This window comes from Eubalaena glacialis, chromosome 1 (assembly GCF_028564815.1).
Source record: "Eubalaena glacialis isolate mEubGla1 chromosome 1, mEubGla1.1.hap2.+ XY, whole genome shotgun sequence".
Lineage (NCBI taxonomy): Eukaryota > Metazoa > Chordata > Mammalia > Artiodactyla > Balaenidae > Eubalaena > Eubalaena glacialis.
Window position 1 is genome coordinate 221155569 of NC_083716.1, and position 54209 is coordinate 221209777.

The 54209-nt window shown below is 42.6% G+C and overlaps 1 protein-coding gene and 1 non-coding gene across 2 annotated transcripts; both read left to right on the plus strand.

Annotated features, from left to right (window-relative positions):
* Positions 1 to 19748: 19748 nt before the first annotated feature.
* On the plus strand, positions 19749 to 49386 carry ARPC2 (actin related protein 2/3 complex subunit 2). The gene is made up of 11 exons (XM_061187296.1): positions 19749 to 19855; positions 20075 to 20156; positions 28367 to 28401; positions 30065 to 30177; positions 33837 to 33882; positions 37133 to 37319; positions 37967 to 38060; positions 43974 to 44100; positions 45638 to 45738; positions 46069 to 46169; positions 48926 to 49386. Exons 2-11 carry the CDS (start codon positions 20083 to 20085, stop codon positions 48948 to 48950), a joined length of 903 nt encoding a protein of 300 aa, XP_061043279.1. The 5' UTR covers positions 19749 to 19855; positions 20075 to 20082; the 3' UTR covers positions 48951 to 49386.
* Positions 22972 to 23108, plus strand: LOC133079277 (small nucleolar RNA SNORA42/SNORA80 family). Its single transcript, XR_009698147.1, has one exon. It is a non-coding gene; the product is annotated as a small nucleolar RNA SNORA42/SNORA80 family (small nucleolar RNA).
* Positions 49387 to 54209: the final 4823 nt, after the last annotated feature.

The window sequence follows — 54209 nt, forward strand, 5'->3', positions numbered from 1 at the left end:
CCATGTCCCAGTTTAAGGAGAATGATCTCCTTCCCTGATAGCACTCTCTTACATATTCATGAGACAAGGTTCTAGCAAGTTCTAACAAACTTCTGTCTTTAATGCAGACTTGCTCATGTTCTCTTACATGCCGCCAGCTGCACTAAGCTCTACTCTGTGTGGCTCAATCAGCATAATCAACATTTTGTCTGACAGACGGGGCAGCCAAAGTAGCATCCTTGGTTGCAATACAAATAAACAGCACAAATGTTTACCTGGGGGTGGAGGGGTTGGAGATGGGAACAGGGCAGATGGGAGGCAGGTGGAAGAAGACTTTTCATCAATAGCTTTTAATTTTTTTTTATTTTTGAAACATGTGGCATGGTTCCCGTTCTAAGTGTGAAATATAATCTTAACATGTTAAAAGCCAAGTAACTTAACCATGGGGGTGGGAAGTATGTCGTGCTCCTGGGAGCTATCCTTGAAGCTCTGGCATCCGCACTTGTATGTCTTCTGGCTGCTGTCTCACCTTCCACCCAGCGAGCCGAAGAGGCCTCAGCCAACTCCAGGAAGCATCTTCCTGGGCCCGGGCCTAGAGGCCTGTCACTTCTCTTAGTTCCCATCACTCCAGACCCTTAACTCCAAGTCAGCTCACCCTGGACTCTCTTGGTCCTTGTCCCTCTCCTGTCACTGGTCTATCTAGCTGCTTACACTCTCCCCTCCGTTGCAATCCAGGGCGTCCTGGACTCTCTTGTCTCCCACTAGGCCCTCTCTCTGTATTGTTGCTAGATGCAATTCCAAATAGCTCTGCTGCTGTCCTTCCCCACTCTCCTAGGCACCAAAGAAACCTCAGGCCCTGGGGCTTTTTTTTTTGACTTTTTTTTTTATTGAAGTGTAGTTGATTTACAATGTTCTGTTAATTTCTGCTGTACAGCAACTGACTCAGTTATACATATATATACATTCTTTTTTTTAATATTCTTTTCCACTATGGTTTATCATAGGATACTGAATATGGTTCTCTGTGCTATACAGTAGGACCTTCTTGTTTCAGGCTCTGGGTTTTAAACTCGCCTTGGCAGTGAATTCTCACGGACTCTCCTGGACTATCGAAACCCACCTACTTTCCCTGGCAACATTCTCACTTTCTTTCCCTTAAAATAAGGCCCTTAAATCAACTATACTTCAGTTTAAAAAAAAATTTTTTTTAATATATTTGAAGGAAATTTTTCAGAAAATTAAATGAGTATGTTGATATACAAATTCCATAATAACATATTTCTATATTTAAACTTTAAGTATTATAATAGATAACTAATTATCTTAGTGAAATAATAGTCACACAAACTTATACTTCCTTGATTTATTCAAAATATATTCTTTAACCTCAAAGAAAAAACAAAATAAGGCCCTTGATTTATACTTGAACATACATAGTATAACCAGCTTCCTGCTGAAATAACCTCTCCTAGTCCCCATGCCACAGACCCGATCAGCCTGCAGATGAGTTTCCTTGGCTACACAGGTTTGGTTTCTTTGTTTGTTCATTTAAATTAGAATTGATCCCCCCAAAATGGGCAAAAGATTGGAACAGATACTTCACAAAAGACAATATACAAATGACTAATATATACATGAAAAGTGTTCAACATCATTGGTCATCAGGGAAATGCAGATTATAACCACAATGGAAATACCACTATGCAATCACCAGAATGACTCAAAAAAATGTTTAAATGATAATATCAAGTGCTGGTGAGGATGTGGAGCAACTGGAATTCTCATACATTGTTGATGGGAATGTAAAATGGTGCAACCACTTTGGTAAAAGGTCTGGCATTTTTTAATAAAACTAAACATACTCCTCCTCTATGACCCAGCAATTCCACTCCTAAGAATATACCCAGAGAAGTGAAAATGCATGTCCACAAACATATTTGTGCAAAAATATTAATAGCTTTATTCATAATAGCCAAAAACTAGAAACAGCCCAGGTGTCCATGCATAGGAAGATGGATAAACAAACTGTGGTATGTTCATAAGTCAAATACAATGGAATACTTCTCAGCAACAGAAAGGAAAGAGCTGCTGATACACTCAACAACATGGATGTACCTTTAAAACTTTATGCTGAGTGAAAGAAGTCTTACACAAAAGAGTATATACTGTATGATTCTGCTTTTATAAAGTTCTAGAACAGGCAAAACTAATCTTTGAAAGAAAAATAATCAAAACAGTTGTTACCTTAGGGGGATGGAAGCAGAGACAAACTTAGGAGGAACGTGAGGCTATTTTGGGAATGACGGTGATGTTTTCTAGATTGGGGGATATTTCTCAATGGAAATTTAGATGACAGGAGCACGTATTTGTCAAAACTTAGTGAATATACACTGAAGGTCTGTGCATTTCACTGTACATAAATTTTATATCTAAAAACTAAAAACAAATATTGATCTCTAGTTAATGTACATACTGGTGTATTTAGGGAGACGTGTGTGCAATTTACTTTGAAATATTTACATTAGAAAAAATAAAATTGATTAATGAATAAATGGATAGAGATGAGATAAAGCAAGTAAAATGTTCATAGTAGAATCTAGGTACTAGGTAGATAAGCATACACTGTAAAATTCTTTCAGCTTTGCTACATGTTAGAAATTTTTCACAAAAATGCTGGGGAGGCAGATCAGCTGGCATTAACTCTTGGCTAACTCCTTGAAGCAGAGTGTACACCCTCCGGTTTGCCACACTCCACACCCCTCCTTATTGCCTCATGCCCACACTGCTTCACTCACTTACATTACCTGCACCCCTCAATACAGGGATGTTTTATCCTAAACACATATGGCATATCCTAGTGGTTATTACATAAATCTCTGGAAGAGGCAGAATAGCACTGTACCAATCCCAGCACTTACCAGTTTTGTGATCCTGCGCAAATTAGTTCACTTCTGAGCCTCAGTTTTTTCATCTGTAGGATAAGTGAAGTGGTGAATGCAAAGTTTCTAGCACACAATGGGCACCAGGTAAATGTTGACTGTTATTACACAGTTTAATGTATTGAATTTGCAAATGTAAACAGATAGAATAAGGACTGCTTTTCAAAGTAAGAAACTCTATAGAGTTTAGACTCACAGGGGAAAGAGTGGGAATACTATTTTCCTGGAAATTGCCCTATTTGCTTTCACTAAATTTCCTCTCACAGAGAAAAAGCTATCTATTCAGTAGTTGTTTAACGAGCACCTGCAACAACTACAAATACTACCTGTACCTGTGGGCTAAGCAGAGACTCTGCCACAGAGACTTCAGTGAGGCAGCTGCAATAATAAACATATGCTCAAGCTCCAAAGGGGGCAAGGAAAGCTTCAGGGAAGAGGGAACACTTGAGTTGGATCTTGCAGGATGGATAGGAGTTTTCCAGGTAGACCTGGGGAAGGTGGACTGTCCAGGCAGAAAGAACAACATAGGCAAAGGCATTGAGCAGTGAAAAAGCAATGGGATCCTCAAATCTGATGAACAGTTTGTATTATTAAAGTCCAGGGAAGGCAGGAAATGAGACTGGAGAGGGAGGTAGTGACTAAATCACACCCTGTTTATAAAGTTACAGAGTCTGAGTTTTGTGCAGCACAAAAAAAGCCTCTGGTACATTTTAGGAAGATAATTCTGCAGCAGAGCAGGGCTAGATTGACAAGGGAGAGACCTGAGGCAGGGAGACCAGTGAGGTACCAGTGCTGCCCATTGCTTGGAAAAATTGCCTGGGATGCTTGTTAAGCATACAGATTCCAGGGCCCTACCCCAGGCCTATTGACTCAGAGTCTAGGAAAAGGGCCTGGGAATCTAGATGATTAGCAAGCACCCCAGGTTTTCCAACGAACTTGGAAAACACCAAATCCAGGAGATGGCAGCCACCATCCTCTGAAAGGGAATGAAGGGCTGAACTGAAGCATTCGGGGAAGGAATGAGGGGGTGTATTACAGCGTGATTTAGAGGAAAGAATCTACATAATGTGGCAAGGGTTTGCATGTGTGGGAGATGACGTCCTGGCATGACTGTGTAGATGGCTCTACCATTTGCCAAGATAGGGCATGCAAGCAAAACGTTAAGTTTAGGGAGAGGAGGTAATGATTTCCGCTGGACCAGGATGAATCAAGATCTTGAGAGTCAGCACTGTCTTGATGGTGGTTAAAATCATGGCTGGTTGAGGTCACCCACGGAGCGACTCTGGTGTGAGAAGGGAGGAAAACCACAGCTCCCAAATGCACTTGATTTCTCTTGTGCTTCTCACACAGATCTGTAACTTGGATGTCTCACATCCTCTAACCACGTGAAATTGTAATCAGGACAATAAATTACATGCATAAAGTTTGGAAATAGACAAGCAGAAAACTAAACATTCCCTAAGTCTCCGAAACCCAGATGCGTGACAGAGTCAGGCTGCCTTCTGCCTTTTGATTTAAGCCAGGGACAGAGCTGATGGGTGACATTGACCAGCCCTCAAGGAAACTCCCTCTCTCGTGTATTTATTCCTTTGTCCTCTTGATGCTAGTTAAGAAATAAACACTTCCCCTTTAAAGATGGTCCTCTAAAAAATACAGAGATGGCATAAAGACTATATTAGTTGTCAGAAAACCTAAGTTAAAGTCACATGAAGTTGAGCAAGTTAACCTCAGAGCTTCTTTTTCCTCTTGTGTAAAATAAGGATTCTAGTAACTGTTGTAAAGAACAAACGAGAAAACACACTTTAACACACGTCAAAAACTCTGCTTGGAGCACGGGGAACTATATTCAATATCTTGTAATAACCTATAATAGAAAAGAAAAAATATATATATCTATATGAAACTGAGTCAGTTTGTTGTACACTTGAAACTAACACAACATTGTAAATTAACTATACTTCAGTAAAAAAAAAAAAAACTGCTTGGGGCTATAATGAATAAAAACCCACTCTCACTAGCTCAAGTCAAAGGATGGTTTATGGAAACGATACAACAGGCAATCTTGCCAACTCACAAGAACAGGAAATGAAGTACAGTCGGTCATTTAGGGATTGGAGCTGAGAGCCTGACATTACTTCCACTGTAGCATCTCTTTGGGGCAGATGGTGTCCCATCTCTGCTTCTCTCTGCAGGTCCACACATCCCCACATGGCAGACACTGCAGTTGTCTACCCACCACCCGTTCCCCTTCCTTCCTCACTAAGAGGACCTCAGTTTGACGAGGATGGTCTAAGCCAATTGCAACAATCTATGGTCCACTTTCCCAGCCTCCTTTACACCTAGCAGTGGCCATGTATATGGTTCTGACAAATGAGGCTTAAGGAGAAGACTGCTGGGAACTCTGGGAAAGCTCTTGCTTTTCCTGACAAAAGGCAAAGACACTGCTTTGTGCCACCTCTTCCTTTTTCTTCCTTTTGGTTGTGATAGCCAGAGCAGCAGCAGCCATCATGGGACCATGAGGAAAAGGCCAAAAGAATCACAGAGAGGTCTTTCACCCTCAGACATCTTTGAACCCCTGAACCAACATTGTCCAACAAGTGGAAATTATGTGTAAAATAACAAAACCCAAAAACTCAAAACCCAAAAACCAAGGACAAAAACCAACTTCTTTTTAAAACCTCACCCCCATGCTTTTAAGCCACTATGAGTTAGGTTTTTTGTTACTTGCATCTGAGGGCACTGCTTTTTTTTTTTTTTTTTTTTGGCCACCGCACGGCTTGTGGGATCTTAGTTCCCCAACCAAGGATTGAACCTTACCCTCGGCAGTGAAAGCCCAGAGTCCTAACCACTGGACCACCAGGGAATTCCCCTGAGAGCACTCTTGACTGATAATACTGCCATCTAATTTGGGATTTTCCAAACTTCAATCATCCTCAAACCTTCTGTAGCATTTTGTCATGTCCACTCAAATACAGTGTTCTTTACATTGATTCACTTGTGTTAAATTAGATACCTATTTTAAGCCTTGTGCTCTCGTGTGTGTCATTTTTTTAAATACCCATTAGAATAAAATAAATAAATAAATGTAACAATTAAAATTAAAACAGTTTCTGGATTGCTGAGTACATTCACCTGCCACAAGGGTGGTACACCCCATCTCCACAGGGAAGATCCTGCTCTCGGGACACTTCTAGACCTTGCTTGTTCATCTGGCTGTTCATTTGTATCCTTTACAATGTAAGTAAAAAAGAATAATAATTTTTAAATTTAAATTAAATTAAAACAGATTCACCATGTACCACCCCAAATCATCTCGTTTTTACCAGTGGAGCACTTTGCGAAAGCAAAGCCACATGACTAGATATTCCTGTTCCAGATTTCCAGGAGGGAATGTTATAGATGAGGGTCTTCCCCTGAGTCACATGGTGCATAAGGCCATACACACCTCAAGTAACTCATGGGAGATGGAAATAGTTGGCAGGTCTACCACAACCTTATACAGGATGATGATGATGATGATGATGATGGTGAAGGAGAAGAAGGAGAAATGGCCCCATTTCAAAGCTAAGATTTCTCTGTACATGGGTATAAAACAACTAGGGAATATTGGTCAGCCCTTTATGTCTGTTCAGAGCAAGCTACATGGCCAGGGGAGAAACAGGAATGCCAGGCCAGCTAGTACAGCTGGTACAGCAGAAGAGGAAGGCCTTCATATTCTCCTGAGCACTTTGCTATGCCCATCTCCCAACATTGTCAATCTAGTGTTCACTCAACTATAAAGTAACATTTCGAGTCAGTAGAGGAAAGATGGGTTATTCAACACATGGTATTAAGATAGTTGGAAAATTATTGGGAAAAATTAAATTATATCTCTCACTCTACACAACACACACACACACACAAATTCAGATGAATTGCAGACAAATATTTTTTGAAAACCACAATTTATGGTACATTCATACAATAAACTATCATTCAGCAGTTAGAAAAGAAAGAAATCAATCCATAGGTACTGACAAGGAAATATTTAAACACTGTTCAATGAAAAAGCAAATTATAAATAACACATATAGAATGATGCTGTTTATGTTGAATATGTGTGTGTATCTTCATATGAACATATAAGAGTTTGAAAGCACAGACCTTAATCAAATAGCAGTGATCACTTCTAAGGAAGTGACTAGGATGTAATCATATATTGCTCTTGTAATTAAAAATAAGCAGAAACAGATAAAATTTTAACTAAAAAATGATAAACTACAAACTAATAGAGAAAACAGAAGAATTTTTCAATAATTTTGATGTGACAATCAGCTTTCTTAGTACAATGCCAGTGGCAAAAAACATTTTTTTAAAAAATTGAGAAAATTGATGTGAAAATGAAAAATCTCTATATAGCAAGGCAAATCAACAGCATAGCTAAAAGGCAAATAACAAAATGGAAAAAAATATTTGCAATATGCTGGAGAAAGAGTAGTATTATTAAACTATGGATTATTTAGAAATAAATAAGAAAATTACAAGCCAAATAGAAAAGAAGTAAAAGGCACAAAGAAGCACTCCATAAAAGAAGGCTTGTTAATGGCCAAAATTCATATTCAAGATGTCAAACCTCACTAATAATTACATCCAAGCAAATTAAAATGAGATTCATTTTTCACTTAGATGGACAGGATTAAAAAGATTTCTAATAGCCGGTTGTTGACAGGAGTGTGTGGAAACAGGCAACCTGACATCCTGTTGATGGAAGCGTAAATTGGCACAGTCCTTTGGAGGGCAATTTGGAGATGGGTATCAAAATTTGAAATATGCATATGTGCTGCCCTCCTCTAAATTTATTTTAATAAAATAATGATGCAGGTGTGCAAAGCTGTATTGAAAAATTAGCAACAACCTACATGATTATCAAAGGGTTTTTGTTAAATAAATGTATGAGACTCAGAGGTGGATACCAAGCAGGTGTTATGAAAGATAAGGACAGTCTTTATGTATTGACACAAAGGATACAACGTTAAAGTGAGAAAAACAGCTCACCCAATTCCACGTATAAGGTAATCCTCTTTTGTTTAATATATAACCCACTGGCAAAGTAGATGCTCACCATTTACAGTTGTTATCTCTGTGGGGGAGAATGTCAAGGGAAATTTTCTATATTATTTACATTTTTTATAAGGAGCATGTATTATTTGTAGGATAACTAAAGTCAATCAGTATTTCATTTTGAAAAATCAAGGTAGACAAATGCTATTTATGCTGTCCTTTAAAGGATTTCTGCAGGTATTCTTTTATTCAACAAATATTAAGTTTATTATATGAAAAGTGGTGTCTCACAGATGCGGGTGGCCACAAAAGACACTTGGACCTAAGCTCTAGAAACCTCCCTCTACTTCCTGACACCAAACCAATACTCTCACTGGGCCCACCGCACGCCTTTCTCCTTGCTTGTGCCACAGAGGAGTTGCGTCCCTCGGCCACCGCAAAGCCAGTTTGTGCCCTACAGTCCGTCTCCCCACCATTCTCTCAGAAGCCTCACACTATTAATTACCATCTTTGCTTTACCTTCAACTTCTTCTCTTTTGCAGCCTACCAGTCCTCAATGAAAACTGCTCAAGTCTCTTCCATACTAATGGATGGAAGGAAGGAAGGGGGGAAGGGAGGGAGGGAGGGAGGGAGGAAGGAAGGGAGGGAGGAAGGAAGGGAGGGAGGGAGGGAGGAAGGAAGGGAGGGAGGGAGGGAGGAAGGAAGGAAGGGGGGAAGGGAGGGAGGGAGGGAGGGAGGAAGGAAGGGAGGGAGGAAGGAAGGAAGGAAGGGAGGAAGGGAGGGAGGGAGGGACGGAGGAAGGAAGGAAGGGAGGGAGGGAGGGAGGGAGGGAGGAAGGAAGGAAGGAAGGAGGGAAGGGAGGGAGGAAGGGAGGGAGGAAGGAAGGAAGGGAGGGAGGGAGGGAGGGAGGGAGGGAGGGAGGGAGGAAGGAAGGAAGGGGGAAGGGAGGGAGGGAGGGAGGGAGGGAGGGAGGGAGGGGGGAAGGGAGGGAGGGAGGGAGGGAGGGAGGAAGGGGGGAAGGGGGGGAGGGAGGGAGGGAGGAAGGGAAGGAAATACATTCTAGACAGAATGATTTGGGAGGAGGACAAAAGGAGGGAAGAGTAGGAAAAAAGGGGGGAGGAAAGAGACCTCTTGAGTGTATTTTCCATCCTTAACATTCTTAAAGAATTGTGTTAGCTTGACTACAATAAAAAACACGATAGAGAAAGCAGTATAAAAGCAAGACCAGGGGCTTCCTTGGTGGCGCAGTGGTTAAGAATCCGCCTGCCAATGCAGGGGACACGGGTTCGAGCCCTGGTCCGGGAAGATCCCACATGCCGCGGAGCAACAAAGCGCGTGAGCCACAACTACTGAGCCCACGTGCCACAACTACTGAAGCTTGTGCGCCTAGAGTCCGCGCTCTGCAACAAGAGAAGCCACCGCGGTGAGAAGCCCACGCACCGCAACAAAGAGTAGCCCCTGCTCGCTGCAACTAGAGAAAAGCCCACACACAGCAAGGAAGAACCAACACAGCCAATAAATAAATAAATAAATTTATTTAAAAAAAAAAAAAAAAGCAAGACCATGAGATCAGCAGAGAAGGTTTTCTCTACCACTCTGACCAAGAGAGCTGGTCTAGCCCCAGCACATGCCTTGAGCTGCCCTCCTTCAACATCAGAACGTGGCTGATCTCTATAGTGGATGACTCATCTCTCTCCAGTTATCATTCAATCTCTCCTCCCCTATAGCCAGACTTCTAGAAAGAATTGTTGGCTTGCCCTCCCTTTCCTTACCTCCTGTCCACTCCTTAGCTCCACCACTCCGCCAAAACCAGTTCTCCCCATGGACACCTCTCGGTACTGTCTTGGCTTCTCAGGAGCCTTTGACACCACACTCTTGTGCCCATCCTTTCTTGGTATCCTTTGGCAGTGTTTCCTCTCCAGCCTGACCTCTCAGTACTGGGGGTCCCAGCACTCAGTCCTGAGACACTTGTCCTCCTCCCTCTACCCTCTTTCCTAGGCAGTCTCATCCAAGGCAGTGTGTTAATCATTGTAAAAACACCAGTGACCTCCAAGAGATATTGGCTTATCACTATCTCCACTTGGATGTCTCACAGACTCATTCGTTCATCCATTCATTCATTCTACTGAGCACCTACTATATGGCAGGAACTACACTAGGTACTGGATAAAGAGTGAAGAACAGAATAGGCATCCTTCATGCCCTTGAGCATCTTAACTTGACAGGTCAACAACTGAGCCCAAGATCTGCCCTCAACCAACATGCTCCCCCATGCTCTCATCTCAATAAATGGCACAATTTCCACCCACCTGCTCAAGGCAGAAATCTGAATATTAGAGCTGACACTTTGCTTTCCCTTATCCTACCCATGGGGGACACACTCTAAAGTGATAACCCCCCTCCACTGAGTTATGCCTTTGTATAATCCCTTCTCCTTAAGGCAGAACCTGTGACATGTTTCTAATCAGTAGAATATGGCCAAGGTGATGAACGTCAGCCTCTTGTTCAGGTTGTCTTATATTGCGAGGGTGACAGGATGTCACTCCCATAATTATAGGACTTCCATTATTATAAGACTCCATCCTGCAGGCTGAGGTGAGAGAGACATCCTTGTTGGCTTTAAAGAATTAAGCTGTCATATTTGTCAAGGAAGTGTGGGGGGCCCTCTGACAGCCAGAAAGAAAATGGGGAGCTCAGTGCTACAGCTGCAAAGAGATGAATTCTGCCAACAATCTGGGGGAGCTTGGAAGTGGATCTTTTCCTAGTTGAATCTCTGATTCACAGCCCCAGTCAGCACTTGGATTGAAGTCTGGTGTGATCCTGAGCAGAGGACCCAGTCAAGCTATGCCTGGACTTCTGACCTATAGAAACTGTGAGCTAGTAAATGGATGTTATTTTAGGTCGCTAAGTTTCTGATAACGTGTTACTCAGTATAGGTAATTAAGGCAGCACCTATTCAATCTATCACCAGAACTTTTTGATTCCTTCACTGAAATAACTCTCAAAAACGTCCAATTCTCTCCATCTCCACTACTCCACCCAGAGCAAACTGTCATCATCTCCTACCCAGACAAATAGAATAGCCTCCTGATCTCCCATCACATTTGCCCCTCCTATTAGAACAGGGCCAAGACATGAAAGCATCCCAGGCAAGCAAATGCTTTGGTGTTCCTTCAATTCAACATTTATTCAGAAATGGGAGAAATTACCTATTAATAAAAGTGGTGTGTCTCTCTTTTTATGCCAAAATGAGAGGCTCAATACATGTGATTTTTCTAAAGCAGATAACTTCTTGGGAGGCACATGAAACCACTTAAAATTTAAATAAATCTCTAATTCTCTGTAAATAGCACAACCAATAGCATTATTCACATTTAGACTTTCAGCTGACTATACCTAATGAGAGCTCTTGGCTGACTCACCTCAGGTTTAGAGGTACAGCTTGTATGTGTCTATCACAAGTTTTTACTTTTGATGAAGAACAATTTATTTTTTCCTTTTGTTGCTTCTGCTTTTAGTGTCAAGTCTAAGAATCCATTGACAAATCTGAGGTCATAAAGATTCTACCCCTATGTTTTCTTCTAATAGTTTAATAGGTTTGGCATTTATATTTAGGTTGTTGATCCAGTTTAAATTAATTTTTGTATAAGGAGTGAGGTAAGGGTACAACTTCCTTCTTTTGCATGAGGTTATCCAGTTGTCCCAGTACAATTTGTTAAAGAGAGACTCTTCTTTCCCCCATTGAATGGCCTTGGCACCCTTGTCAAAAGTCAGTTGGCCATAGGTGTTGGGTTTATTGCTGAACTCTCAATTCTATTCCATTGGTCTATATATGTCTGCCTTTATGTCAGTGCCACACTGTTTTGATTGCTGTAGCTTTGTAGTAAGTTTTCTTTTCTTTTCTTTTCCTTTTTTTTTTTGACCGTGCTGCACGGCATGTGGAATCTTAGTTCCGCAACCAGGGATCAAACCCACGCCCCCTGCGGTGGAAGCATGGAGTCTTAACCAGTGTACCACCAGGGAAGTCCCACTTTGTAGTAAGTTTTGAAACCAGGAAGTGTGAGTCTCCAATTTTGTTTTGCTTTTTTAAAAACATTTTTTTGGCTATTTAGAGGCCCTTGCAGTTCCCTATAAATTTGAAGATCAGCTTCTCCATTTATGCAAAAAGGCTACTGGAATTTTGTTAGGGATTGCATTGAATCTGTAGGTTGCTTTGGAGAATATTGCCAGCTTAACAATATTAGGTGTTTCAGTTCATGAACATGGGATGTCTTTCCACTGATTCAGGTTTTAATTTCTTTTAGGAACATTCTGTAGTTTTTAGTGTACAAATCTTTCACCTCCTTGGCTATTCTTATTCCTGGGTAATTTACTCTTTTAGATGCTATTGGAAATAAAGTTTTCTTAATTTCCTTTTCAGATTGTTTATTGCTGGTGTATAGAAATGCAACTGATTTCTGTGTGTTGATATTGTTCCCTAAAATTTTGCTGAATTCATTTATTAGCTCTAGCTGGTGTGTGTGTGTGTGTGTGTGTGTGTGTGTGTGTGTGTATTCTATGGGATCTTCTTTATATAGAATCATGTCATCCACAAATAGAGATAGTTTAGGGAATTCCCTGGTGGTCCAGTGGCTGGGACTTTGCACTTCCACTGCAGGGAGCACAGGTTTAATCCCTGGTCTGGGAACTAAGATCCCGCATGCTGCACAGTGCAGCCAAAAACAAAACAAAATGAAAGCACAAATAGAGATAGTTTAATTCTTGTGTTCCAGTGTGGATGTCTTTTCTTTATTTTTATTGCCCAATTGCTCTGCTAGGACTTCCAGTACAATGCTAAATAGCAATGGTGAAAGCAGATATCTTTGTCTTGTTCCTGATCTGAGGGGGAAAGCTTTTAGTCTTTCATAACTGTGTATGATGTTAGTTGTGGGTTTTTTCATAAATGTTCATTATTGTGTTAAGGAAATTCCCTTTTGTTCCTAGCTTCCTGAGTATTTTTATCATTAAAAGGTGCTGTATTTTGTCAAATGCCTTTCCTGCATCTATTGAGATGTTCTTTATTCTTTTCCTTCATTCTCTTAATGTTCTGTATCGCATTGATTGATTTTCTTATGTTAAACCACTCTGCATTCTTGGCATAAATTCCACTTGGTTGTGGTATGCAATCCTTTTAACGTGCTCTTGGGTTTGGCTTGCTAGCATTTTGTTGAAGATTTTTGTATCTATACTCATAAAAGATACTGGTCTGTAATTTGCTTTTCTTGTGGTATCTTTGTCTAGCTTTGGTATCAAGGTAATGCTGGCCTCATAGAATGTGTTAGGAAGTTTTCCTTCCTCTTCTGTTTCTTGGAAGAGTTTGAATAGAGTATTAATTATTCTTTACATGTTTATCAGAATTCACTAGTGAAGCCACCTGGTCCGGGACATTTCTTTCTTGTGAGGTTTTTGATTACTGATTCAATATCTTTACTTGTTAGAAGTCTGTTGGTATTTGCTATTTCTTCTTGAGTGAGTTTTGGTAATTTGTGCATTTCTAAAAAATTTGTTCATTTCATCCACATTATCTAATTTGTTGGCATACAATTGTTTATAATATTCTCTTATAATCCTTTTAATTTCTGTTAGATCTTCATTTTTATTTCTGATTTTAGTTACTTGCATCTTCTCTTTTTTTCTCTTAGTTGAGCTAAAAGTTTGTCAATTTTGCTGGATCTTTTTTAAAAAAACTTTTCTTCTGGTTTTATTGGTTCTCTCTGTTGTTTTTCTATTCTCCATTTAATTTATATATGCTCTAAACTTTATCATTTCCCTCCTTTGCTAGCTTTGGGTTTAGTTTGCTCTTCTTTTCATAGTTTCTTAAGGTATAAAGTTAGGGTGTTGATCTGTAAATATCCCTCTGAGCACTGCTTTCACTGCATCCCATAAGTTTTGGTATATTATGTTTTCATTTTCATTCATGTCAAAGTATTTTCTAATTTCCCTAGTAATTTCTTCTTTAATGTACTGGTTGTTAAAGAGTGTGTTGCTCAATTTCCATGCACTTGTGAATTTTTCAGTTTTCTTCTGTTACTGATTCCTAGTTTCATTCTCCAGTCGTTGAAGAAAATATTTTGTACGATTTTGATCTTTTAAAATTCATTGAGTTTTTTTATGGCCTAACATATGGTCTATCCTGGAGAATGTTCCATGTACACTTGAGGAGAATGTATTTCTGCTGTTGTTGAATGGGATGTTCTGTACATGTATGTTTGGTTTACTTGATTTATAATGTTCTTCAAGTCCTCTATTTCCTTATTGATCTTCTGTCTAGATATTCAAGCCATTGTTTAAAGTGAGATATTGAAGGTCAACTCCAACTGTTATTGTAGAATAATCTATTTCTCTCTTTAATTCTGTCAGTATTTGATTCTTATATTTTGGGTGTATATGTTTATAATTATCTTCTCAATAAATTGATCCTTTTATCAATATACAGCATTCTTCTGTCTCTTGTAACAACTTTTAACTTAAAATCTATTTTGTCTGATGCTAGTATAGCCACCCCAGCTCTCTTGTAGTTACTATTTGCATAGAATATATTTTTCCAATCATTTCAACCTATTTGTGTCTTTGCTTCTAAAGTTTCTTGTAAGCAGCATATAGCTGGATCACAGATTTTTATACATTCTGCCAATCTCCATCTTTTAATAAATTGACTTTATCCGTTTACATTTTAAATGATTACTGATAATAAAGGACTTACTTCTACCATTGTGCTATTTGTTTTCTTTATATCTTAAATTTTTTTCTTTATTTCCTTGAATACACTCTACTTTTGATTGATTTTTCTAGTGTACAGTTTTGATCCCTTCTTCATTTCCTTTTCTATACATTTTTTAAGCTATTATCTTAGTGGTTACCCTGGGGATTACAATTGACATCCTAAATGGATAAAAATCAAGTTTCAATTTATTCCAGCCACCCAACCCCAAAATGACCTCCAGCCTCTGTCTTTAAGACTGAAAGCAGCAAATTTCAGGCTGTTTTAGAACAGTCGCTTTCCCTAATTTGGCCATCAGGGTTCAGCAGGATGAAGGTTCAATCAAGAAGCTGTTGTCTTTATTTAAATGAAGTGTCAGGTCCAGTTTTTTGTACTTTGATTTTATCATACTTGAAACTAAAATGCAGAACTATCCAGTTCAGTACTGGATACCTGTATTGCATGTCATGTCAACTATCCTGTTGGATACCAATATTGCACGTCAAAACATGACATCTGGAGTCTAAATCCCAGTTCAATGACCAGCCACATATATTACTTTGGATACATTCTTTAGCCTATTAGCATCTCAGTTTCATCATCTATAAAATGAATTAATAGTAGTTCCTACTTCTTAGAGTTGTCACAGGAATTCAAAGAGATACACGTAAAGTTCTTAAAACAGCACCTAGCACAGAATAAATCTTCCACCTGAACGTTAGCTATTACTGTGTTTCCAGCTGTCCATCTCTTGGCACTTCCCCCCTCCAGCTCTACCCCTCTTTATCTACCTGGCTAATTCTTATTTTAAAAACAATCAGATGTTTTTTAATATCCATCCACTTAAAGTCTGACAATGCCAAGTGCTAGTAAGGACAAGGAGCAATGAGAACCTTCATACATTGCAAGTGGAAGTATACATTGGTACAACTATTTTGGAGAGCAATTTGGCAACATCTGGAAAAGTTAAAGGTGTCCATAATCCACATCTCAACAGTTACAATCCTAGGGATATACTCTAAAGAAACTTTCACACCTGTACACAGGAAATGTGTACAAGAATGTTCCAAACAGCATTGCTTGTAATAGAAAAAATACTGGAAAGAACTTTAGTGTCCTTCAACAGGAGAATGGATAAATACCTTGGTAATCATAACATATAATCGTACATTGGAATGCTACATCACAGTTAAAATAGGTTCATGTAATGACGGGTAAATCTCAAAAACATATTGCTGACTAAAAGAAACAAGTTTCAAAAGGAGATATACAGTATGATACTTATTAACAAAAAGCTTAAAATCATGCAAATTTGCTACACATTGTTAATGGATACATGCATATGTAGTAAAAGTGTAAAAACATGCGTGGGAAGGATAAACACCAAATGCAAGGTGATGGTTACCTTTGAGGAGGAGGGGGAGGAAGGAGAAAAAGGAATAGAATTGGGTGGGGTTCACAGGAAGTTTCAACTGTATTTCTTTTTTAAAAAGCTCTGAAGCAAGTTTAATTATAAAATGTTAAGATTCAAGGAAACTGGGTGGTGGGACAAAGATATTTGTTCAATCAGTCAGAAGTTTAAAAAAACCAAAAGCAAGATGAAGAAAATGGGAAGATTGGTTGAAAATCTGTATAAAGAGCATTCTAGGTCCCCAAGCAGTCAGGTGATTATCCCATTTCCCATCTGACCCATCCCATTTCCACCCCTTCCTCCATCTCCACCAACAGAGATTCATTTTCTATACACTCAAGCCCAGTGGAAGGCAGTGGGGAGGCACAGGGATTATAATGGGATTAAGTGGAAGTGGGCTGGAACTTTAAAAGCATTCTTAAGACTCTGGGAACACTCATAGCCAAGTTTATAAGCCCCAAGCAACTAGAGGATCCTTCTCTGGAGAAAAGACCTCCCAATATTGACATTTGTGGGCCCTCTATGAAATCTGGCACATCATCAGTGCACCTTAGAGTGAAGTCCATTAATCCAGTGCTTCTCACAACATAATATGCATTTGAATTACCTAGGGATCTTGCTAAGGTACAGATTCTAAATCTGTAGTTTATGGTGGGAACTGAGATTCTGTATTTCCAAAAAGCTTCCAGAGGAAGCCAATGCTGCTAGTCCCTTTTAAGTAGTAAGGTGCTTGTCAACTCATCTTGCCCACACACTTCAGCTTCCACTCAGCCTTTTGGAGTCTCATCCCTAAATACGAACAGGCTGCTAAAGTAACCAGACTTTTGAGGACGGCCATTAACATAAATGAGAGAGACAAAAAAAAAAAAAAAAGAAAGAAAAGAAAGAAACAGAGCAAAGAGCAGTTTAGTTTAGTTTTTAGAGAAAAACTAAAAACAAACACACTATAGTATCCTCAGAAAGATATTCCTGTCCACAAAACATGTAATATCCTCAGAAAGATAGAAGATATTCCTGTCAATAAAACAAGGATAGAATAACATGGGAAGGGGAGTTGGGGAAAAAAGGTCTTGGGAATTAAAAATAAGAAAACTGAAACTTAAAATGGTTGAAGATAATGACAAGGGAATACCGCAGAAAAATAGAACAAAAAAACAAACAAAACAAGAGTTTCAGTTTTGCACGATGAAAAGAGTTTTTGAGATTGGTTGCATTACAATGTCAATAAACTTAACACTACTGAACTGTACACTTAAAAATGGTTAAGATGAGAAATTTTATGTTATGTACATTTACCACAATTAAAAATAAAAATAAAACAAACAAACCCAAAGAAACAAAAAATAGAAGAAAAAAATGAAAGGATCAATCCAGAAATCTAACTTATAAATAATAGACATTCCAGAAAGAGAACAAAAAAAAGTGGAGGAGAAGAAATTATCAAGTAAATAATCAAAGAAAATTTCCTCCAAAACGGAAGTACATGAGTTTCCACTCTGAATGAGTGCTCAGTACAAAAAAATTAAGAGTCACAGCAAAGCACATCATTATAAAATTTCCAACCAATAGCCTAAAGAGAAAATCCTAATGCTTCCAGAAATGGAGAAGATATAACATACAAAGCATCAGGAATATGAACAGGAATCAGACTTTTTACAATAGCAACCCTGGAAGGTAAAAGAAAATGAATAATACCCTCAAAATTATGATGGAAAATCATTTTCAAACTTGAATTCAATAACCAGCCCAACTATAAATTCAACTACAAATCAAGCATTAGAATAAAATTAAGACATTTTAAAATATGCAAAGATCCCAACAACATATCCCTTATCTCTCTTCCTTACAAGGTTACTAAAGGAGGTGCTTTAGCAAAAGAAGGAAGTAAACTAAGAAAGAAGAAGGCATGGGATCCATGAAATGGGCAAAACCAGCCCATGACAGCAACGAAGGAAAATCCCAGAATGACAACTGTACAGCAAGTCTAGAGATCAGTCAGTCCAGATTGAAACAAGAGGAAGGAGGCTCTGGGACAAAGACTCTAGAGAAAAAAATGGAACTTACCCATTTGAGTATATGGAAAATATTGCTAGACTTTTGGACAGAGTCCTGGAGCACTTGCAGGGGTGGGGGCAGCCAACTGTAGATAATATAGAAAATTGACAAGTGAGGAAAAAAGGCAATAATTAACTCTAAGAAAAATGGAGGGCCGTATAAGCTAGAAGGCATGGTTGTGCTACCTTTATTGGCTCATTAGTAAACAATATTCCCAAACATAATTTAAATGCTGATTATTGGTTTAACTAAAAATAGTTACATAAATGTGGAGGTGGAGAACAGAAGTGATAGAGTCATTCATGTTCTTATCTATCACGGCAGGAAGTCAACAAATAACCCTTAAAATTAACAAATCAAGAATTAGTACTATACACATTTATTTAGATATATGGATCTAATCTGGATGAATATCTAAAGGAGTTGAGGCTATTGCCTCTAAAGAGTAGGCCAGAGAACTACTTTTTTCATTACAAGCCTTCTAGTATATGTATATATGTTTTAAACTATGTATGCGCATTATTTTCGTTCAATAAACAACGTTAAAACGTTAGCATATAATTTGGGGGTATCCGCAACGTCTCGAAGTTTATCCATGGCCGGTAAATAAAGAAATCCGTTTTGAAGGGCTCTCTGGGCCTCGATGACAAGAGCTAGTTTTTTGCTCATTTTCTGCATTCCCCATCCCCCGCTTTCCTGGGAGCACTTAGCATAAAATAAATCAATACATGTAAAAAGAACTCAAATTTGTCAGATTCTCCCTGGAGAAGGAAAAATACAAAACAAGGCACACAGGCAGAAGGTAAAGACGCAGCACAAAAATGAGTTCATTTCCCACATGCAGTTGAGTAAAAAAAGTATGTCTCTGGCAGACGTACTGGAAGGTAAGGGTTTCAGAGGCAGAGAAAATCATGTTCGGGGCAACTTGGAGGCAGCTCCAGGCACAGAAATGGAAGCATGACAGGGAACCAGGTAGGTTTATTCACTTCGGTGACTTCTCATTCCTTTCCTTCCTTGCCCTTTTAACACTCTGTAGTTACATAAATTGAGTTTGTAGTCCGTTTCCTTTACCAGACTATGAGCTCCACGAGGGGGGGACCTCATCTGTTTCACGCGCCACTGTATCCCCAGCGCAGAGCAGGAGCCCACTAAACATCTGTGGAAGAAATGAATGCACGATGGTGCCGCCGGACAGCCATTACTGTGGCATGAGGAAGGGTCACACTGACAGCAAACAAGCTGAGAGCAAAGAAGCCGGCTAGGAGATGACAAGGGTGAGCTTCTTGTAGGGTCTCTGAAATTACAAGACGGGAAGAGTGGAAGTAAACCTTTGGGGAGTGCGGGAGGGAGGCGCCGGACAGTGAGGCAGGCCTCGGGGAAGGACAGCAGGCTATGAAACACACTAGCCACAGCCAGTTGCAGCGGTCTATGGGAAAGTGGAGTTGGGACTAGCGGCACCGCACATGCGCATGTGCGGCCTCCGCCCCCGCCCGGCGCACCTGCGTGCGCGTGCACGAGGGGTCGGAGCGGAAATGGCGCCGCGGGGCCGCGCGTCCGGGAGGCGAGCGGAAGTGGGTGTGAGAGCGGAAGTGGCCGGCTAGAGCCGGGGGCTGGGCGGGGATCGGGCTTGTCGGTGAGGCTGCAGCGGCGGCGGCGGCGGCTCGGCAGGCGGGTTCAGGCTTCGGGGGCCAGGTCGGTCGGGTGGGTGGGTAGGTGTCTCCACAGTCAGTGCGTGCGCGGGTCAGCGCGCGCGTGTTCCCTTACCCCCACCCCGATCCCTTTCCCCTTCTCCCCTAACCTCCTACCCCACCCAGCTCCCCTCCTCAGGGGGCAGCAGGGCCGCTCCCTCCGTCCTTTCCTCCCTTACCCACCCTCACCCGCCCTTGTTTCTCCTTCCCCTGCCCGGGGCAGCCGCCGCCATGATCCTGCTGGAGGTGAACAACCGCATCATCGAGGAGACGCTCGCGCTCAAGTTCGAGAACGCGGCCGCCGGGTGAGCGCGCGCCGGGGGCCGGGGGCTGGTGGGTGGCGGGGGAGGCAGAGTTGACCCCTGCTAATCGTTCAGCCCCCCAGACATGGAGGAGGGAGGTGGGAGACCTGGCAGGGTGTGGGGACTGCCCAGGCGGTGTAGACGTGGGCGGTGATTGGGCGCGGTGGGGTGAGGGGCAGAGATGCGTGGGGAGAGGCTCAGAGGAGGGATGCGGAAGCAGTGAGTGGACAGGAGTGCGCGTGCCAAAGTGCAGGAGACCTGTGGGACGTGAGGGTAGCTTGGGCCAGAACTCTCGCTGGAGGATCCCATTGCCCTCTGGAGCGAGCAGGGGACCACTTCCCTCTGTATTCCCCGTCATTGTTCAGAACCCGGAGAGAGCCCATTTGGGATTGGGTTGGAAGGAGTTTTCAGGAATTCCCAGGACTGGAGGAGGAAAAGAAGATGCAGGCCCAGATCACCACCAGTCTTCTCGCTTCCCACCCCCCACCCTCGTCTAAGGGAGCGGGAGGGAAGACTGAAGGCAGGCCCAGCCTTGCAGCCGGAAAACCCGATGATCTCTCTAGTTTACCTTCCCTGAGCCCAGCTGTGAGAGACACTGGCCATTTTGTTACATTTCTCAAGCAAAGTTAGTGGTCCCCCACATCCACAACCCTTCCTTATCGCTCGTCTGAGGTTCTAATAATCCTTTCCCCACCCGCTGTCCTCTATCTGGTTGTTTATCTTTTAAATTCTTATACCATACCCCTGGTCTGTGATTTCTTCTGCAGTAATTCTGGCCTAGATACACAGTTAAAAGCCTCCAGAGTCTATAAAGTTCTTAGATGAAACCTGTTTTTAACCATTGGCTTTTTTAAAAGTGGGCTTTAGGACATGTTTCAAAGGCACCCTTCTCTGTCAAACACAAGAATCAGTAGAAGACAACCTCTTCCCCCAAAGCTGCTTTGCTTTTCTAATATAATATTTAAACCAAGGAGTTGGTTTTAGCTTCTAATTTTTGGTGGCCTGTGGCCAGTCCCTTTGCCTCATTTCCCCATCTGTGAGAATGGGGCTTCACATCTTGCTTACACAGTTGAGGAAATAAGTGCAAACCGTTTCTGGTGAACTGGGAACTAATAATAAGAGAGTAAGTGCTTGGAGAGCCACAGATGGAAGAGGACTGGTGGAAGGGAAATTCTAAGTGGACATAACGAACTTGTGGCTTGGAGGCATTAAAAAAAAAACTTATAACCCACTGCTTATTGAATATATTGTCTCCTATCTCTTTTATAAGGCCACAGATTTTATCTGTAAAACAAAGCACAGCGTTTCTTGAAGTAACACATACAGTGAGCCGTAGCTGCTGTTTCCTGCCAGAGACTGCAGTTGCTTATATTTTAGGCCAACTTGCTTCGTGTCTTAAGCCTCACTTACCAGTTGCTTTGCATTTTAAATGTTCAAACGAATCAGCTTAGTGGCTTATTTTGGGTGATTGCTATGTACTTTTTTGAGCAGTGTAGCACATAGGAGGAAGTTAAATTAACTTCTGCATTTTCACAGCTGATCTCAAGTGAATTCTCAAGTTTAGACTAGCAAAAAATGAGACCTGGGTGGTTATAAGCTGAGCTACAAGATAAATGCCTGTGCATTTCAAGTAGAAGCATGCCTTGTACTGTAGGAGTACCTTCACAACTACTTGTTTGTTAATAACTTGTGATTCTGAAATGTAGCCTATTACTCAGAGCTTCGACTCTTCTGCTTTTAGAACATTACTCTTAAAAAGAGCTACTAACCATTTCAGTGGGAGTAAAGTAGGCACTCAAGTCTGGAAGGCATAAGTTAGAAATTCTGGGACTTTTTTTTACAAAGTATATGTTGTAGCAATGTTGAATATTGGGGCAGGGCAGCAAGTTTTGGCTTTTATTCTGGCCCATCTTCCCTTTGAGGTGTGTCTTTAAGTAAGTGGGCTCAAAACATATTCTGCTGTAAAGCACTTTGAAAATCTTTGAAAAGAGACTATGATATTCAGCCGAGGAGGTAGGGCTTTCCTGGGATTGCAAATGTAACACCTAGCAGAAGCCTGTTTCTAGATGGAGTGTGAATTTCCAGGCATACCAGTAAGGTGAGGCAGCAGTAAAGTAGTTAAGAATTTATCAAGGTGCATGCCTAGCCAGAACTTCCAGAGAAGGGTAACTAGTGTGATAATCATAAACGTTTGTAGGGTTCTCCCAGTGCTCAGCACCAGGCAGGAACAGGAAAGGGGGACCTTTCTGAGAGTATTGGCAAAGTTACAGAGGACCAAAGGGGTGACACGTGTTGGGGTGGAGATCAGAGAAAGATTAAAGAAAGGCAGTAGTGCTGAGGAGAAACCCTGGAGATTTGAAAGGCTTGGCCCTTGTGGGAACCTGCTGGGAGAGGTCAGCTCCACCCTGCTTTACACTTCTCAACAAACCAGTTGGGGAAATCAGGTTCTGAGCAGCCTTCCCCAGAGTGAATCTTCCACCTTCACAATGTCCAATAATGATAGCCAGTAACTACATGTGGCTAGTTAAGTTTAAATAAAAATTAATTAAAGTGAATTAAAATTAAGCTTCTCAGTCACACTAGCCACAGTTCTAGGGCTGAGTTGCCGCATGTGGCTAGGAGCAGCGGTATTTGGGTAGCAGAGATGTAGAACATTTCCATTATTGCAGAAAGTCTGCAATTGGAAATGCAGCACTGTTCCAGCTACTAAGAACATAAGCATGAGATAGTCTTAAAAATAGTTCTGTCGTATATACTTCAGAATACAGTTAGAGTAATTTTCCTTTTGAAGTTGATCTTATTTTAAGTGCCTCTCAGAGCATGGTAATGGATTTATGGCGGGTCCTTCTCTATGGGCCTCTCATAGTGTACCCATGCCAGAGTAAATTGCAGCCTCGAACCATTGCCCAGCCTCCTTACCTGTGGGCTGTGAGCACTGAAGGGTGTTGTACAGTATGAAACAGAAAAGAGTGATGCCTCTCATATCATCCTGCTGGGTCTTCTTGCCTGTGACATCCTACTAAAAGTCTAAATTTCCTTCGAATAAAGCAGTTCTGTCATCTAAATTGTTTAAGAATACATTTGGGGACTTCCCGGGTGGCACAGTGGTTAAGAATCCGCCTGCCAATGCAGGGGACGCGGGTTCGAGCCCTGGTCCGGGAAGATCCCACATGCCGCGGAGCAGCTAAGCCCGTGCACCACAACTACTGAGCCTGCGTGCCACAACTATTGAAGCCCGCATGCCTAGAGCCTGTGCTCCGCAGCAAGAGAAGCCACCGCAGTGAGAAGCCCGCACACCGCAACAAAGAGTAGCCCCCGCTCACCACAATTAGAGAAACCCCATGTGCAGCAACGAAGACCCAACACAGCCAAAAATAAATAAACTAAAAAAGGAAAAAAAAAAGAATACATTTGGTCACGACACCCTTTTAATTTGGAGGCAGTTCCGACAAAGCCTAAGATTCATTCCAAACGACTTACCTTTTTTTTTTCTCCTACCGCCCTCCTGGGAAGGTGGCTTATTGGAATGATTTCTGTATCCTCACAGAATGATAGTTATTGGTAAATTGTCTTCCCAATTCTTAGCCTCCAAAGGATTCTTTTAAGGATTCTTCTTAGCCTCCAAACTAAGAGACTGTGACTGATTAAGAAGCTATGCTGAACACTGCAGATAACCTCATGTGCAGGTCTTGTCAACAGCATTTTGTTTTTGTTTTTTTTAATCATTTAGGAAGTCTTACCCAGGCCCCCAATTAAAGCAGAAGTAATCTGGCAAATTAATTTAATTCTTTTTTTAGTATATACACACCAAGAGCCTTTACAGCCTCAGAAGCTAGGCTTGTCGACTTAGCTGGAGTCCAGAATTGAGGAAATGCTGTCAGATGCAAATTGCTGTTGTTTTAAGTGCATGCTGGCTCCTTGCCACAGCTGTGCATATTGTGGGGAGCTGTGGTTCTGTGAGGGGGAGTGAAGCTCAGTAAGCAGGCTGTGCCAGTTGGGGTGGGCGAGGACTGTGGGAGGAGAAATTTGAGAAAGGAATAAATTAAATCTTGCTGATACCTTGTTCTCATTCCCAAATATGCTGCATATGTCCTCAGAGAGACATACTGGTTTGAGGTGATTTGGAATTAGGACATTGTTTAAGCATTTAGAAGAAATTGGATGTAGTGGCTGACTTGCTGAGACGATCTAGTTGGTCTTTTTACAGGTCACTGTAGTTACACACTGCTGCCCACCCTCTGGCTGCCTTGGAACCACTTTGGGCATAAAGCCCCAGAGCTGCACTCCTTACGTGTGTACCAAACGTGTGACTCCTTAGGGGCAGGGCCTATGGTTTTGTCATCTTTGTTTTCCCAGCATTCTCGCTGTGTGTATAGTCAGCTTAGTAAGTGTTTTCTTGAAGCAATGGATGAAGCCAGATAGAATGGTTCTTAGTTTCTTTAGCAGTTTATCACTTTTCTGACATTGTGTGAATCAGCTTTTAGAACCTCTTTGTTCTCCTTATTTTGATACGTGGCTTAACAGAGAGTAGGACCACCCACCTCTTACCTAGCATGATCCATTTTTCTAGGCTTTGCTCAAAAAGGAGGATGGGAGCCTTAGAGAGGACTTAAAGGAGAGTAATCAAAAACTTTATGGTGAGATGATGAGCAAAACTCAATAATTCCTCTAATTCAGCTTATGGAAGGGATAACTAGAAGAGGGACATAAACAACGGGGAACTGGATGCATTTGGGAGTAAAAACTCCAAAACCCTTAGTGAGAAAAGAGGATTGGATAATAACAGTTGCCAGGAGTTCTTTATTGACTGATTAGTGACATTCTAGAAGCTTCCTTAGAAAAAGGATAAAAGGAAATTTTTTTCTAAAGGATTTTAAGAATGACTCTTGAAACCCATCTGAATGAATTGAATATGTTTTAGTGTCTTGTACTGTCCAGTCAGTAACCCTGAGGGCTTATCCAGGGAGCTTTAGTCTAGGATTCCAGACATTACGACAGTCTGACAGTAATATGGTTCTGTTTCTCCTAGTTGTGCTGACCAATTCCTGATACTGGGAGTTACCACAATCCCAAAACCTCTCTCGACCATGACTCTGAAGTCTGATCTCCTCTGATTCTACCTAGAAGAAAAACTAATTCATTGATCACCTTCTATGAACCAGGCGCTTTACTATAAGCTTTAACGTGGTTTTGTTCCATTTCAGAGTGTGCCTGGGTGACAGACAGCAGTTCCAATAATACAGTTGACAAAACTGGGGCTCTTGGGAGTTGGAGAGGGAGTAGACGTATGCATTAAGCATTGTACAGGCACCCTTCCCCGGTGATTCCTGGTTTGTCACACACAGAACATGACCATATCTGTGGCACATCTGGGTAAATGGTCTACCCTAGAGATCCTGCCTCTGGGCTGCCCTAAGGGCTGTGGGGATCATTATCTCAGCATATCTATAACTTAGTCACAAGACCCTGGTTGGGAAACTTTGCTGTCCCCATAGCATCTCGGTTAGTCTTCACAACAACCTTGTGTGGTAGATGCTTTTAATCTCCGTTTTCTAGAAAAGGAATTTTAGGCTTGCAGACATTTGAGTAACATTGCCTGTGGTTACATAGCCAGTAAGGGACAGAACTTGAGGTGAAGAGTCAACTCTGAAAGACACGCTTTTTCTGTGATTAAACTCACCCCCAGCATCTGAAACTTTAGCAGACGGTCGAACAGAAAATAACTTAACGATTTACCCTTTTGGCCTATTAAATGATACACTTTCTCCCAGACCAATCTTATTCCCCTCTAGCTCCATGATTTTAAACCACAAAAGTAAATAAGAAACACCTGGTCTTGGAATTGAGTCACGGCCCTGTCGTGGTGTATTTCCCGCTCCGTGCGGTTTCCGTGTTGGGGCACAGAGTTCTCAGACCTCTGACTCCCAGCTGACGCCTCAGGAGGACTCCTTTGGCCCAGTGCTCTCCTCAGCAGCCTGTCTCTCTCCTCTACAACCTTTATGCAGCCATAAATAGTAAGCTAAAATATTAATGGCAATGATTTGACAAATATTCCCAAGTCAGGCAGCAAACCACGTAGTATAGATCTTAGAGACTTCTCCCAGTGGGGAGCTGTGCTCAGGGAACTTTACGGCCTAGAGAAATGCAGAATTTCAGAGTCAAAATGTTGGAACCCTAAGGTTTTTTATCTATACTTGATTTTTCTCGGTCTGTTGATGAAGTGAGAAAGTGAGGAACTCAGTCCTTCCTTGGCTGAATTAAAGCCTAAAGGTTAAAAAAATAAAAAAACCAGCGGCCTACTAAGTGATACAACGTGGCCTTTTATAAGCCTCCACCCTGCCTCTTTGGCACAGCCAGCCTTCCTCTGGAAAATGTGCTTCAGTGCTTCCTCCCGTTGTGCAGCCTCTTAATATTTCACTCAAGCGGGCTGTAGATTAACGTGTCTACTTCTTCCTTGGCTCCTGTTTTCTAGAAGTGAAAAATGGTGGTTGGCCATTCATTGCCTTAGTCTCCAGGCTACAGTTTCAAATGAAAGATCAGAAACAACTTAACTTTTTATACAGTTCTTTCATCATATTTCGAACTCACTGCTTGTCCGTAAACCCACTTGATGCTTCGATTCTCAGACACCCAAAATACTTTTTCTAAGTCACATATGGATGGCTTTGAAGAAACAGAGTGGAACTTTGTATGTGATTTATATAGGCTGATTTTACAACAGGGCTAACATATGCTTAGGAGAGGCCAGTTTCCTTGAAAGGCATTGTTTAGCTCTGCTGCAGCTTTTTAACAGTCATAAACCACGTTATCTATTCCATTATTTCCCAGCAACTCTGGAGGGTAACTCAGTCTTTGTTCCTTTTACAGGTGAGGGAGCGGAGATAGTAAAAGAGATACGCACTTGATCGTGAGGTCTTGAGCAAGCTAGGCAAGAATAAATATGAAAATGTGTATATCTTGTCTGCTGGCCCATAAAACAAAGTGGAATCATTTGAGTTTTAGGGTGTTAGCTGATAAAACTGTAGAGTCTTCATTCGTTTCCTACCATTGGGCTTTGAGGAGAAGTGAGGAAAGCATGTAAAGTAGCTTTTCACTGGAGGTTAATTGACCGTTATTGTTTATAGCTAGGATATATGTCATGCTTTCTAGGTAATAACTCAGCAGCATTTATCAAATAGAAGTCCATGTTCCAGGCTCATCTGGGAATCACCCAGAAGGTGTTAGACTGTCTTTGCCTTCCAGGATAAGTTCTTCTGTGTCTGTTCTCTTGTTTTATCTTTAGCAGTTGTGAGAGGTAGGTAGGATCATTTGTGTTCTCCCATTTCATAGATGAGTAGGCAAGAAAATGAAGGCGTGTAGTGTTAATTTGTCTGAAAACATGGTCCTGAAGAAAAGGCTAAAGTTGGAAAACAGGTGTCTTAACTGTTCTCAGTGATTTCGCAGTGTTATTTTGTGCTACACTTTATGGAAGTACACACTGGAATTTAAAAACAAAACCAAAAAAACTAGGGTGGAACCAAAGAGGGCTTCACTAAGGAGAGTGGTGAGTACTTCGGTCATATAAGGGAGAGGGAAAGATGTGTAGGAAGACTAACAGATTGTCTTTGAAATGGAATAGAACTGTATCGTTTATGGCCTGAAATCATCCTTTCACTTTAAGTAAATTTAAACCATTCTATGCTCTGTTTAGCAGTTTTCCTGCTGAGTGTGCTACCTCCACTGAGTATGTCCCGTGGGGGAGGGATTGACCAAAAGAGGGCATTTTGTGGGTCACATATACAAACGTGTCTATCATGGTCTTAAGGAGTTGAGAATTGAAGGTGAGCACAACCACAGCAGAGATTCCAGCTGCAAAACAAAAGCTTTATCTGTCCTGCTTCCTTTTTTCAGTCCTCCACCCTAAATAACTCCAGAGGTTTAGATGCATGAGAAAATGAATTGTGTACCTGGATCAATGGTAAGTATAAGATTTTTACAGGATGGTTCGATCTTAAGTAAAGCTCAGGAGCCTTTTGCAAGTCCCCTTGAAGGCAAGCAGCAATATAGTTATATTGTTTTTTGGCTGCACCATGCGCCACGCAGAATCTTAGTTCCCCGACCAGGGATCGAACTCATGCCCCCTGCATTGGAAGTGCGGCGTCTTAACCACTGGACCACCAGGGAAGTCCCAGCAATATAGTTATCTTAACTAAAGGACTTGTTTTGTTTTGCAGAAACAAACCAGAAGCTGTAGAAGTAACATTTGCAGGTAAGTGCCTTTATCTCACCTACTAAGAAGAAGGCACAATATAAAAAATAGAAAATAAAATTCTTCCTAAAATAAGCTTTTTAGGGCTACTATCTTGATTGTCTTTTTGTGTGTGTGTGTGTGTGTGTGTGTGTGTGTGGTCTTTATTTTAGATGATTATTCCATGGATTTAGTGAGCTATATAAAGTTTCCTGCTGATATCTTAGAAGTTCGGGTTTAATTTTGTGGTACAAACTAAGGTTTTTTAAATTTGGAAATATTATGTTATTATCTTTAACCATCATCTTAGTTTGCCTAGCACTAGAGGAGTGGGGAATCACAAAAGTGCTAGAGACCTGTTCCACAAGTCAGAGGAGATGTTACTGCTTTCTTTTCCTAGAAAGAATTAGGTATTGTTACTACTCACTTGCTGTGTGAACTTTGAGGAGTTGGACAGTCATGCTCTGTAGAAATGAGGGTACTTGGCTAGATGATCTTGGAACACTTTTTGCAGCTCTGAAGTGCTGTGACTTGGAGGCCAGGCACCATCCCCTTCCCCTCATACTAACTAGCAATGCCAGATCTCCCTAAAGTAATTACACTCAGCACCTGGTTTCAAGAACTACAAGAGAGGGGAGGCCTGTGGAGTACAGAAACTTAAGGGATAACCAAATGCAGTGTATGGGCTTGTTTGGATCCTAATTCAAATAAGACAACAATTTTTTTTTTTTTGAAGCTGAAGTCTTTATTGACAGGATCAACAGAACATGAGTGGCAGAGTTGGCCACAACGTCCCAACACAGCACATTCTGACATTCAAATTAGACTTATTTAAATGTGGCTCCTTTTGATTCCTTCAACTTGGTACTATGATGATTATCTGTGCACAGGGATTCTATATTGAAACAACCTCACTAACATCACCACTGTCACTCAGTTTTTGGAGACTAACAGCTTGGTCCAAATTTTAAAAAAGGTAATAGGCTAAAAGACAAAAAAAAAAAAGTCAGCTAAGCTATCAGGCCTAATCAAGAATGGCTTAATATTATTCATTCTCTTCTTTGAACATTTTACATAAGTAAGACAACAATATTTTTTTTTTTAATTCTTGAGACAATATTTCAGTGCTTGACTGGATATTTGATATTAATAAATTGTTTTTTTAAATTTAGGCATGACAGTGGAATTAGGGTTTTTTTTTTTTTTTTTCAACTGTCTTCTTTACCTTTTAGAGATGTATTCTGAAATATTTACGGGTGAAGTGACGTGTGCGATTTGCTTCAGAATAAATCATTGGGAAGGGGTGTGTCTAAGTGAAACAAGATTGGCCATATGTTGATAATTGTTGAAGCCATGATGAGAATAGGGGTTTGTTATACATTATATTTTATACATGTTTAAAATACATCACAATAAAGATTTTTTTTTTAAATTCTTTCAGCACCAAGCTGTGATTAAAGTAAAAATAGCTTTGTAATTTTAGAAAAGAGCAAAGGGGTAAGTACTCTATAATTCTATCTCAGTGTTTCTGCTGACTTTCCACATGGATTTAAAATAAATGCAGTTTTACTTTTATGCCTACTTGTAAGGGAGACTTCCTTGTGGCCTGCAACATGTAGGCAGGTACTTTGAGATATTATTCCCTATTCCCAAGTTAAGCAACCTTATTTGCTTTTCCTTGCAGATTTTGATGGAGTCCTCTATCATATTTCAAATCCTAATGGAGACAAAACAAAAGTAATGGTCAGTATTTCTTTGAAATTCTACAAGGAACTTCAGGCACATGGTGCTGATGAGGTAGGTTCCACATCACTTTTCCTTGGGACTCTTGTTTCCTCCTCACCTTTTCTTGGTAGCTTGCCCCTCCTAGAAGATCCACGGCACTGAGTCATCCCTACTGGCACGGGCCACTCTGGATGGCTTGCTCACCTAACTAGGGGCTCTTGACTCTGTTTCCCATAGTCGTAAAGAAGGGTGTTTCCCAGAAAGAGTTTTGGTTCTTTGCTTGCCTGCTTTTTACTCTGAAGAAATAAAGATGTTCTCTATCCAATGAAAACAAAAACAGCTTTAGTTCTCAAAAAATATAGCAAAGAATGCTTTTCCTTGACCAATACAAAAATAGCTATCTACAAGACTGAGATGGGTTCTGTTCTATTTCTGTTACATTGTGAAGCAGGTGTATAACCTCTGACCTGTTTCAAGTTTACAATCTTAATTTCTCATTTTGGAAATTTAGGCACAAATCTGCCCTTTAAATTTTTTAGTTTAATGCTCTTTAGAGCTGGCCTCTTTAAGTATCTGCTCTTCTTTATGACTACCTTAGGGGAAATAAGAAAGGGTGTCCATGCGTTATGAAACTCTTGATGGCCATGCTTTATTCACTGGCTTCTTTCAATGGGTTTGGTTCCTGTTGAACTATGTTTGCTCTGGGGAGAGCCATTTATGGAAGAAAGAAAATGCTATTACACCAGTGTGTGCACGTTGTGGTTGGGTCTCAAAGCAGGAAGTATGACTCAGTTCCTGAATCAGTTTTCAAATATCTTTTAGTTCTAACAAAGTAGGTTCTCCTTAATCTGGTGAATGAAGATACAGTCTGGTGAATGAAATCAGATATATTTTCTTTCTGATTAAGAGTAGTAGCTTTTGACTTATTTAAAATTTATGTAATGAAAAAGGCTGTTTGCAAAAGAGTATAATCAAAATCTTAATAATAAAAACTAAAATTGATGTTAACCATGAAGAATACCAAGAGCCATACACAGTCACTTCCCTTACTTCTTCATATGTGATTGGTTTGCCCTGTAAGTTCAAGGGTAGAGCTAAAACCTTTTCTGATTTGCCTCATAAATTCAAGGGAAGAAGGATGGTTTAGAGAATTTGTATTCAGGGTTATTTTACCTGAAAAGGAAGAGCTTCAGGAGAAAGACCTAGTCTTTTAAAGCATTTGAAAGATTATTAATTATGTAAGTGATACCGGCTGACTCTTTACCAGATGAAGAGCAAGGGGAAACAAATGGCATTAAGCTGGCCGTGCATTACATGAAGTAGAAGACAACTACCTGGAAAGAACTGTTGAACATCTGAACAAACAACTAAAAAATTGTGTGATCATTCTCCCTAGATAGTCCTCTCTCTTTAAAGATCTAGGTGCAATAAGAACAATCCTTGGGAGGGAGAGAAAGTGTTAAGCTAGATTTCTTAAATCTCCTTTCCAGTCTGTGCTTTCCTTATAGAAGAACTCCAGAACACATTGCTATTCTCGTAGGTACCACAAGGGTCAAAGAAACAGCCCCACCCACTCAAGTGGGTGGAGTACGTAACATTCGCAGTGTTGGGGCAGAGTGCACAGTAAATGGCTCCCTGGGTTGGTTAAACAGTGACCAGCCTGGGATAACCACAGGAAGCTTGTTACTTTGTCACAGGCCCTTTTTCAAAGCAGAAAGCCCTTTTTCAAAGCAGCTGCTGGGGTAGGAAGGTCTGATCTTCTGGTGGCTGGTTGGAAGAGGGGGCACAAATTGAAAAGTGAATCATGGTTAAAGGTGCAAGTGAAGTCAGCAGGGAAGCGCTGGCTGGTTTTGCCAAGAGGAGGGAGCAGAGGAGTTGAATGTGGTGTAATCTTGGCTCTAAAAACCTCTTAGATCTCAGAGTATTAACTTGGTAACTTGGAATTAAACTAAATCTTAGGTGCTGTGGTTTCTCCCACATCTGATTTTCCCTTCCTCCAAGTACACACAGTACAGGATTGTAGCTAGTTAAAATTGTTAATGGGATATGTGTGTTACTTTTTTTTCCCCCAGACAGTTAAGGAGAAGTGGTATATGGGACAACTGAAGGTCAACAGACTCTATGACCTTGAACCTCTCCCTTTAGTTTCCTCTTCTGTAAAAGAGATACCTTACAGTGGCTGTATGGTCACCAAATAGGAACTACAAGTGGCATTATTTATCTTTTACCTTTATACAAAAAGTGTGGTCACTGATTCATGCGGTGAGGTCCACCCTATTATCCAAGTTTTGTACGTTGAGAATTTCTTCCAGCTATAGGATAATGGTTGATATGTGGAATACTAAAGAATATTTAAGAATGGGGGGAAAGAACCTACCATGTGATAATTTTTTTAAATGGGACATGAAATAAATGGTTTGCTCCTGGTTTGTTGGTTTGTTTGTTCTGTTTGTTTTAAATAACCTAGAGAGTACATTGAAAATAAGATTAGAAGAAAAGCATCGACATTTGCTCAGATCTATTATGAGTCCCCGGATGTGGGAGATGGGCAGTGAGACCACAGGAGTGAACGAGACAGAGGCCCTGCTCACATGGACCTCCACTCTAGTGCTGCCTGTGTTCGCAGTGCTTTTCGCTGGCTAGTGGGATCCTTTAAAACACACATGCCACTCTTACAATTAAAACAAGTTTGTACTCTTGTTCATTTTTAACTTGGTAACTTGTCTTAGATTCAGTACCTCTTTTTTTGGTATCCCAGAAAATGCAAGAGGATCATTAGTGTGTTTGTGGTGGCATAGAGTTAGAAATTGGATGCCTAGAGACAAAACCCCACAGCCTGTTATACTACTGAGGGTTAATATATTGGCCTCAGTTCTACCTTCCTATAAAATAGTGATGACACCTTTCCTCCCTAAGTGTAAGGTTTTAATGAGACTTAGTAATAAGCCCTGTCTGTGTTTTGCCTCTTAAACGTATAAAGACTACTAAATACTGAGAGGTTATTAAATTCTAGTGACTTTAATATTTATTTTTTTTCTCTCTTCAAATAACTGCCTTTCTACCGCTTAATGTGTCCCATATAACATTTAAGTCGGAACTGTTGCTTCCCGAATAAAAAGTTTGTTTCTTAAACCATGTCAGCCTAGGAGCAGTTTCTACCAGGGAGAGCAGTCATACTGGCAGAGAAAAAATAAGAAGGTGTAAAAGGGGCTCTTGTTTTATCATTTACTCCAAAAAGCTGGAAAGTAGCCAGCTGTAAGGATTGGTTTTGAGAAAAAGACATTTAGAGAGTACAAGCTTCTGTGGACCCACCAGCATAAATAACTGGCTAAGATTCAGTTATCCATTGCTTTTTGTCTTTTAAAAAAAGATGATGGTGAGCTAAGTAATTTTAAAGCATACAAGATAAGCAAGCTAACTGGAATCAGCTCCCGACAGTTCTGGTTTTATCTTGTCATGTAACGGGTGTGACTGAGTCCTAAAAGAGTAAAGGGTGAACCTTGATTGAAACACAGATCCTAGACCAACCTTTTGGAGTTAATTGCAGTTCTGTGAGTGATTTGCTTGGTAACTCAGATAAATCTGCTTCCCCCTCTGTATCCAGTTTCTCATTCGCCATTTGAAAGTAAGGAAGAACGCTGGCTTAGGAAAAGCTTAGCCAGCACAGTGCTTTGAAAATAATGAAATTATCATGGACTTTGAATTAACCTATTTGTTTTTGTGTTTTCTAGTTATTAAAGAGAGTGTACGGGAGTTTTTTGGTAAATCCAGAATCAGGTACGTAGTAATGTGAGCAGCTGTGGGATGACATAGAAAGAGACCTGTCCTTTTTTGTGCTATGCTTTTTTTAGCCAAAGGATTTCGTTTAAATGTTAATTCATCTTACAAATATTTTTGCATGAGTTCAGTTCCCACTTCAACTCTCTCCGTAAAAATAGCTTTCAAGGGGCTTTGCATTGTCCAATAATGGTACACATTATTGTTGTAGTCACACAGAGAATTGATGTATGCCATTTTTAACATTTACTGGATAAGGCCTAATGACTCTCCCTTAATGTTTCAGCCAGAGGGCCACCTTTGTTTGCCCATGATGATTAAAATGCCTTTTGAGAAGACTAAGCAAACATTGAGTCTCCCTCCTAGCCCCTAGTAACACCTTTGTCTGTACAGTGTACATTTGGAGAAGGAAAAGCAATATTCACAACTATTCTCACATTTTCAAGTAACAAAAATTTCAGCCCCTTTTATCTGTTCTTCTGATCAGTGATCTCTGCCTCCTTCATGGCCAGAGGTATTGGAAAGCACCATGGCCATCCTTGATTAGAACAGCTATGTTACACAGCTTTAAAGGAAGTTTAAAGTAGAAAAAAATAAACAGTATTTTTATCCCTATGATTAAGTGGTAGTGTCAAATTCTGAGGTGTCTAGCCGGGCCCCCATAGTCAGGACCAAGTTGTAAGACTGTTGGAACATAATATTTGTTACTCAAATCCTGTGACTGTGGTACCTTGACTAACAAATCCTTCTAAAAAGGAAGGTGTGTCTGTCTCTTTTAACAAGTTACTTTAAAAACAACAACATGACACCACCTCACCATTCCTATTAGAATACCTTCCTGTGACCCTTATATGCTGCTTTGGAAACAAAATATCTAATAAAGAAAAAGTGCCTTTGGAATGTAACTTGCTACTAGGAGTATTTATGGATGAGAGCTTTGCACTCCTAAAGAATACTGAAATGTGTTAATCCCCAAATTGATGGTACAAACGTATCTCAGAAATAAAAGCCAAAAGATAAATAACACTGTAGGCTTTAAGAGGAATCAAGGAATTTCAGAAAGAAAGAAAAAAAAAAAGAACTAGAGCAGAAAAAGCATAAAGGAACTCTCGGACATGCTTGTCACTGCTCAGATCCTAAAATCTATCAGAACAAGCAGAGTATAACTCAGAGAGCTTATGTTTCTGTCTCTGGGCCTTTTCTTCCACTTCCTGTGCTAAAGCACACACTACCAAATTGCAGACCTTGTGTTCAGACAAGTGCAAAGTATAAAAACATGTGAAGGTAGCATGTCTCTTCCTCTTTTTCTATGGATTTATCTAGGCAAGTTTGGAAAACTCAGCAGGGCATACTAGAGTTTTACTTTTCTTCATTTTCAGTATGTTTTGTTCATCATGTCAGAAGCCATACTTAAGTCTGGCTTCAGTTATAGTTTTATTTAGTTTGTTTTATTTGGCTTCTTAAAACTAGCAGACCTCAAGTTTAAATATTTTCTTTTTTAATCTAATCTTGTGGTCTATTTGTTTATCTGGTTTTCAGGTATCCAAAATGGAATGGTGATTGATATTATTTAATATTGGAGTGCCAAAAATGTGCTAAGCACTATCTAGAACAGAGATTTAGATAGCCAGCCAGTGCTCTCAGTGAGGATAGATCCAACAAAAAACACAGACCCCAGGAATGCTTTTGGGAAGAAATTAAATAGTAACAAAGTATAAAGGTCTAAGATACTTGGAAATGTAAAATCTATACAGTTCTGGCAAAATTATTCCCATCAGTTGTCTAGAATATGAAATGATCCTCGGTGATGTACAGATACTCTTGCAGAATCATCTAGAGGCCTTTGCACAGGTATTAATCACTGGATTATAAAATAAAGCATCCCAGCCTTGTTGGAATTTGTACTGGACACGCTATAAAGGAGGCAGAATAGTGTAGTGGTCAGTACACTCGGATTTCAGTCCCTGTTCTGCCCCGTTTATTGATGACCTGCTATGTTCCAGGCACTTTAAATACTGTGTGTTCTTTTAATTCTCCCAGCAGACTCCCCCAACTCACCACCCTTTTTTTTAACAGATGCAGGAATTGTAGAAGTTAGGCAATTTGTCCAAGGCCAGAAGTGTCAAGGCCAGGATTTGGACCCAGTTTTTGTTCAGCTCAAAAAAGAGTTGCCTCCACCTTCATATCATGCTGCATTTGGCCTGGCACTTTGCTTCTTTGAACCTCTTTTTCCCTCTAAAATGAGAATAACCATATTCTGGCCTACCTATTTCGAAGAATTCTATTTTTTTTTTTTTTTTAATTTTATTTATTTATTTATTTTATTTTTGGCTGCGTTGGGTCTTCGTTGCTGCACGTGGGCTTTCTCTAGTTGCAGCGAGAGGGGGCTACTCTTTGTTGCAGTGCGCGGGCTTCTCATTGTGGTGGCTTCTCTTGTGGAGCACGGGCTCTAGGCGCGCGGGCTTCAGTAGTTGCGACACGCAGGCTCAGTAGTTGTGGCTTGCAGGCTGTAGAGTGCAGGCTCAGTAGTTGTGGCGCACGGGCTTAGTTGCTCTGCGGCATGTGAGATCTTCCCGGACCAGGACTCAAACCCGTGTCCCCTGCATTGGCAGGCGGATTCTTAACCACTGCGCCACCAGGGAAGTCCCCAAAGAATTCTTATGGAGATCAAATGAAGTCAAATATTTTAAAACACCTTGAAAATTTTACAGGGTACACAAATCTATTGGGGAGGTATATGTACCCTTTTTTTTTTCCTTTTTAGGTTTTTTTCCCTACCTCCACCCTCAGGGTTTGCGATGGCATGTAAGCGGGTATATTTTATTATCAAAAAGCAACCCAACTGCTGGCCGTGTTGGCACTTGGCATGTTAAACCTCAGAGAAAAATATGTAACTCATATTATAGCTTGATAGCATCTTCAGCCCCCTTCACAGCTGTGTCTGGAACATTAAATTTCTAATGAAGGTTCCAGGATTATGACTTCCTCCCATTCCTTATTTGTAATCAGTCATCTTTGATATTGATTCAAATTTTTGCGTAGTATCTGTTAATTAGCTATATATATATTTACAGTAATTCTGCAAGAATTAAGATTTTTTATTTCATCTCGTTTGCCCTGTGAAGTAGATGGGAATGGACAGCTTTCTACCTGGGTTAAAAGTATAGACATTGAGACAAAATAAAATGTCATTAGAACCTGTAAAGTTTTTTTTAATATAATTGTTGGGTGTTTTTTTTTTCCCCTCCAGGATACAATGTCTCTTTGCTATATGACCTTGAAAATCTGCCGGCATCCAAGGATTCCATCGTGCATCAGGCTGGCATGTTGAAACGAAACTGTTTTGCCTCTGTCTTTGAGAAATATTTCCAATTCCAAGAAGAGGGCAAGGAAGGAGAGAACAGGGCAGTTATCCATTATAGGGATGATGAGACCATGTGAGTATAGAATTTGGTCCTGAAGCCTGGTGTGGCTGTCACGCGTGCTTACTGAAAGTCATTCGGCTAAGTCAAACCTTAAACTCTATTGTGTGAATCCCCTGAAGTGTCTTTCTCATAAAATTTTTTAACCCAGGATGTAAGTGTTGGGGAGGAAAGGCCACTTCTCCTTGTCTCCAGATACTGAAAGTTGGCAAAAGATGAAAAGAGAATCCAGTGCTTTCCTTGAAGGCACCACCATTTTGAGTCCCCTTCAGTAGTATAGCTGGATAATCGGGAGGCAGAGGGTGACTAGGTTCTGTGTTGTTGCAACTCTTGGATCATCTGCATGCTATGAGTCTCATAGTATATAAAGAAATACATTCTTTAAAGTGGAATTCTGAGAATCACTAACTCTAGATTCCATGTCATAGCATATAGACAAGTTAATAACATCCACTTTGGGTGATTTTCATCTCTTGCCTCACATAGGGCATGTGTTTATTATACTGACTTTGTTGGCCATAAATACTTAGTCTCACTGGCACACCTTGTTTTATGAATTAACAGATTCGTGACTTTACCCTCCTACTTCATTTGTAGAGCAAGTTCTTGACAAAACCCTGTTCTGGTTCTGTACTCACTTTCATGGGTTTTGTTTCCCTCAGGTATGTTGAGTCTAAAAAGGACAGAGTCACAGTAGTCTTCAGCACAGTGTTTAAGGATGACGACGATGTGGTCATTGGAAAGGTGTTCATGCAGGTATGGAGCAGACATCTTGGGGCGGAACCATGGCCTGGTGACTTACACCTTGTCATCAAAGCACACCATGAGCGTAGAAAAGAACTGGCAGCTCATTTGATGCTGGAACTTGTTGAAGATTTAATTAAACAGCCCCCATCAAACTCACTGAATTTTTTTTCTTAGTGGGTTTAGCCCTTTCGCAGGACTGGACTAGAGGGTGAATTGAGTATTAAACATACTAACAAAATGACTGAATATTAAGCATCCTTCCTGCCGTGGGGTCTTTGATTTAAAGCTTGGTCACATTTCCTGCCCTCTTATGTTTCCTCAAGTTTCTAGCAGGGTCTACTTGCCTGGCTTAGTCCCAAATAAAGTCTTTTCAGAATGGAATCTAGAGAAAATTCTTAAGTAGTAGGTAATGCATTAATAGGGTAGAGTTGTCGAACTGACAGTGAAGAGACGGGGTCTGAGTTTGACCGAGGTCCCCATGGAGGGAGTGCCTCCCTCAGAAGAAGCTCATCTACTAGAAGAGTAATGGGGTTTAGCAGGACATTTTGTAACTGGATTTCTGGTGTGGTTGGACTCAGGCCTGACACAATACATCCGTTGTGGCTTTGTCATGCTGTCTGCTAACCAGTTGCTGGCTTTAGGATGTGAGAGCTCATTGGTGAAGTGGTATCCTGGCTGGTTTCTTCTGAGATGGCTCAGCATTCAAAATCTAGTACAGTGGTTAAATTTCAAAAAACTTTTTACGTTCTTTCTGTTCCTTAGCAGGGTGATGAGATTTAAGAATTCTGGGACAGAATCTCTTTTGCCAGGTTGAGTTGAAAGACAGTTGTGCTTAATATAGTGAGAATACTTTATGTGTAGCCATTCTAAGTGGCTAGGGAAATCTTCAAAAGGGATATTCTCAATTTGATCCATCTGTAGTGGCTTTTTGGTTTTTTTTGCTTTTATAAATTTATTTATTTTATTTATTTTTGGCTGTGTTGGGTCTTTGTTGCTGTGCGCGGTCTTTCTCTAGTTGCGGCGAGCGGGGGCTACTCTTTGTTGCTGTGCGCGGGCTTCTCATTGCGGTGGCTTCTCTTGTTGCAGAGCATGGGCTCTAGGCGTGCGGGCTTCAGTAGTTGTGGCTCGCAGGCTCTGGAGCACAGGCTCAGTAGTTGTGGCGCATGGGTTTAGTTGCTCTGCGGCATGTGGGATCTTCCCGGACCAGGGATTGAACCCACGTCCCCTGCATTGGCAGGTGGATTCTTAACCACTGTGCCACCAGGGAAGCCCATGTAGTGGCTTTTTGTGTTTAACCTAATTAATCAGAAACTAATTTTGTAGTCCCTGTGCAGAAAAATTGGAATATTGACACAGCATTTGAGAGTACTCAAACTTACAAAAGTGTGTGTGTATGTACATAAATATATAGATATGTATATCTTGGGTCCTAAATGTAAGCCTCAGGCAGGCATTTCATGTGTTTCTATGCAGAATTGACAGAGGAATTAAACGCAGTAGCTCAGAAATTGGGCTAAATCCAGACTGACAAGCTAATTTTAAAAGCTATGAACTATATATTTAGATTTGGCTGTTTTTTTACCAGTCTTGTTCCATTTTATTCCAGACAGCATCTTAACTTATTTTTATACTTTAAACAGATCTTATCTTGGAGATTGTACTGGAGATTTGTTCCTTAGGAGAATTTTGTGTGTTCTTTTTTGCATGTGAACTTAAGCTCTCCCTCAAAGTACATGTGGTAGGGCACTTGTCTAAAAGGAAAAAGAAAGTCTGCATTTTTGCACTGACAGTTTCTCCAGTGAGTGACGGGCCTGGCACCATGTGAGAAGGCAATGCTCAGGAAGCCATCCGCCCTGCCTCCCTCTCCAAACTCAAAGGCTGGGGTAATTTATTTGAAATGACCGTAGAAACCTGGACTTATTTTGCTGGTTTTCCCCTCCAGGATAAATCATCTGATCATTGTCCTGGGCCTAGTTGTTTTAAATTTCTAGGAGAAGGGAGAACAGTGGATGCCCAGCACAGAGTGTTGTGACCTGGGGAGGCTGTTTGAAGTTCCTTGTGGTCACTAGTCTGCTTGCTGTGGGTCTTTGTTTTCTCATGCTGGCATGCACCTCCAGCCTGGTCAGAACACAATCCCTGCTTTTGTCATTTGGCAGGCAGACTTGGAGGGATGCTTATTGCTGCCATAAGGAAAAAAACAGGGAGTTTCCATTACCCACTCATAAGGATATCCTAGTGCTCGGCTTTGGGGCATTATCTTTGTAGGCATATGAGCTGAGCACCAGGGAAAATCTGGTAGATATCCTCATTTCAACGCTTATTACGTGAAAAGCAATAGGAACAATAGTTACCCTTTTGGACATTGGAGTATGGTGAGCTAGGATTTTTTTATATTATTAGATCTTTAAGTTAGTTCAGTAAGTAACTAAGAGAAGTTAAGTGGAAACCACTGGTTTCTCCATGTTCAGAGACAAGACAGGAGCAATTTGCCTCTTAGGCAATTGTGAAGATGCCCCTTTTGAGGCCCCTTGCTACCTGTATACATGTGGGGTTATATCTATAGGATATTTTCCTGAACTGGGAACACTGATTCAAAGTGAGTAATTTTGGAAGGTATTGCCAAACTCTTCTCCATAGAAGTGGTGCCATTTTCCCTCCCACCACCAGTGCATGAGAGTGTCCATTTCCCCAAAGTGTTGTTGAACTTTTGGATTTCTGCCAATCTGACAGGTTAAAAATGCTATCTACTTTTCTTATGAACAAGGTCAAAACATCTTTTTTTATGCTGAAGGCTATTTTTTTTTTTTTCCTGTGAGATGTCTCTTTATGTCCCCTACGCATTTTTCTGTTGGGTTATTGATCTTCTCAATTTCTTCATATACTAGGGAGATTAGCCCTTTTTCTGTGATAAGAATTGCAAATATTTTTTCCAGTTAGTCGTTAGACTTTGTGGGTTGTTTTTGTTGTTGTTTTGTTTTGTTTTTTCCCCATGCAGAACTTTATACGTAGTTAAATTGGTCAACCTCTTATGGCTTCCAGATTTTGAGTCATAGTTAGAAACTCCTTCCCTACTGCAAGGTTATAAAGAAGTTTACCTGTATTATTTTCCTGGTGTTTTTATAGTTTCATATTTTACACATAAATCTTATTACCTGTGTGGAGTTTCTCTTGGTACATGGTATGAAAGGTAGATAACATTTTTTTTCTAAGTGGCTACCCACTGGTCCCAGCAGCCATTATTTAAAAGCCCATGTTTACACTACTGATTTTAAGATGCTGCCTTTATCATATACTAAATTTCTGTGTATATTTGGGTTTATTCTAAACTTCCTGTGGTCAGTTGTGCTTTGATGGAGGAAAGAAATAGTATTGTGATGCTCAAAAGACATCCCAGCTGGAGGGAGAAAAATGAGGCAGTATTGCTGATACGTATGTAACAAAGACACTAAGGAAAAGAGAGCTGCTGGTTGGTGGGTTGATTGGCTTTTAAGTGTTATGTAAGAGAGAAAACCAAGGAGAAACATGAGATTGCCTAAAGGATAGCCCCAAATCAGAAGTATATTGTTAACCAAGTCTGAAATGTTTGAAATGTATCACTTTCCATATACAGAACTGTTGAAATGCTGCCAAGTCACCACAGGCTTACAAATACTCCAGCTGGTTGTGAATGCCACGTGTACCAGTGAACTGGAGCCTTCAGGAAGCTTACTAAACACAAGAAAATACTGGTGGGCAGTTATTATCTGTTCTGTTCCCCGCCCCCCACCCCGCCGAGGCTAAAGAGGAAAACTGATAGAAGTTAGAGAACCTCCCAACCCAGTTGCAGAATGAGAGGTATTTTCTAGAGAAGGGCGATCTCAGAAGCTTTGCTTTAAGAATTTCCATTTTGAATGATCTTGGATCCTTCCCTCCCTCTCCAAGTATTTTTCCTTTGGGGAACAAAATTCAAAGGGGAGCTAACCTAACCCAGTGATGTTAATTTATTTCCCACCAACCTTTAGAAGCCACGCAGTGAGCTCAGGAGGCAGGGTGGTGAAACAGGCGAGATCCCAGACTGGGCATTAGACCCCCTCAGGTGTTATCCTTCCTCATTTACTGAAGGCTTGCTGATCAGTGTGTATTCTCCTACCTGCAAATGGAAACATAGTCCCTGCTCCTTTACAGTGTCCTGACACTGACACTGAAGTCAGCTAGGGTAGAGGTGCTTTCTTTCATTCAGCAAGCCATGTGCTAGACAGCCTCTTTGAAGGGCAGAGGACTGCATCCAGAGATGAATAAAAGCAGGATCCTTGGCTTGAGGAACTTACAACCTGGTGGGGAAGGCAGATGCATTAATGAATAGTAAAGTATCACAGTAGAGGTTTGTAGAAAAGAATGGGAACCCCGAGGGGAGAGCAGCCAGCTACCCCCAGGCTATTGGAGATCGCGTTATAGAAGAGGTCATATCTGAGCAGCAGTAGAAGAACGTTGCAGACCAAATGGCTGTATAACATGCTCTCAGTGTACTCATGAAACTCAGAGACCTTGGAAAGCCTTTGGTTCCATCCTTCTGCCGTCACTCAGAGAATTTGGATCGTCGGTTTTACTGGCATTGCTGGAAAATCTAGTCCTGTTCTTGCAGATCTGGGTTGAGACAGGGATGCCTTCTATCACTTGTCTATTTACACAGGAATATATGGATTGGGAAAGCTTGAGATGTGGAGATTAGAACATGGAAGGAATGGCCTGGTTTTTACTTCCTTAGGCATTTTTCTGTAGTTTGGTGAGGGTGGATACATTTTGTCAAGGGTGAGCTCTTACGCAGGATGGTGGTGATTTCATCCACGGCCATTCTAGAGCGAGAATCAAAAGTCGGACTTCCAATTCTCATGTCACACAGTCTCCTTTTCTCAGTGAACACTAAGACAACTCAACTTCTTTAACACTGTTGTCTTCTCCCAAGAAGGACTTAAATTTGGTCTAAAGTTCTCATTGATGAATTCTAAACAGTAACAGGGTCTAAGTTACCTCAGTGAAACAAGACTTGTGCAAAGGCTCAGACCCCAGAGAAAGCATAGTATTCATGAAACTGGAAGAAGTGGAGGTGGGGTGAGAGGAGGAATGAAAAATTGGTCAGCTCATAAGGGGCTTTGTGTGCAACGGTTAAATGAGTTAAGACTTCAACTCGAAGTTTTTTTTTTTTGGCTGCGTGGGGACTACTCTTCGTTGCGGTACGCAGGCTTCTCATTGTGGTGGGTTCTCTTGTTGCGGAACACGGGCTCTAGGCACTGGGCTTCAGTAGTTGCAGCACTCGGGCTCAGTAGTTGCGGCCCACGGGCTTCAGTAGTTGTGGCTCACAGGCTTAGTTGCTCCACGGCATGTGGGATCTTCCTGGATCAGGGATTGAACCCATGTCCCCTGCATTGGCAGGCGGATTCTCAACCACTGCACCACCAGGGAAGTCCCCAACTTGAAGTCTTAATCAAGGTAAAGCTTGGGTTCCATTCACCCAGAAATTTTTTAAATTTCCTGAAAAATGTAACCTCTTTTCACGTTAAATCAAAAGAGACTAACAAGCAGTAGTCATTATCCTGAATGTAATCTGGTTCTCCCAGTGCTTTGCAATTTGTTGTCTGTTTAGTCTCAGAAGTAATTTTATCACCTATGTTCTTCCCAAACAAGAGAAAGGCAAAAGGATTAACAGTGCTTTTCCACGCTCATTGAAGATCGGACTTGTTAAGTACTTTGTGATCTCTCCTCTGAATCTGAAGTGCATTGATAGCAGCCAGCACTTGTAATATTTCACATTAGGTGTAGTTTATTTTTAGCCTCTGCTGGTCAGAGGGCTCAGAGGTCACACCCATAGGGCACACCCTGGAGCGTAAGTTGCCATTCATCTCACACCAGATTCTCTTGTGGTTGCTTTTTGCTTCATCCTGGCAGGAGTTCAAAGAAGGACGCAGAGCCAGCCACACAGCCCCACAGGTCCTCTTTAGCCACAGGGAACCTCCTCTGGAGCTGAAAGACACCGATGCCACCGTGGGCGACAACATCGGCTACATTACCTTCGGTGAGCGGGGCGGGTGGCTGCGTTTGCGCACCTTGGTGGGTTCATAACTGCAGTTGAAGTGGTTAAGGGGGGTGGGGGCAAAAGCAGGCATATCGATCGTTCCTGTTGCCGCTGCCATGACTGTAGGAGGCATGCCACGGGACACTAGTACAGGTCGAGTGCTATTTTTATACAGTAATCATTTTCCTTTTTTCCCTGTTTTTCCTAAATCCTAAGGAAAAAAGTGTAGCCTGTGAGTTAGGGCCATATAAGCATTGCTAAGCAGCTGGGTGGGAATACTGTGTCCTTTGGCGTTTCCTGGTTTTTTGCTTATTAGACCAGAGCGCCAGCCATGATTCACTTACTCCACTTTCCCCCTGAAAAAATTCACGTGCTCCCGTCTCACAGTTGCTTCAGCCGAGGGGGCTGGCTCATCGTTACAGCTGACGGTTTAGGATCGCAGCTTGTTCACCCACTGCCCCAGGTGCCACTAAAATGTCCCCCTTTCTGGAGTTTTCTTTAATTCACCTCAGTGCTGAAGGTGCACCAGTTTATCGAAGATGAGCGAGTTGATTTACCAGGCTTCGTTAAATCTAAGATACATTGTTTTTTCATGTTCCTCTCTGAGTTTGGCACACAGCTCACAATTCGCAGCCTGCCACAGTTTAATTTGGCAGCATCTCTCTTTATGGTACCTAAACTGATGGTAAACTTACAGTCGTTAGCATCTCAGGACCTCTGCAATGTAGTTATCTCCTGGCCTGGTGCTCTTTTCTCTCAGGGCAAGCTGACACAGGGGTCCCACCCTTGCTTATGAGGCATTCCTTTTCGTTTCAACAAACCTTTATACTCGAGGATTTTGCATATGGTGAGACCACTGAGTAGAGTGGGTACAGAAGGTAGAGAGGACTCCAAGGAGCCAGAAGGAGAGGTGTGCGGGTCGGCCCAGGCGCAGGGCTGAGTGCCTGCCTGCACAGGGCTCCCGGGGGTTGGCGGCAGGAGGGGCTTTTCTCAGCCCCCAGCCGAAGCAGCTCCTCCTGCGCATCCTCATCAAGGGCGCTCAGATCCTTCTCCCTTCCTGTTTGGTTTTCACCACAGACTACGTGACCCTCTGTGGATCTAGTTTCTCTGAAGACTTACTCTGCTTCAGCACCAAGGACCGAGGACAGGCAGGCTTTGTTCTCTAATCCTGATTGCCCCACAGTCCGCCCAGGTAGCCAGCAGTGTCATCCTCCAAAGGGGCTGCTGAGCTGCAGAGGCAGGAGCTCGTAGGTGTGTGGCAGACGGCGTAGATTTCACAGTGCACAGCCAGAGAATCCAGACCCGGAATGAATGCCCGGGCCGAGCCCTTTCCCTGAGGAGCTCTGGTTTTCGACCATGATCGCCTCCATTGGCACTCACTGGCAGGAAACCCTGACAAAGCCCAGGCATAATGAGATGAGTGGACGGTCCTTAAGGAGGGAGAGATGGAGCTGACTGTAGGCTGCTGGTCTTCCCGCCCTTTGGCATTGGTGTTACTAGACCCTGACGCCTTGCCTGTCCCCCCCTCCCCGCCCAGTGCTGTTCCCTCGCCACACCAACGCCAGTGCTCGAGACAACACCATCAACCTGATCCACACGTTCCGGGACTACCTGCACTACCACATCAAGTGCTCAAAGGTGAGTGAGAGCAGCCGCAGCGCCTCAGCGTCCTGCGCTCTGCGTCATTCTCTCCGCCAGGGCTGATGCCATAGAAAGTCGTCTCTGTAGTCCAGGCTGTTGCTGTGACCTCTTGTAGGTGGTTCTCGAGGCTTCAAGAAATCATGGCCTTTCTCCATCTCTCACTCACCCCTCCCCGTAGCAGAGAGGTGAATATATGCTTCCTTGCATGGCCCTGTGTCAACCCTAGGGTAGATGTTCCCAGACCTTCCTGATAATTTCTGCTAATTAGAGCAAAGCTGTCTTTCTAGAAGATGACTCTGCTTCAGTACCCATTGTGTTTGCCTCCAGGCCTATATTCACACACGTATGCGGGCAAAAACATCTGACTTCCTCAAGGTGCTGAACCGTGCACGCCCAGATGCTGAGAAAAAAGAAATGAAAACAATCACGTGAGTCTCACCGTCCTGCAGAAGGACCACCTTCCTCTCCTAAGCTCACCAAGAAGGAGGTAGTGGTGTCGGTGGCCCAGGTGTCTGGGCAGTAGCTGCATGTGAGGCAGACAGGGTTGGGCCTGTAGCTGCCCAGCAGACTAAAGATGGGACACACAGGTTTTCACTTCTCAGTGGGTTTCCTTGTTTCTACATCTTTATGAGCGAGGAGAGTGGCAGCTAGGATAAAACACAGAGGGACCTTTTTACTGACATCAGCTGTGTTCTCTTTGGGCCTGAGTTGAGGGGCCAGTCTTGTCCTTCTCAGGGTCTTCTTGGAGAAATGAAGTAATTTGCTTAAGGACATTTAGTTGAGTAAATAGGCCTGGAACCACCCCTGAGTGTTCTTTTTCCTGGTCCACTTCGCGGCAGGAATTTTACATGGAGAGGAAGTTACCTTTATCAGGGATGGAGATGATGAGAGCCCTAAATGGTGTGAAGCTCTGCATGCAGGAGGCCAGCATGGTCTGAGGCCTGGGGATTTGGGTCTGTGCCAGGTGCCAGATCTTGGGTCCCCCTCTGGTGAAGTTTAGGCAGTCCTGTTCTCCAGATAGGGTAATAAGTGCTGATCTGCTGTCTTTTGTGCCCACTGAATTAAAAATCTTGAGGTGAACTAAGCCTACCCACAACCCTCACAGCCAGTGCATTTGCCAACACCCCGTAATCTTGGGGGTAACCTTCAGTAGGTATGGTGTGCCTAGGGCTTCAGGCTCCTTCCCCTGGCCTCTTCTACCAAGCTAGTTTCTGCTGCCATTCAACAGGATGAGAGAGGTGTCTGACTCTTGGTTGCCTGCGCAGAGGGTTTTTAATCTCAGACATTTATACAGAACAAGTTCAGTCACCCCTGCCTTCTTTAGGCTTTAGAGGCTGCCTGTCTCTCGTTAGGAAATTGGTACCAAAGGCCTTTCTCTGTAATAGCTCCGCCCACTGCCCAGAGCCAGCGGAGTGTTCAGGCCACAGCTCAATCCTCTGCTTAGAGAGAGCTGTCCACGTGTCATGGCAGTATCATTCCTTCTACTGTGGCATAGCCACAGATGCCAGCTTCGTGGCATACCCTAAAATAGGCAGAACTCACAAGGTGGGGAGGCAGAAGGGTGTGTGCCCTGGGGCACGCACGCTCTCGCTGCCCTGCAGAACCTTGCCTCCGTCCTGGAGTTTACAGGTCCCCCTTTCCCTGCTTGCTTCTCTCACCCACACCACTTTGGTGACCTTGAGTGTGAGGCAGCCAATTTTGTGCCACTTTCAGGGCCCAGTGAAGAGACAGGCAGTTTAGTAGAGGCCAGGAGGTGAGCCAGCAGAAGGCAGCCTGACCTGGCCAGCCTGTCGCCCACCGAACAGGAAGGCTGGGCATCATGAGCTGCCTGTCCATTCAGGAGAAGGGCCCACCAGGCGGCCACCACCCAGTGTCTCCCTGCAGGGCTTCTCCCCTGCCCTGTTAACACAGCCAGCAGCAGTCTTGGGGGGGGTCATTGCAAAGCGAGTGCAGTGGACAGAGGGCAGGGACAATTCCCTGTCTTGATGGGGGACTGGGAAAAGATGAATCCTTGAAATGAGCAAATTGTCCATAAACCTCCTTCCTGGAACTTAGGAGGAGCAGCTTTGCCTTTTTCTGTCTTGTGACGTCTTTGGCAGAGGTGGGCCCCAGAAAGGAGAGGGGCGAGGTAAACAACTGCATCCACCCTGAAAACCAGATCGTGTTCCCAAGGATGGGCAGGAGAAGCCAGGACCCCTGCCCTGCTGTGTGAGGTTTCAGAACCCAGAGCAGCATGAAGGCGCGTGGCGGGTTAGAGAGAGGTGTCCACGTGTCATGGCAGTATCATTCCTTCTACTGTGGCATAGCCACAGATGCCAGCTTCGTGGCATACCCTAAAATAGGCGTGTTCTGCTATGATCAGAAGCCAACCATCAGCACCCCACAGAACTCTGCCTGAATTGAATACACGTGAGCTTTTTATTGGGGAATGGATAACAAAATATTTTAGTTTCATTTTGGGTTGGATGAGACGTTCAGGGCAGGAAAGTTTTAGCCCCTGTATTTTTGCCTCAGTTTCCCATAGTTCTCAGCTCTAGCTTCCAGGCTGCTTTACCAAATGCGCACCCCCTATCTTTGGGAACCAGCCTGTTCCCAAAGTTGGCTATTCTGGGGAAAAACTGGGTGGAACAGGACACCCCAGCTCAGGAACCTTAAGTCAGGCAAGTGTTCTGTGGCTGAGTGTAGTCAACACATGACAGCACGAAGCGCCTTTAACCGTGGAAGTTTGGAGGGTTGCTTCTTTGAACGTCCTGCCCCCATGGTGAAAGATTTAAGGAACTGCTGTCTGCTAGCCCGAAAAGGTATAAACTGTGTAGGAGAACCCTAAATTCTTTACTCGGAAGAGGGTTGAGCCCAGTCTGAAATGCAAATAAGTCTAGGCCACCCAGAAATTGTGGGCAGGTGATTCTCCTGTCTAACTTGGTACATTTACTGTCCTCGTGGGCTTATTAGCACAGGTATTACTTGGTACCCCGAGGTATTCAATAGGGAGGAAGAGCTGATGAGACATTTCTGTGAAAGTTGGACCTTAGCCCATGCCTGGAATTCCTACATACCTCTGCCTGAGGAACCTTACCACCTCGTGTTTGCTGTCTCTTCCGGGACCCCCTTCCTAGCCCAGAGCATGGGGTGGACGGAAAGGTGAACAGAAACCAGCCTTCACACTTACTCTCTGCTTTTGAAGGGGGAAGACGTTTTCATCCCGCTAACTCTTGGGAACAGGAAGAGGAAGCGACTGGCAGCTGAAGGCTGGAACACTTGCTACTGGATAATCGTAGCTTTTAATGTTGCACCTCTTCAGGTTCTTAAGGGATTCTCCGTTTTGGTTCCATTTTGTACACGTTTGGAAAATAATCTGCGAAAACGAGCTGTGCTTGCAAGGACTTCATGGTTCCCAAGAATTAAAAAAAAAGGAAAAAAAAGAATTCCACTTGATCAACTTAATTCCTTTTCTTAATCTTCCCTCCCTCACTCCCCTTCCCCTCCCCCTCTTTTCCAAGCTGTTTTGCTTTGCAGTATGTTACTGGTAATGAGTTGCAGGATAATGCAATCTTAACTTGTTTTCTCCTAAGTATTTGAGTTCAGAACTCCTGTATCTAAAGAAACACGGTTGGGGTCATTAATAAAGAAAATCTTTCTATCTTACACGAGAATTCACTGGGTTTCTGGACTGTGAGTCCAAACAAGAGAGGAGGAGGGATGAAGGGTGCACCAGTACTGCCCTTGAACCTGCAAACCTGCACTGGAAAAGCTTAGGTTCGGGAGCCCCCCCCCCCGCCCCAGCCTCCCTGTAGAGGAGAGAATGGCTCACTGGTAAGCTCTTAGTTGGCATTTCTGAGTAAACTTAAACATGCTCACTGTAAAGCTTGGTTACTAAGTCTGTCCAGCTGTGGCCAAGAAGCTCGCAGGACAGTGACAGGCACTTTATAATGTGTTTTCTGGTGAAGTCTTTTATCTTGAATAATGTATAACGTTTCCCCAAATGTGTTTCATGGTGTGTGTGGTTCTGCAGGTCATTGTGGGTCTGATGCAAACAACTGGGCACAGTTTCTTTGTCGCACAAGAGCCCAATAGCCTGGCACTCCACAAAACTCACTGTGGGAGATGCTTACCTAATAAACAGGACAGAGCCTAGCGAGGTAGCCTGCTGTCCCCACTGATCCCTAAAATACAATTGGTTCAGAAAGTTTGCTTGGTAAAGAAAAGAACTTTAGGGGCACCTGAAATGGTCTAAGGGTGACCCTAATGGTTTCTACCTTCTTGCTTCCCCTTTTAACTTGTCTCCATCAAGTTCAGTGTGTTTCAAACTGTTAATGAATTGCGAAATGTCCTGACTTTTTTATTTCCTAAACTATTGTGAGATAATTGTACATGCACTGCAGTTGTAAGAAATAGTACAAAAATTCTGTAGTAGAATATCACAGCCAGGAAGTTGACATTGACACAGTCCCAGCCTTGCTCAGATTTCACCAGTTTTGCATACACTCATTTGTGTGTGTGTGTGTGTGTTGTGTTTTCCGTGCATTTTTTTTCACGTGTGACTTCATCAACGTTTTTAAAAAATAGAATAGTATATATATACTAATCAGAATGCATCACTCCTATTAAGGGTAAGTACTGATTTTGAAATACATTTTAATTATAGACATGTTGACTAGATTGTAAAAATGTCTTTTTACTGTGGGTCATGGTCAGATTTAAAAGCAACAGGTCATTTAGTCATCCTGGCTTCGTTTTACTCAGGATCAGTTACATTCCCATCCCCTCAACAAATATGTGCCCTGGAGAGTGCTGTCCCCTTGGTGGGGCTGACCATGACTTTCAGTGGAGAGAGTTCACCGCATCGAGTCTTCCCAGTGTTTTCCTGGGATGTGGCGCCTCATCACCTACTTCTGGTGGATGGAAAACTGAGCTAAATTAGATCTGTTGAGAGACGGTGACATAGATGTGTTCTGCACCCCAGGAGCTATTGAAGGGGTTTGCAAGGGTAATTTTGGCCAGAAGTTGTTTTTGCTGTCCTGCTGACTTTAGAACATAACTCCTTAGTAAGTTGGAACTCACTGTATTTTGCCAATAATGGGGATCAGATTTCTGAAAAGTGCTGTAAATGGCAAAACCAAAGTTGCTTAGAAAATATGGAGTTAGGAGAAAAGGAGGCATTAAATATTTTTTAATAAACCCTAAGGAATTGTCTTAATTCCAAGACTTTGTCAGCATAAAAACCCATGCTGGTGAAAACCCCTCTCCAGACTTGCTCCTTTGTCTTCATCTATTTCCAGGGCACACTTAACTCTTTCTCAAGGACCCTCCGTCCCCTTTGTGGACAAAGGCGAACTGTAACTTCAGCCAAAGCCCATAGAATTGTAGGAGGAGGGAGGTCTCAAGCTGAGGGTCAGCATGCTGAGAGGATGTGGGCGTCGAAAAACGGGATCTAGTCTCAATTGCTGCTGATTTGCTGCCTTACCCTAAAGGTCCATACCTGGGAGGTATAGATGAGCTGGGATATAAGCTGGAGAGGTGGAAACAGTGTTTGAGACAGACCTGGGTTTGAATCCATGTTCCACCACTTAATAGCTATGTGACTGGGTAAATTTCTTAATCTGAGTCCCAATGGCCTCATCTTTGGTTGGACATGACACCACCTATTTCACAGGGCTCTTAAAAGGAATAGAGAACAGAAAATAAGTGCCTATCACATTGTAGGCATTTATAATGCCTATAATTATCATTGATAACACCGTCTAATAAATCTTAGTTACATTCTTGTACTCTTAAGAGGATCAGAGTGGCAGGACTGCTGAGAAGCCAAGTCCAGCATAAACCAAGGTCATTCTGCCTTGGGGTTTTTCAGGTCCTCACCAAAAACGGTGATATTTTTCACTGTTTGGTGGCCCTCAAACTGCAGCGTGGGGTGAGAAGGGTGTTGGTGGGAATCTCGAAGTCTGGATAAAGTGCGACCTGGGCAAGCTAAGAACCAGGAGCTTGATGGAAAAGCAAATAAGACTGTAACAGGAAGTGGAGGTGTGGAACCGGAGGACATGAAGTTGAAGCCAGGAAGAGGAAGTAATGCCAGCTGCTGCGTCAGCCCTTCAACCCAGAGCTGATACTTGACAGTTACCATTTCAGTTCCCTTCAGTCTCATTCGAAATAGGCCTGATGGACCCTCGTCCCAGCAGCTACAGAGGCCTAAGACCAAAGCCTGGGTCGGCTCGGGGGGCTGTTTTGATTTCAAGCAATGCTGCCCCCTTCTGGGGATTGCTGAAAGCACTGCAATTTGTGTGACTCCGAGGGAGACTTGAAGAATCTGTCGTTTAGGCCTGACAGGAAGGACCGGAGTTTCCTCTGCCCATATAGCTGACTTTAAAGTCTTCCTGAAGCCAGGATCCTGGCCAGACTTGGTCACAGGACTGTCCCCAGAGCCCTTCAGAGGCTCCCAAGGGCCCCTCTGCTGTAGCCTATGGGGAGCCACCCAGTGCCCCTTTGCCTCTGTTCACCCAGGCGGTGAGTACCCCCAGCCCTCACCACCCAGTGCCAGACACCCAGGGTCGACAGACAAACTTCCAAGAGAATGGGGTGCACGAAGGAGACCCAGGTGGATCTCCTGCCACAGTCCAGATTGGGCACCGTGATACAGGCTCTACCTGAGAGGAGAACGGGGACTGAGGTGGGGAACTCTAGGGCCCACAGATCCGCTGGATGGAGCATCTGAAAACTGCCTGCACCAGAGCCCTCCTGTGGGTGAAGGAGAGAAGGCTGGGGATAAGTCAGTCCCAGGGACTGATGGAACAGAGAGGAACTAGATGATCCAATAAGGAGGAAACAGGGCTGAGCTGAGGACAGAACCCAGGCTCCCCGGCTCCGGCTCCCAAACTTTTCTTTACACGTCATCCCACACACACTGTTTAGACAGAGTAGCGAAGAAGAAACACAGACATCCTGGATCCTGCAGGGAGGAGGCCAGGGCTGGGAACAGAAGGAGGTCTGTTTATTCCTGGCAATCCAATATCGGAGGGGGCCCACTCCCACTTCTGTCAAGGCCCCAGGCTGAACTCTCCCAGAGCCTCTGACTTCTGCACCACCAGATACCATGGGGCTGAGAGCCGTCCACTGGAACGCAGCATCCTCCCACGCACCAGCTCCCTTGAGGCTGGGTTTGAGGCTGGGTGCTTTCCTCTTCCCAGTTTTTGTCCCAACAGAGGTCCTTCTCTCCAGGACTCCTGACTGCTGTGCAGGGTTGGCAGAGCTAGACCTCTCAGGCCTCTAGCCCTTCAGGCCCAGGTCTACCCGAGAGAGCACAGAAGACCCCTTGCTCCGTCTACAAGGAGGTTTTTCCTAATGTCTAAACTCCAGCTTTCTTGCTGCAGTTTTAGCCTGTTCCCTCCCATTTCAGGCCTCAAGAGAGTATAACTGCTTCTCTCCCTCACCCCAAAGCCTCACTTGACACAAGCTGGAAATTGGGACTTCCTAGCCTTGAACTTGCCTTTCCTCTCACTCTACCTAGTTTCTTGTGTTTCCCTGTGGAGTGAAAGTGTCATTCCCCTCTTGCTTTTCACAGGCTCTCTATCAGCCTTTCTCAATGGAATTCTCAGAGGGGACAGGTGGCTGGAGGGAAGGGACGTGCAGAGAAGGCCAGAAATCCCTTTCATTGAGTGCTTCTGTGCCGAGCACTGACCCAAGTCCTTATCACACATTTTCTTTTTTTTTTTTTTTTGGCTGCACCACGCAGCATGCAGGATCCCAACGGCGAGGGATCCAACCTGTGCCCCCTGCAGTGGAAGCGCAGAGTCTTAACCACTAGACTGCCAAAGTCCCCCACACATTTTCTCATATAGTCTCACAATAGGTGAATACAATATGAGCCCCATTTTGCAGATGAGGAAATTAAGGTAAGAGAACTTTAATAATTTACTCAAGTTTACACAGCCAAAAAGATAGGATCCAAAAAGGATTCTGAGATTTAAACCCAGGCTTTCGGATTCCAGCACTGGCTCATGCCTCTTAGTCATCATGGAGGAGGGAAGAAGGGAATCACTTGTTGAGAACCCTCCCCCGTTAGGTGTCAGGTATTGGGATGTATGCAGTTACGTGTTATCCCATGGTATTCCCCACAACAACACTGACAGGTGGTTTTCCTTGTTTCCATTTTACAGGTGAGAAAATTGAGGCCCAGAGGTAGCTTGCCCCAAGCCACACCCCCAGAGCTATTTGTGCCTCATAGCCCAGAACTTGACTCACAAAGTAGTTGAGAAAAGTGTGGAATGACCCCAGATTCTGGAAGGCAAGCCTGGCTTTATAAGCTGAAATTCCCTACCAGGTGATAGGAAGGGTGGGCAGTGAAGATTCTCATATTCCAAACATCCCCCCACCACCACCACCACCATCAGACACACACCACTATGCGGACTGGCAGAATTACAGACGTGAACGCGCTGTCGGCTGGCCACTCCAGGGGTTTAAGGCTCATAAAA

Bases quoted from the DNA above. Each gene is read 5' to 3' on its own strand.
- ARPC2 (XM_061187296.1), top strand. From the start codon at position 20,083: ATGATCCTGCTGGAGGTGAACAACCGCATCATCGAGGAGACGCTCGCG. The intron at 30,178-33,836 runs GTAGGTTCCACA...TGTGTTTTCTAG, and splicing joins AGGCACATGGTGCTGATGAG to TTATTAAAGAGAGTGTACGG. The intron at 44,101-45,637 runs GTGAGCGGGGCG...CTCCCCGCCCAG, and splicing joins CATCGGCTACATTACCTTCG to TGCTGTTCCCTCGCCACACC.